Source organism: Protomyctophum bolini, assembly GCF_963924005.1.
Source record: "Protomyctophum bolini genome assembly, chromosome: 5".
Lineage (NCBI taxonomy): Eukaryota > Metazoa > Chordata > Actinopteri > Myctophiformes > Myctophidae > Protomyctophum > Protomyctophum bolini.
In genome coordinates this window covers 3,185,473-3,257,561 of record NC_137866.1, presented here as the reverse complement: position 1 = coordinate 3,257,561, position 72,089 = coordinate 3,185,473, and the positions used below count along the sequence as shown (strand labels likewise).

The 72,089-nt window shown below is 41.5% G+C and overlaps 2 protein-coding genes across 2 annotated transcripts; one reads left to right on the top strand and one right to left on the bottom strand.

Moving 5' to 3' along the window:
- Positions 1–33,102: 33,102 nt before the first annotated feature.
- On the bottom strand, positions 33,103–60,003 carry LOC308316125 (uncharacterized protein; the record flags this gene model as incomplete). The annotated part of the gene is made up of 5 exons (XM_080764530.1): positions 59,889–60,003; positions 55,830–55,897; positions 55,075–55,592; positions 53,131–53,517; positions 33,103–33,176 (listed from the first exon to the last, which is right to left on the bottom strand). Exons 3-5 carry the CDS (start codon positions 55,568–55,570, stop codon positions 33,103–33,105), a joined length of 957 nt encoding a protein of 318 aa, XP_080620656.1. The 5' UTR covers positions 55,571–55,592; positions 55,830–55,897; positions 59,889–60,003.
- Positions 60,004–63,047: 3,044 nt separating this feature from the next.
- Positions 63,048–67,972, top strand: LOC308315625 (uncharacterized protein). Its single transcript, XM_080763695.1, has 2 exons — positions 63,048–63,423; positions 65,166–67,972. The coding sequence occupies exon 2, from the start codon at positions 65,177–65,179 to the stop codon at positions 66,938–66,940; it is 1,764 nt and encodes a 587-aa protein (XP_080619821.1). The 5' UTR covers positions 63,048–63,423; positions 65,166–65,176; the 3' UTR covers positions 66,941–67,972.
- The last annotated feature ends 4,117 nt before the right edge of the window (positions 67,973–72,089 follow it).

Genomic DNA, 72,089 nt, shown 5'->3' with positions numbered 1-72,089 from the left:
TTCATACGAGGTTTCCACGGGACACACACTGGTCTGATTAACCCATTCTGACCTGAGATCAGATTCTAAAAATGTCAGTCGTTCTTCGAATTTTTCAAAATAGCAGACCTACAAGCTCGTATCGCGCCACTCGGTGGCGCGATATGAGCTTGTAGATCTGCTATTTTTCAATAGCTAAAGCATAACATGATGCCAACACCAAAATGGGTGCCCGGTCAGAATGGGTTAATATTAGAGAGAATATCAATATATCATATATGAATACTGAAACCAGATATAATCATTAAGGTAAGTGTATATGCATTGCCTACTGTGTACTATATGTAAACTCTTCATTTCCATTTTCCAGCCATTCAGTATTTTTAATAATAATATGGGGACCCCCCCCTATAGGGGTCGCGACCCACGGGTTGAGAACCCCTGTAGCTAGAGGACAGCATTTTTGTTTGGTGTTCGCGAGTCGTCGTCAGTGCCAAAGTGGAACAGATAATAGCAACAATAGCTCCTTAACATACTGTATAGCTGATGCTTGTGGGAAGGTAAGGTAGGCTATACGTTAACCCATTCTGACCTGAGATCAGATTCATACGAGGTTTCCACTAGGACACACACTGGTCTGATTAACCCATTCTGACCTGAGATCAGATTCTAAAAATGTCAGTCGTTCTTCGATTTTTCAAAAATAGCAGACCTACAAGCTCATAGCGCGCCACTCGGTGGTGCGCTATGAGCTTGTAGATCTGCTATTTTTCAATAGCTAAAGCATAACATGATGCTAACACCAAAATGGGTTCCCGTTCAGAATGGGTTAAGGAAGTGAGTCAGCGTAATCTTACACACACCTGAGAGTGATTGAGAGGGAAATTGTCCTCACCCTGTTCCTGTCCCGTCGAACAATAACTGAACAAGCGTGTCTAGTCGTCCAGAAATGTCAGGGTTTTAACGTGGAGACTGTAATAACAACCAGCCAAGGAATGGGCTTCTCCTCCATGTTGTCTGAAATACATCCATGTCACAATTTGAGACAGTCAGAAACACAGCAAAAATGACAGTGAGGTGCATCAGCTCAATATAAAATCCTTCCACACAGACAGGCGAAGTGCACACACTGCACGACACACATTTTAGATCTTTTGGGCAGAGTCCTGAATACAGTACTATATTGTAGTGTAGGCTACTGAATACAGTACTGAATACAGTAGTACTAGATTTAGTGTGGGGGAAAGAGAGACCTGACAGAAAAATAGACAGCCAAATAAAAGGGAGACTAAAATAAATATAGGTAGGCATTGCATATACAGTTTACACAGTGTCTCCTCTACATTTCTAACTCAAAGGCACCCCCATGTGGCGAGAAATAATAACAATCCGGTCACACAAGCTTCATCTTTGAGTGGCGCAACCACTCCAAGGGACAGTAATGTCCCCATGTCTGTCCCTATGTTTAGAGTACCAACAGGGGGCACTGTTGCACCACTCACTTCAGACTGGTCTGATTTTAAACTTAAAAACAAAAACGAGACACCAGATTTAAGATATCGGTCCAAAGTTCACGTGTAGGATGTTTCTTAGCATTTTGATCAAAGATCCCATGGGAGGAGATCGGTTTGAACTGTTTTTCGCACAATTCAAAATGGTGGGAGAGCTTAAGGTCAGAGGTCAAAAAGGCATGAGGAGACGCATGTGTGTATTAAAGTATTACTTCCGACGGTCAAAAAACGCCTGTTCAAAGTTTTCATTTTCAATTGACTGCTATAGCGCCCATGTTAGAGAGGCAGGGACTGAAATCCCGTAAATAAGAGGGCACTTTTGGACAGAAATAGCGAAAATAGCAGATCTACAAGCACACAGAGCTTGTAGATCTGAAAGGAAGGGGGTGATCACCTGTTCAAGGGAGAAGTGATAATTTCCTCTCCCATGATCAGGGTGATAATCCACTCAAATCATTGTGTCCCATGGGCCTGCTGAGAGGTGGATTTTCAGGCCTGTGTTAAAAGATGTCAGTGATATGCAATTTTTGAGGGAAGGGGTGAGGCCATTCCACGCCTGGGTGGCCGTGCTGTACGAGGAGAATTTACGCGTATTTGTTTTGAAATATACAGTAGGAGCAGTATAATTATTAATCCATAATATTGTCCTCGTCTATCGACCTCCCTACGAACATACAGCTGTTTAATTTGATCCTCCCAATGAGCTCATTTATAGTGGAAACCTTTTTTACTCCATGATGTGAATGCAACATTGTGTCTTAGCAAGTGACCTGAGTTATTTAAATTTTGTCACGTTTACAGAGGACAAATCATCTATTTGAATGTTTTTTTGTCCTGTGAGAACTGTGCATGGATAAGCTGATGTGTTTTCAGTGCCCAGGACATTTGAAACTTGTGTTACAATGTTTACATTGGAAAGGTTTATCTTAAGTGTGGACACTTGCTTTGTGGTCTCTTCAGGGAACGTGACAATCTGAAACACTTGTTACAATGTTTACATTGGAAAGGTTTTTCTCCAGTGAGGACATACTGGTGTGTCTTCAGGTGACCTGAATCACGGAAACTCTTGTTACAATGTTTACATTGGAAAGGTTTTTCTCCAGTGTGGACACGCTGGTGCCTCTTTTGATTACCTGAGTCACGGAAACTCTTGTTACAATGTTTACATTGTTAATGTTTTTCTACAGTGTGGACATTCTGGTGTGTCTTCAGGGAACCTGACAGTGTGAAACTCTTGTTACAATGTTTACATTGGAAAGGTTTTTCTCCAGTGTGGACATACTGGTGCGATTTCAGGCCACCTGACTGCCTGAAACTCTTGTTACAATGTTTACATTGGAAAGGTTTTTCTCCAGTGTGGACATACTGGTGCCTCTTCAGGGAACCTGAGTCGCTGAAACTCTTGTTACAATGTTTACATTGGAAAGGTTTTTCTCCAGTGTGGACACGAAGGTGTGTCTTCAGGTGACCTGACTGAGTGAAACTCTTGTTACAATGTTTACATTGGAAAGGTTTTTCTCCAGTGTGGACACGCTGGTGTTTCTTCCGATCACTCCAGAGAGTGAAACTCTTGATACAATGTTTACATTGGAAAAGTTTTTCTCCATTGTGGACACGAAGGTGTGTCTTCAGGTGACCTGACTGAGTGAAACTCTTGTTACAATGTTTACATTGGAAAGGTTTTTCTCCAGTGTGGACACGCTGGTGTTTCTTCTGATCACTTGAGAGAGTGAAGCTCTTCATACAATGTTTACATTGGAAAGGTTTTTCTCCAGTGTGGAAACGAAGGTGTGTCTTCAGGTGATCTGACTGTCTGAAACTCTTGTTACAATGTTTACATTGGAAAGGTTTTTCTCCAGTGTGGACACGAAGGTGTGTCTTCAAATCACCTGACTGTTTGAAACTCTTGTTACAATGTTCACATTGGAAAGGTTTTTCTCCAGTGTGGACACGCTGGTGTCTCTTCAGGGAACCTGCCAGTCTGAAACTCTTGTTACAATGTTTACATTGGAAAGGTTTTTCTCCTGTGTGGACATTCTGGTGTCTCTTCAGGGAACCTGCCAGTCTGAAACTCGTGTTACAATGTTTACATTGGAAAGGTTTTTCTCCTGTGTGGACACGCTGGTGCCTCTTCAGGGAATCTGACAACATGAAACTCTTGCTACAATGTTTACATCGGAAAGGTTTTTCTCCAGTGTGGACACTCTGGTGTATCTTCAGTTGACCTGAGTCTGTGAAACTCTTGTTACAATGTTTACATTGGAAAGGTTTTTCTCCAGTGTGAACACTCTGGTGCCTCTTCACGTGATCTGACGTACTGAAACACTTGTTACAAAGTTTACATTGTAAAGGATTTTCTCCAGTGTGGACATGCTGGTGCTTCTTCAGGGAACCTGAGTCCCTGAAACTCTTGTTACGCCGTTCGTCATCATCGACTTCACTGGTCTCCTCCCAATCATCACTGTTTTCAGTGACTTCAGTGTCAGATTCAAGTTCAACTACAACTTCAGAGCAGTGGGAAGAGATGTCTTCTTCATCACTGTTTTCAGTGACTTCAGTGTCAGATTTAACTTCAACTTCAACTTCAGAGCAGTGGGAAGAGATGTCTTCTTCATCATAATCATTATCATCATTTTCTTCTTCACCTTTCACTGCTAGTAATGTCAACGTTGACCCAACAGGTTCCTCTGGTCTTTGAAGTAGTTCTTCTTGTTCATCTTTAATGTGTGGAGCTTCTGGTTCCTCCTGGAGCAGACTGGGGCTCCTCTCCGGTTTAGGGGAAACTTCCTCTTTACACACAACCATGTGCAGGATGTCTAGGAGCAGAGACATAACACTATGGTCAACACTGGATTTTGAAAATGTAAATCCATTCCTCTTGCATGTTTCATGTATAGAATGAACTGTTACGTACCAAGATAGCAAGATGTAGCAAGATTTAGCAAGATTTTAGCAAAATACGAAACCAATAATAATAATTTGAAGTGATACATGTAGTTACTTTAGCTCCAAAATGAATAATGGTGTTTTAATTGAATCATGACATTTTTAAACAAATTAAAAACATGATATTTCAAACCTGAGCTCTGATTTGGTAGAAACTTACTGAGGTGTGGCTGCTCTTCAGCTTCCTGTTTAATAGAAACGTCTTCAGCTTCCTGTTTAATAGAAACATCTTCAGCTTCCTGTTTAATAGAAACGTCTTCAGCTTCCTGTTTAATAGAAACGTCCCTGGCTGAGCCTGGAGAGTTCATCTTCACCTGGGAGTGATGCATCATGGGTATTGTAGTTCTTATGAGTCTAGAGTTGAGATGAGATTCAATGTATTGTCAATGTACAGTACAAGTACAGCACAGTGAAAAGTATTTTGTCAGGAAGTGATACATTAATAAGTACAGTAAATAAATGCAGATATGAGCAGTAGTCATTAAATATAATACATAAGGTAGGATATAGAAGTAGGAGGGGAAATGAAGAATAAACATTGGATATTGTCCATATTGCACATAGTGCATATTCATCTTCACCTGCAGTCTGGATTCCACACACCGCTCTGAAATCAAGCGAATAAGGAAGGACTTTAATAACTGGAGACCTAGTGGTGGGAAGAAATCACACTTAACTTAAGTTTGCACAAGGAACAATGGTGTAAAGTGAATAAGGTGAAAGTAGCCAATGTGTTTTTAATGTTCTGCCTCAGTTCAAGCAGCAGGGAGCGTACAGTGCAACCATTTCTGTGAGCGGAAATTGTAACCGTTCACAATTAAGCATGATTTACGAAAAGACGTTAAGAAATGTGAATCCCTAGACTCCTTCAAAACCGCTCTCAAAGAGCACTTACGGACGGCTGCGATTAAAAACTGGCCCCTGGTAAAAGAAAAGTTAAAGTATATGAGAGTATGACATCTTACATTATAAACAACCATACTCATCACTCTGGAATAATCCTAAAATATGTATTGGAAAGACAGAGATATATTGGGGAAAATGGCAAGCAGCAGGGCTTAACCCATTCTGACCTGAGATCAGATTCATACGAGGTTTCCACTGGACACACACTGGTCTGATTAACCCATTCTGACCTGAGATCAGATTCTAAAAATGTCAGTCGTTCTTCGAATTTTTCAAAAATAGCAGACCTACAAGCTCGTATCGCGCCACTCGGTGGCGCGATATGAGCTTGTAGATCTGCTATTTTTCAATAGGTAAAGCATAACATGATGCTAACACCAAAATGGGTGCCCGGTCAGAATGGGTTAATACTATTGGTGATCCATTTGAACATGGGGCTTTTATAACTTACTCAGATTTAAAAGAGACATTTGACCCTGGAAATGATTAATGTAAAAAATGTAGCAATTTGCATGATATTTGGGTCAAATCTGAAGGAGTAATATAAAAAAAAAATGTTTTACACAGGTCAGCCTCCTGGTGGCGTTATAAAGAGCAGATGTGAAAAATGTACTTGGCCTCTAGAGTGTGCATACTATACAAAGTTTTACACAAATCGGTGCAGTTATAGATAAAAACACGATATAGCTATAGCGCCACCATGAGGCTGATGTGAGGATTTTCAAGTGGTTTCTTCCTCCACCTAATGGGAATGTGCATGCAACATTTCCCTCAAATTGCACTCTGCGTTCATGATTTGAGGCATTTTGTTCATAACGGACCAATCCTGCACACTTTGGAAGGTAATCTTAGCCAATGGGGATTGAATATGGGGAAGCGGACAGGTCCGTGTTGATCACATGACTATGGATATAGTGTATACTGCCTTGCGTGATGTATGGATAAAATGTCTACGAGTAATGTAAAGAAAATGTGTTTGGAAAGGTCGGCCTCATGGTGGCGCTACAACAGGACCGTTGTGGAAGAATTGGCATCGGTGCCGGAGATTAGCTGTACACGGACGGACGGACGGGCGCATGCATGCACACGCACACACACACTGTGCAAAACATACTCTCCACAGGCATGGTGGAGACAAACATGGTATCATTCTTTATTAATGTGTGCTAATTTGTGTCGTAAGTTTCATAATTTGTGCTGGTATCAATTTTGAGATATTTTAAGTTATGCTATGTTTCCTACTGTCTATATTCATGTCCTGTTCTAGTTAGGTGTACTGCCGCATGATGACAGTCATTAACATGCCAACACACAACATAGCAATTTATATAAAAATGACCAAATAGCACAATTGTTGGTTTCAACGGCACATATTAGAGAACAAGAAAGTAAAAAACACAAAAGAATGGACCTAAAGATGGGGGGTGCAAGGCTCAGCAAACATGTAACTGTTAAAATATCTCAATGATACCAGCACAAATTATACAATTCATGTCACAAATGCAGCACTAAAGAATGACACCATTTTGATTAATATTTTCATCATGTGGGGTGCCAACTTCACGGAGGCATTTAACTGCATGATTATTTCCTTTCTTCCCTGTAAATCTGTACGTCTTTAAATGTTCTGGTGAATTAAAAATGGATGTAAACAGCAGGTCTTAGTGCTTTTATAAAATGTATCCTTGTACACAGCACACAATTGGCAGGTGGTGTGATTAATTACCCAGCACCTATCACAATGCACCTGACCTGCCCCAAACATTTGGGCTTCCCTGGTCAATTGGTGATGACGTTTGTGATGATCGGAGGACATTTTGATTAATTCACTCCAGCTGTCATTCCTGGAGATATTTGACTAAAATACACGTTTCGTGACAGAACTTTCACATGGATGTGAAACTATAGAGGACAATATCTCACTCCACGTCTTTGTAATTATTGAATGGGTGAGTGCAAACGGAGCGTTTATCACATTTATGCTGCCGTTCTGCCGCTGCAACCCTCAAGTCAAGGACACTGTTCTATGGCTCCGTTATGTGGAATACTGTACCAAATGTATACACAACAGAGATTCCCATTCTAGGGCTAGCAGAATCCTACCTACCCTACTGACTGTCATAACTCTCTCTCTCCCCCCCCCCCCCCCCCCCCGCAACATACTGAACATAGAGAACAGAATAAGGACTGCAGTATTAGTAAACATTAGACTGCATTATTAGTAAACATTAGACTGCAGCATCAGTAAACATTATACGGCAGAATTAGTAAACATTAGATTGCATTATTAGTAAACATTAGACTGCAGCATCAGTAAACATTATACGGCAGAATTAGTAAACATTAGATTGCATTATTAGTAAACATTAGACTGCATTATTAGTAAAAATTATACTGCAGTATTAAACATTAGACTGCATTATTAGTAAACATTAGACTGCATTATTAGTACCCCCCCCCCTCTCTCTCTTTCACACACACACACACACACACACACACACACACACACACACACACACGTTATGGTTACAATATTAGTGGTATCAACAATTAAGATGCAATAGCATACTCTCGTATTCATACGAGAGTCATGAAGTAACTGCACCCGTTTTTGGCGCTCGCTACATTTACAACGTTTCCGTATAAACATTCGGAATTCAAATATAAAGTACTCACAATTTGTCCCACGGGTGTTAGTTAGTTGCAGCGCCAGCGATTATAATTTCACTCGGCACTCGGTGTGTTCGATATAGCTACGCTGACGGCCCTGCCAATACAGACTAATATGCGAGTGCGCTCCCGGTGTGCAACTGTGGATTTCCCAGACGAACCCCGTTTGAAAAGAGTAGCCGGGGCGCTCGGACAAAAATGCTTTTTATTAAACAACGCGGGATGCAGCAATTCTAATCGCTGGTGCTGCAACTAACTAACACCCGTGGGACAAATTGTGAGTACTTTATATTTGAATTCCGGATGTTTATATATACGGAAACGTTGTAAATGTAGCGAGCGCCAAAAACAGGGTGCAGTTACTTCATGACTGTCATGATAATCATCATGGCAGTCATGTTTCAGGGCTACAATAGCATAAACACTGTATAGGCTATATTATTATTGCTGCTGCTTCTAGACCAGACTATAGACGTACTCGTCATGTTCCATGTTAAAAGATTCAAGAGTCAACAATATAAAATATAACTGTAGTAAAAACACAACGTGGTGAATCAGTTCATCTTTTTACCTGTATAGCTGTGTTTCTTTCAGTGGTTGAGCTGCTAACAAACACACGTCCTCCTCCTGCTTAACGACCACACTGTTTTCAAACCACACCTTTTAGTTTTCTCTGCATATCAAAGTGTCAACAGTCAGACGCCATAATGTTGTTTAAACAAACTTCCTCTTATTGTTGTTCTGTCTGTGGATTGTAGCAGCAGCTCCCGAAACAATGGAGAACACACTGCGTTTTGCACATGCGCAGTAGCGCTGCCGGAGCGTACGCTGTGCAGACTGTGCACTAAATATAAACGGTCACTAGAGGGAGCCATGGTACAGTGTAATACAGTGGTAGCCTATGGAGCATAGCAGTGGGTTCTAATCTGGTCCCACTGAAAACTCTCCAATTCATTTCCCCCTGAATTTTACCAATCAATAATTTAAGCCTAGAATCAACCCATCCAGGATCCTGGTGATTCATGACCATAAAACCTTTGATTCTGTGGGGAAAAAAATTAAATAAAAATGCAGCATCATATATTTAGTAAATATCTTTTGTTTAGCGTTTTCATTTTAATTTATTCACAGAATCAAAGGTTTTATGGTCATGGGTCACCAGGATCCTGGATGGCTTGCTTCTAGGCTTAAATATAAAATGCACAGGCTCACCAGCTTAGCTTAGCTGCTGCCTGCACGTGCCTGCTGGCAATATGCACATTTCCAAGCAAGTTGGAGCAAGGACACACTAGGCCTACTAATTGTGGATTATAGTTTTGCTGGTCAATTTGAGACAAAGGTTAATTAAAACAATCGAGGAGAAGTCTAGATACTTCCTTAATGTCAACGAAGTCCACACCCACAACACCAGAGGGAGTTCAACAAACTGTGCAACCCAGATTCGGCACAAATAGGCCACCAAAATGTGGAACGCCCTACAAACAGTCATTAAGACATGCAAATCCCTGACTCCTTCAAAACCGCTCTCAAGTAAAGGGCACCTACGGACAGCTGCAATTCGAAACTGGCCCCCATAAACTCTGAATCCCCCCCACCACCCACCCCTTTCCCCCCCTCACTGTATGTTTATTTTCCCTTTTTACCTCTTTATGATGAATTCCTGTTCTGTTCTTGGCTATAAAGAAGTGTATATTTGTACGTCTCTAAATGTTTTGCTGAATTAACAAGGTGCACCTTGTTCAATTCAAGTATATCAAGTATAATGCTTCACTCACAGTTGAGTTAACAGTTTTTGTATTGACTTAAAAAGTAAGGGGGATAGTTGTGCTACCGACAGAGTGATATACTTCTCCAGCACAGCAGTGCAGAACCGAGAGTGACAGAAGTCTTCAGTGCAGGATAAAGTTGCATCCCGTGAACGCAGTGGTCGATGGTTTCCATATATAGGCCTACTGCGTTTTGGAACGCAAAACGCAACGTATTTAAACCTTCAGACACACAGGAGGAGCAGACAGCTGGATGAAGACAGTGGGAACTCTCTGCTGCTGCTGTCCTCTCTAACCACGGAGTAAGTAGTCCTAGACCAGTGTTGATTTTTACAGCACATTATGAAGTGGTTTTGGTCATAGTCATTTTAATAAAACTCCCCAAGGTCACCCACCTAGGAGACGCAGTCGGGAGTCAGTAGCAGATAACGCCCATCCTACCACATAACCAATGAAGTTATTCTCAAGCTCTTCTTACTATTTTTCATTGTTTCAATTGTAAAAAAAATCCTTCACTTACACGTAACCACTTTCACTTAAAAAATAAATAAATCTACATTTCCACATAGAAAAAGGTACAATTTTATTTAATCTATGGCAGTGTGCATATTATTTATACATGTTTTGTATACCATAGGCCTGGACTCACCACTAGAACAAACAGAGACAGTGGTGACTCTCTGGACTCACCACTAGAACAAACAGAGACAGTGGTGACTCTCTGGACTCACCACTAGAACAAACAGAGACAGTGGTGACTCTCTGGACTCACCACTAGAACAAACAGAGACAGTGGTGACTCTCTGGACTCACCACTAGAACAAACAGAGACAGTGGTGACTCTCTGGACTCACCACTAGAACAAACAGAGACAGTGGTGACTCTCTGGACTCACCACTAGAACAAACAGACAGTGGTGATTGATTGATTGATTCTTTATTGCAGACTCAGGGGAATCCATATCACAGTACAGAACAACACAATAGACTCTCTGGACTCGCCACTAGAACAAACAGAGACAGTGGTGATTCTCTGGACTCACCACTAGAACAAACAGAGACAGTGGTGACTCTCTGGACTCACCACTAGAACAAACAGAGACAGTGGTGACTCTCTGGACTCACCACTAGAACAAACAGAGACAGTGGTGATTCTCTGGACTCACCACTAGAACAAACCGAGACAGTGGTGACTCTCTGGACTCGCCACTAGAACAGAGACAGTGGTGACTCTCTGGACTCACCACTATAACAAACAGAGACAGTGGTGACTCTCTGGACTCACCACTAGAACAGGACAGTGGTGACTCTCTGGACCCACCACTAGAACAAACAGAGACAGTGGTGATTCTCTGGACTCAGCACTGGAACAAACAGGAACAGAACTACCACAATTTACAATTTACAATTTAGGCATTTAGCAGACGCTCTTAATCCAGAGCGACTTACATCAAGCAAGAACAAAAGCATGGGAATACATCACATAAAAACATCCATCATGAAACATGCGTAAGCTAAGAAAGTAACAGTGGAATATCTATATAATGAAATTTATACGTATAAACTTTACATATATACTACTATGCTATACATATGTACTATGGCGTGCTATGACTATATACAATGCAATTCTAGTGCTGTCTACATAACATGCTATAAGTCTGTTTCAAATGCTATCTAAGTCTACAGAAGTGCTATCTAGGGTAGAGTAAGTGCTATGGGCCATGATGGACCACAAGGTCTAATGACGGCCAGGCTTCCATGTGGATCTCCTACATCATGTGGACAGGATGTGATGTCACTGGGTCCATTTGGTTTAATGTTAAGCTCTCAAGAGATTCAAATCAAACATCAATGCATTAACATTCTATAAAAACAGCAAAAATAATATGCAATACTGTAATGTCATCCTCTAAGTCTAGCAAATAATACAAATAAAGTAAACATAAATGGTTTGTTAAAGAGTTTAAAATGAGAAGTAAACCAAAGAGCAGGAGAATGAAGGCCTCTATTGACAGGATTGATTGATTGAATAGTTTATTTAGACGTAAATGTAAGAACAACAGAGTAGTCAAACACTTATTCCAGAAGGGTTAGTACAAAAAGAAAAAAGAAATAAAAAAGTCCTTCCATTTAGGCCCTATGCAATCAATTAATAGACATGAATAACAAATCACACTTGTGTGAAGAGAGGGGAGCTCTTATCATACATCACATTCTGTGCTCAGCCAATCAAATCATCACAAATGCCCTTACGTTCTAATGCTCAATATGTATATCAGCCTTTCAAACCATCGCGATGAGGTGATCAGCCAATCAAATCATTGTTTGTGTTCACACAAACGGCCAAAGCTGGGCATAGGAGAGGATAGCTTTGCCCCTCAACAAAAATAAATCCAACAACATCAATATCAACAACATCATTACAGGAAAATCAAACAATGTATGTACAGATCGGGGGGAAGGAAGGGGTGATCATTTCCTCTCCCTTGGACCTGGGGGAGGGGCCTGCTGAGAGGTGGATGTAAGGCCTGTGTTAAAAGATGTAAGTGATATGCATTTCTTTAGGGAAGGGGTGAGGCCATTCCACGCCTGGGTGGCCGTGCTGTACAGGGAGAATTCACCCGTATTTGTTTTGAAATATAGGAGCAGTATAATTAATAATCCATAATATTGTCCTCGTCTATCGACCTCCCTACGAACATACAGCTGTTTAATTTGATCCTCCCAATGAGCTCATTTATAGTGGAAACTTTATTTTTTACTGTGAATCCTGAGTTATTTAAACTTTTGTCACACCGTTTACCGAGGACATAATTTATTTATTTTTAATGTTATTTTTCTCCAGTGTGGACACGAAGGTGTCTCTTCAGGTTAGATGATGATGTAAAACTCTTGTCACAATGCATACACTGGAAAGGTTTTTCTCCAGTGTGGACACGAAGGTGTCTCTTCAGGGAACCTGAATTAGTGAAACTCTTGATACAATGTTTACATTGGAAAGGTTTTTCTCCAGTGTGGACACGAAGGTGTGTCTTCAGGTGACCTGACATGCTGAAACTCTTGTTACAATGTTTACATTGGAAAGGTTTTTCTCCAGTGTGGACACGAAGGTGTGTCTTCAGGTGACCTGACAGACTGAAACTCTTGTTACAATGTTTACATTGGAAAGGTTTTTCTCCAGTGTGGACACGAAGGTGTGTCTTCAGGGAACCTGACAGCCTGAAACTCTTGTTACAATGTTTACATTGGAAAGGTTTTTCTCCAGTGTGGACACGAAGGTGTGTCTTCAGGGAACCTGACTCACTGAAACTCTTGTTACAATGTTTACATTGGAAAGGTTTTTCTCCAGTGTGGAAACGAAGGTGTGTCGTCAGGTGACCTGACATGCTGAAACTCTTGTTACAATGTTTACATTGGAAAGGTTTTTCTCCAGTGTGGACACGAAGGTGTGTCTTCAGGGAATCTGACTCACGGAAACTCTTGTTACAATGTTTACATTGGAAAGGTTTTTCTCCAGTGTGGACACGAAGGTGCCTCTTCAGGTGATATGAATTCCTGAAACTCTTGTTACAATGTTTACATTGGAATGGTTTTTCTCCAGTGTGGACACGAAGGTGCCTCTTCAGAAGATATGAATACCTGAAACTCTTGTTACAATGTTTACATTGGAAAGGTTTTTCTCCAATGTGGACACGCTGGTGCTTCTTCAGGGAACCTGAGTCACTGAAACTCTTGTCACGCCGTTCGTCATCATCGACTTCACTCGTCTCCTCACTGTCTTCAGTGACTTCAGTGTCAGATTCAAGTTCAACTTCAACTTCAGAGCAGTGAGAAGAGATGTCTTCTTCATCATAATCATTATCATCAATTTCTTCTTCACCTTTCACTGCTAGTAATGTCAACGTTGACCCAACAGGTTCCTCTGGTCTTTGAAGTAGTTCTTCTTGTTCATCTTTATTGTGTGGAGGCTCTGGTTCCTCCTGGAGCAGACTGGGGCTCCTCTCCGGTTTAGGGGAAACTTCCTCTTTACACACAACCATGTGCAGGATGTCTAGGAGCAGAAACATAACATGATAGTCAACACTGGATTCCGAAAATGTAAATAATTTTTTCTTGCATGTTTCATGTATAGAATTAACTCTTACGTACCCAAGATAAGATTGACTAAACCGTTTAGCAAGATTTTTTTACAAGATACGAAACTAATAATAATAATTTGAAGTAATATATGTAGTTACTTTAGCCCCAAAATGAATAATGGTGTTACAGCATTTTGTTTTTAAATTGAATCATGACATTTTTAAACAAATTAAAAACATGAATATTTCACACCTGAGCTCTGATTTGGTAGTAAATTAGTCATGCCACTCAGTGCATGACGTTATGAAACAGAAGAACTTCTGACAATGAAAGCTTGAAATGTGGACCGATGGTAGCTTAACAATCTATGTAAAACATTTCCATAGCGTAGCTCTGTACGTCTGTAAATGGGTCTGAGAGTCTGTGAATCTGTCTGCCTGTGTGTCTGGAGAAAATCTCACAAACTACTGTAGTGATCAAATCTCACAAACTACTGTAGTGATCAGCGCCAGATGTCTTATTCACGCTGCCAGTCGGCCAAGCAAATATTTTTCACACCTTTAAGAAATTGTGTCGCTTTCAAATACTTGTTTGAAAGTTAAACATTCTATACTTGGTGAACTAACCCTGTCCTTCATGAACTAATACTATAAGATATGCATTTGTGAGCTTGTAGATTTGCTATTTCAGGCAACTGTTCGCCCCACAATATAGGGATGCTGGGGTTCAAATGGTTAAACCTCAAATGAAGAAGCTGAGAAAAAGCCATTCAAAGACCTGTGTTATCTCACACAGTTCAGACTAGCGGTGGGTTCAATTAATCCATGTGGCAATAATCCTATCGTATTCCTCGCCGATAATCGTATCGTACCATATCGATACGTCAGGAAATGCTGTGTGTGACGCAGCTTTAAAACAAACAAACATCACAATCAGTTTCTGTCTGCTACTAGTTACAATATATATGATTACATCTTTAGCATTTGTCCATCAAAACATTTATTCTTTTCCCGTGCTTTTTGTTTAAATGTTATCCACTAAGATGTTCAATTTGATTTGAAAACCTTTACATTTCTGGCAATATTTGTCAAAACATCAGCAATCGGTGGTCTAGGACTCTGTTTTGTGATACGTATCTATCGTTCAGACTCACAGAGACATTTCTAGACGGAGACACACCATAAAAGCCTGTTTTAGACCTACTACATCCATATTGTAAAGAAAATCACATGGTGAATTCATACGGTCCGGTTGTCTTTCACATTGCATTTGTGCAAAATACGATGTGCTTTTGTTTATGGTAATAAGACATTAAATATTAAATACAATAGAGAATACCTTTTAAAAAAAGACAATACATGATTCCATTTGCACAGAATCCAATATGGTTTGAAATTACACAAGCGACCGGACTATATTATGCGTGTCCTGGTATTTTTTTGCCATTGTTATTGTACAGTGAAAATAAGACATTGTGGCAGCCCTAGAGAACAGAAAATATTAAAGAAAGGAAGAGCACATGAAACTTACTGAGGTGTGGCTGGTCTTCAGCTTCCTGTTTAATAGAAATGTCTTCAGCTTCCTGTTTAATAGAAACGTCTTCAGCTTCCTGTTTAATAGAAACGTCTCCAGCTTCCTGTTTAATAGAAACGTCTTCAGCTTCCTGTTTAATAGAAACGTCTCCAGCTTCCTGTTTAATAGAAACGTCTTCAGCTTCCTGTTTAATAGAAACGTCTTCAGCTTCCTGTTTAATAGAAACGTCTTCAGCTTCCTGTTTAATAGAAATGTCTTCAGCTTCCTGTTTAATAGAAACGTCTCCAGCTTCCTGTTTAATAGAAACGTCTTCAGCTTCCTGTTTAATAGAAATGTCTTCAGCTTCCTGTTTAATAGAAACGTCTCCAGCTTCGTGTTTAATAGAAACGTCTTCAGCTTCCTGTTTAATATAAACGTCTTCAGCTTCCTGTTTAATAGAAACGTCCCTGGCTGAGCCTGGAGAGTTCATCTTCACCTGGGAGTGATGCATCATGGGTATTGTAGTTCTTATGAGTCTAGAGTTGAGATGAGATGAGATTCAATGTATTGTCAATGTACAGTACAAGTACAGCACAGTGAAAAGTATTTTGTCAGGAAGTGATACATTAATAAGTACAGTAAATAAATGCAGATATGAGCAGTAGTCATTAAATATAATACATAAGGTAGGATATAGAAGTAGGAGGGGAAATTAAGAATAAACATTGGATATTGTCCATATTGCACATAATGCATATTCATCTTCACCTGCAGTCTGGATTCCACACACCGCTCTGAAATCAAGCGAATAAGGAAGGACTTTAATAACTGGAGACCTAGTGGTGGGAAGAAATCACACTTAACTTAAGTTTGCACAAGGAACAATGGTGTAAAGTGAATAAGGTGAAAGTAGCCAATGTGTTTTTAATGTTCTGCCTCAGTTCAAGCAGCAGGGAGCGTACAGTGCAACCATTTCTGTGAGCGGAAATTGTAACCGTTCACAATTAAGCATGATTTACGAAAAGACGTTAATAAATGTGAATCCCTAGACTCCTTCAAAACCGCTCTCAAAGAGCACTTACGGACGGCTGCGATTAAAAACTGGCCCCTGGTAAAAGAAAAGTTAAAGTATATGAGAGTATGACATCTTACATTATAAACAACCATACTCATCACTCTGGAATAATCCTAAAATATGTATTGGAAAGACAGAGATATATTGGGGAAAATGTCAAGCAGCAGGGCTTAATACTATTGGTGATCTATTTGAACATGGGGCTTTTATAACTTACTCAGATTTAAAAGAGACATTTGACCCTGGAAATGATTAATGTAAAAAATGTAGCAATTTGCATGATATTTGGGTCAAATCTGAAGGAGTAATATCAAAAAAATGTGTTTTACACAGGTCAGCCTCCTGGTGGCGTTATAAAGAGCAGATGTGAAAAATGCAGGTCAAAGGCTTTTCCTTGGCCTCTAGAGTGTGCATACAAAGTTTTACACAAATCGGTGCAGTTATAGATAAAAACACAATATAGATATAGCGCCACCATGAGGCTGATGTGAGGATTTTCAAGTGGTTTCTTCCTCCACCTAATGGGAATGTGCATGTAAAGCGACTACATGAGAAACTGATGTTAAAGTCGCTGAGAGGCGATGGGATGGGCCAGGTTGTCAGACGCGCTCTGCTCCACAAAACAAAAGGAATTAACTGGATCCAAAACAATACGTTTAAGGGGTTTATTAAAGTAATATGAATGACTCAAAAAGTGCTCAAACATAAATCCAAGTAATCACTGCGATCAACGTAAATAAAGCAAAATAAAGCGGTCAACAAAAAGTATGGCGTCCCACACACCCCCTCTCTCTCACTGTGTGTCAGCCAGGTGAACAGGCCACCTTCTTGAGTGAACCAGATCCGCCCCTATGCCCATCAATCAATCACATTAACACCAGTGACAGTCCATTCATTTCATTGACCAACATATTACCAGAATCCAATTCATGGCTCCTACACGCCAGCCCCAAATTATTAGGTTATTACATAATAATTACATCACGAAGGAATAGGAGGCATGAAATAACAGTAATCAACTTCCCAAACTTTTCTTTTTTCTCATGGATATGAAAGTCTCTTCAGCCGAACGCGAAAACGATTGTTCGTAAGAGGTTCCCACGCAAAGTCATTTTCAGAGTTAACACTCTCATTGTATAGTCAAGGTCAAAGTCAAAGGTCAAGATGAAAGCAATCCAAGTAATTGTAATCATATTCAACCTGAATTCAACAGGTCCTGGAATAGTCCAAACATTAGTCCTCCTCTGCCTCCTAAATTAAGCAGATCTTGGTTATTGGCAGTTCCTGGGAGCTGTTCTTTATTGTTTTTCATCCGTGGGCAAAGTAGGGAGATGTGACTATCCCCCTTCACACTTTCGCCTTTGTGTGGTTTTGAGAAGTCCTCTGGCAAGCACCTTGAAACGGTCTCTTTCTCAAAGGTCTCCATATTATTTTCTATTGAACATCTATTTTGGTCCACGTCCAAGTCAGACTGTTCCAGGTCCACTTTTATGTCTTGTTTCCCACAGAGAGACAAGAGCCAGATCATAAATATAAAAATCCAAGCTACAGACTTTACCATACGTGTCCAAGATTCCCAGTATGGGATCACGTGAGTCAGTGCACCAACCTCCTCCTTGGTCTGTATAGCATTGACCACAACAGCCTTCTTGACCTCAGGGTCATCCGATAGTGGTTGATGAGTTTCATCTGGATCAACTATTAACCTGGAAGTCTCGTTCATAATGGGTTTGATCACTGAAGCGCATTCTGGCCAATTTACAGAAGCTTCTGGATCCATGTGTAGCTCTTTCCTCCACGAGACGTCCATACGACTCGGCTTGGTGGCAGTAATGACCTTAATTTGTGGGATGGTGATGTCCCTTCTCCTCAATGGTGAGCCGGTCTGACACTGGTCATTGAGCAGTTCCATAAATGTATGATCTTCTCTTGAGATGCCAGGTTGTTCATCACTGTTACGTTCTGGGAAATCTGTCTTAAACTGAGGCTGCCACAGTTCCTCCAAGTTCATGACTGACGCCCTGTTCACAGAAAACTCTGGCTGCTGACACTCATTTGCATTCTCGCTGCCTCCTCTCAGCGGTCCATTCACAGTCCAGCCCAGTCTGGTCCTGATGGCATAAGGACCATTATTAACACTGCGAATGACATGCAGCGGTTCTAAAGCATCAGGAACATTTGTTCCTATCAACAGCTCGATGTCAGCATCAATCTCAGGCAGATGAACGTGATTTAAATGAGGCCATCTCTGAAGATCCTTCTGTCTTGGAATGTTCCTTTTATGGACAGGTATGCACACCTGTGTGTAAGCCTTGGGCAGTTCACAGAAGTGCTTCTCATTCAAGGCAGAGACTTCCAGTCCTGATACGATGTGACTAGAAACAACTTTCTCTTGGCCCATTGTCTTCAAGAGAATATTTGTCTTCCTCCCTGTGAGGTCAAGTTTGTGCATTAGGGATTCAGTACAGAATACTGCAGAGCTTCCTGGGTCCAAGAAAGCATATATGTTAACAGTCTTGCTCCCCTTCTTGGACTTAACCTGCACTGGAACAATAGGCAGCTTGCAGTCATTGTCACCAGCCCCAGTAAGGCCACTCGATACTACTGTGCCGTCCACTGATGTCCATGACTTCCGATCCGATAGGTCAGACCCTTGGTTCCATTCTTTCTGAGTGATGTGAAGTACAGTTGGATGTTTCCGACCACAAGTTTGACAGGTAATCTTTTGTCTACAGAATTTATTTACATGTCCAACACTCAGGCATCCGAAACAGACTCCATTTTCTCTTAAGAAGCCTATCTTCTCTTTATGGGGTCTTTTCTCCAACTGGGGACACATATCCAATGGGTGTTCTTCTCCACAGCACAGACATGTTTTGATTATTTCCTGAACATGTTCCTCTTCAAGTCCAACCTGAGTCATGGTTCTCACGGGGGTCACAGTGGTGGCATAGCTAGTTCCTCTCATTCCAGATGGGTATTTGCTCACACCTTTAGTTGTAGTTGGTGGCGGGGCGTCCTGTATGTTTCCAAATATTGGGTCAGTTAAAATTCTCACCTGTTTCCCAATAAAAGTGGTAATGTCTGTAAATGTAGCTCTACGTTTGAATTTTTCCTGTAGTTCACAGGCTACATTTCTCCATGTGTCTCTGAACTTGTATGGTAACTTTCGTATGACGATCATCATATTTGCGGGCATGTCTAGCTCATGTAAATATTGGACTTCCTCCATGGCGTTACAGCAGCCTCTGAGGAAAAGACTGTACTCTTGAAGAGATTTTACATCTTCGATTTTAATGAGTGGCCATGAAAGAGCCTTGTCCATGTATGCAGATGCTATTTTCTGCTCGTTTCCAAACTCCTCTTTTAATAGAGCCTTGGCTTTAGCATACCCCCTCACTGGGTCTAAGTGCTGGCAGCTCCTGACCAGTTCCCTGGGAAGACCCGTTGTATGCTGCTCCAGGTAATACAGATGTTGTGGCTGATAATAATTTGCCGATAAATTACTCATGCCGGCAGGCTAAGCCTGGGAGCTAAAAACAAACTGTAATGACGCGCGACAAAACAATGATAAAATGATTCATTTCCAAACAAGCTCAAAGTTTAAAACGTTTATATAGCTCAGTGCACAAAATATTACAATACAATAAATAAATATATATATATGCAATAAATATGTGCAAAGAATCTAATAAATAACAGTCAAACAGTGAGCAAACAACGTGAATGAATCAAACTATACCAAAGTGCATTGTGCGGTCAACAAAATGTATCCTCCCAGCTCACCCTGCCTCCAACAAGTTCAAACAGCCTTAGGAGTGAGCTGGTTCAGACACCCAATATTTGTTGACTACAAAGGGCCACCCACAGAGACGCTCCCACCAATAACGGAGCGTCAATGCGGTGCCCACACCCATCACCAACCAAGTGACAACCACTATAGCTAAGCACTCTTTGGCTCCTACATTCCGGCCCCTAATTAAGCCTTGCATTAATTAACTATTATCGATTATGTAGGAGCCCTTAATTAGCCTTAGCAAAGTTACAATAATTCACAAATATAAAGTCAATGCAAATTAATTCAGAATAATGCATCATTTTCTCCATCGATAGGATCTCCATTCCTCCATAAACTCTCCACCTGCAAAATAGAGACAAAGAGAGAGGATTCGGAGCATGAGCGCCCCGAGTAAGACTTCATGGCTCCTCTGCTTCTTGAAGAAGACACCCTTTAGTAATGGGCCTATCCAGGCAGCTTGAGCTGCCTGGACTCTGATGGTCTGCATCTCCTCATGCACCTTCTCATCCTCCAGACCAGACTGGACGAGAAGCCTCCTCTTCTGAGCCAAATACAACAACAGTCTCCTAAACCTGAGAAACCAACCAACCATCTTTCTCAGGCGGAACCAGGGCGAGAAGTGGGTACTGAACTGCATGACCAAGTCTGCCTGCTCATCAGCTTGGATCGCATTCACAGAGGCCACCATCTTAACTTCAGGATCATCTAGAGAGACCTTTCCAGCAAGATCAGACTCCGTTTCAGGTTCAACAAGGAACTTGGGTCCTGCCACCCAAGCATCGGACTTCAGGAAGGATTCCACTCTGGTCCCTCTGGAAGCCAAGTCCGCTGGATTACTCAACGTGTCAACGTATCTCCACTGAGAAGGACTGGACATTGTAAGTATCTCGGAGACACGATTAGCCACAAATGTCTTGAACCTTGATGTTTCATTCCGGATGTATTTCGGTAACAGGTATGTGACCGTGCCATACCAGTCCTCGCTAGAATCCGCGAAGTGATGCGATTGAGCGGAAGTGACTTCTCCAAACTTGGGAGGTTTCAAGCACCTGCACAAGCGAAACTCTTCGATGAGATGAAGCTCCTCCAGCCAGACTGTCCACTCCCGGACAGTGCTTACTGGCAAAACATCATCCCAGCCCAGCTGATCCCTGCACAGGCGTTGAAGTAGCCTCTTGGCGCTCAGCACCACAGGTGCAAGAAACCCCAACGGATCGTGTATGGAGCTAACGGTGGACAAGATCCCTCTCCTTGTCAGAGGTTTGTCCTTGAGTGTGATCTTGCACTCGAAAGCATCCGACTGGACACACCAGTGTATGCCCGGAGCCCTTTCCACAGGCAAATTGTCATTGTCCAAGTCAAGATCCTTGACATCCACCGCTCTTTCCTGTGGAGGTAGGGCAGTGAACACAGCATGTCTGTTGCTAATCCACTTTGTTACCTGGAAGCCTCCTTTAGCACACAGAGCCCGATGTTGGTGATATAGTGACACTGCCTCTTTTTCGGGGTTCGTATGGAACGAACAGTCCTCGTCAAATCTCCTTTTGAGAGCCGGGGTACGCTGCTCAACAACCTTCCTAACTGAGCCATTGACGGCCTCCATGAAATTCAAGTCTTCCCTAGACATTCCAAGCTGTTCCTCCTGAGCACATTCAGGGAAGTCTGCCTTCATCTGCTGCTCCCACACCTGGTCTAGTCTTGCGACTGCAATCCGATTGACGGTTACGTCATGGCTCGTGTAAGTGGTGTCAGTAGTGCAGTCACCCCTAAGAGGACCATTCACGGTCCAACCCAACATGGTTCGAATGGCATAAGGACCACCAGACTCACTTCTGACCACCTCCCATGGCTCTAGAGCCTTGGGGACGTTGGTGCCAATAAGAAGATCCACTCCTGAGTTGATTGCTGTGATGTCTATGTGCTCAAGGTGCGGCCAGTTCCGCAGATCTTCCTGCCTAGGAATGTTGCCTTGGTGGACAGGCATGCACTTCTGCGTGAATATTTCAGGTAGCTCACAGAAACAGTCTGTGTCCAGCCCAGCTACCTCCAAGTCCATCACAATGTGACTGCCCACCACCTTCTCCTGACCCATTGTCCGTAGGAGAATATCTGACTTTCGTCCTGAGAGGTTCAGCCGTTTCATTAGCCCTTCTGTACAGAAAGTAGCCGAGCTTCCAGGATCAAGAAATGCATAAGTGACCACTGTTTTATGACCCTTCCTAGACTTCACTCGAACCGGAATTATAGCAAGTGTGCACTCACCATCTCCGGCCCCAGTAAGACCGCTGGACTGAACTGAGATCAGAGCACTTTCATCTGCTGTTCTCTCTTCACCTTTGGCCTGCATAGGACCTTCCCAGTCTTGGGAATAGATATGCAGCATGCTGGGATGTTTCATACCGCACACCTTACACACCAGGCGTTTGCGACATTGTTTGCTTTGGTGCCCAGTGCACATGCAGCCAAAACACACCCCTTTCTCTTTCAAGAAGGACATCTTATCGATGTGTGTCTTCCTTTCCAATAAAGAACACAGGTCCAAGGTGTGACCTGCTCCACAAAGCAAGCAAGCTCCAGGTGAGCTCCTCTCTCTATTCCATCCAGTGTCATTGTCCCCTTCGACTGTAGCGACAGTGGTCGCAAAGCTACTTCCCCTGGGTTTAGAAAAGGACTGGGATTTGATAGTTCTCGATACTGCCGGGGAAGAATCCTGTAAGTCTCCGAACAGGGGGTCGCTTGCAATCTTCACCTGCCATTCGATGAATTCAACGATGTCGCGAAAGGTGGCTCTGCGCTGGTTCCTCTCCTGCAAACTGCAAGCGACATCTCTCCACTTATCCCTTAGCTTATATGGTAACTTCCTGATAACAGTCTGCATGTTAGCAGGAACATCCAGCTCATAGGTGGATTCAAACTCTCCCAGAGCGTTGAAGCAGGACCGCAGCAAGAAGCTGTAAGATTGAAGCGTGTTCACGTCCTCAGACTTTAGCGCTGGCCACAAGAAGACCTTGTCCATGTATGCTGAGGTGATCTTCAATGAGTTGCCAAAGTGTTCTTGTAATAAGGATTTGGCCTTGGCATAGCCATTTTCGGAAGACATATGATGACAGCTCCGAACCATGTCTCTGGGCTTCCCTTTGGTATACTGCTCGAGAAAGTACAAACAATCCTTGGCGCTGCGAGTCTTCTCCTCAATGCAATGCTCAAAGGCTCTCATAAATGTTTGGTATTCCAAAGGATCACCGTCAAAGGCTTGAATGTCACGGCGCGGGAGAAAGAACAATGACTGCTGTTCAGCCAGCAAAGAGGTTATCTCGTTTTGTTTCTCCAAAACAGAGATCAGCTGACCATGATTGGCGCTGCCTTGCGATAACGGTGCAGGATGGTGTGACTGCAGCTGCGGCTGGGAATGTACTTGAGGGTTATACCCTCCACTTTGTTGCACCCTAACCGTCTCTGGCCTTGGCTGAGGCTGGTATACTGCAGCGCGAGCTAAAGGTGCAGGATGGTGCGACTGCAGCTGCGGCTGGGGATGTACTGGAGGGTTATACCCTCCACTTTGTTGCACCCTAACCGTCTCTGGCCCTGGCTGAGGCTGGTATACTGCAGCGTGAGACTGCAGCCCCATGTTCTTCACATTAGGTCGAGAATCCAATAAAGGTGGACGCGATACTGGCTGCTTAGGCCTAGCGTCAAGCAAATGGGAACGTGACTGTGGTTCACGTATTAAAGTATGCTGAGATGGATGCCTCCCTGACACAGGCACAAAGGTCTCAGCATCCGCATCCAACAACGGAAACCTTTCTTTCCTTTTCTCAATGTAGGAATTCATCCCATCTGCCCTACTGGCTGCAGCACCAGACACTCGAGAGCTGCCAGAAACCTTCAAGACACTTATTCTAGCTGCAGATGCTGCTATATCAGTCTCCAACTCTAGCCGCTCTTTCTTTCTTTTGAGCTGCATGGCTTGCTCTCTGACCTGCGCCTCTTGCGCTCTGACCTGCGCCTCTTGCTCTTCCAGATCCTGTTTCTCCTGGAGCATATTCTGGCGAACGAGAAGATCTGCCAAGTCTGCTTCTGCCATTACACGTGCAGATGCAGTAGTTGAGGCGGTGGTACTAGTGGACCTACACTTACTACCTGCAATGCTCCTTTCCCTTGATGCTTCAACTGCAACATTTGAAATACTATCATCAGGGTCAATGTTATCAACAACTGAGGATACCACCTCATCTTCACCGCCTTCTGTAACACAAATAACATCATCGTTATTTACTTCATTCAATGTTACAACATGAGGTGTGTGTGACTGAGTAACTTCCTGTAACTGAGCTGCACTTTGAAGTGGGCCATTTATGTCTGAGAGCCATTTATTTGCATTTTCAATGAAAACAACCTTACGTCTGTGTATGTTCGAAAACCAAGTATTTTGTCTCTCTTGTTCTTCCAAAGGAAGTAATGGGATGACAAGATCATGCAGATGGCTCGCTTCATTGTACAGTGCAGACACAGTGTGAAGATTAAATTGAACGGTTTTTGCATTGTCAGTGTTTTGCATAAGGTCAGTAATTGCTTTTACGAGACCATCAATTTTATTAACCTTAGCTTTTCGTTCCTTTTGAAGTTGTTCCATTTTGTGTAAAAATGCTTTGGCAGTGGGCTTTGATTGCCTTTTCAGTTCACTTGTACTGGCACTAGAACCTGGCCTAGATGAATTTAATTCCATTTCGAATTTGCGTTAAATGAATCAAAGTATCAAATCCTTTATCCAACTCAAAGGTCAGCATACACGTTGCACAGTGACAGCCCTAAACAGTAGCATGTGTGTGAAAGTAACTGTAGTATATTAAAAGAAAGCTATTGCTCCCCTCTAAACTTCCTGAAAAATCTAAACTATCAAAGCAGACCCTATGTCTTCAGCATGTAACGATGGGTATTTATGTGCCTATATATCTCAATTAAGAGACGACACTCCCGGGCCACCCGGTCAGCGGGTAAATAAAGCGGGCCGATCCGTTCATACGCAGGAAAAACAATAAACAATAGCCTACAACCGGAGCTATAGGCTAAAGCCGCTTCACCTATAGAGGAACAATAGAATGTTTGTGTGCGCGTGTGTGCGTGCAACAGCTGTTTGGGCTAAGCCGCTATGCGAGCGTGCAAAGTGCCGAGTGGACTCGATATACGAATGGATTAAACAAACGATAGCGGAATACAACATATACTGCCGTGGTGCACACCAATGCACGTTCCGTTGTATAAGCGTCGTGGGAAACCAGGTAGGCTACACGCCAACTTCCCGACACCAACACCAACAAGATACAGGTTTGTTGACAATGTTGTGGCTGATAATAATTTGCCGATAAATTACTCATGCCGGCAGGCTAAGCCTGGGAGCTAAAAACAAACTGTAATGACGCGCGACAAAACAATGATAAAATGATTCATTTCCAAACAAGCTCAAAGTTTAAAACGTTTATATAGCTCAGTGCACAAAATATTACAATACAATAAATAAATATATATATATGCAATAAATATGTGCAAAGAATCTAATAAATAACAGTCAAACAGTGAGCAAACAACGTGAATGAATCAAACTATACCAAAGTGCATTGTGCGGTCAACAAAATGTATCCTCCCAGCTCACCCTGCCTCCAAGTTCAAACAGCCTTAGGAGTGAGCTGGTTCAGACACCCAATATTTGTTGACTACAAAGGGCCACCCACAGAGACGCTCCCACCAATAACGGAGCGTCAATGCGGTGCCCACACCCATCACCAACCAAGTGACAACCACTATAGCTAAGCACTCTTTGGCTCCTACAACAGACGATCACTGTCCTTTTGAGTATTATTTTCTACTCCATTTTCAAAAGCCTTCACGAAAGAATGGTATTTGAGTGGATCTCCATTAAAGATTGGCACCTCTCTTTTTGGCAGAGAGGAGAGGCAATGTTGCTGGATCAACAGTGTGGTAATTTCATTTTGCTTTCGCATAATGCCAAGCATCTCCCTTTGACAGTCATTTGCGTTTGTATTTCCACAGTTAACATTTTCAAAATGAGCATTTGCATTTTCAGAATGAGCAGTTGGATTTTGAGAATGAGCCCTTGTATTGTCATGATTAGTTGCATTTGAACCATTGAAAACATATTGCATTGGTTGAATAGATTCCTGGTGCATAACGGACAGAGGCTGGGATTGTAAATGAATGAATTGAGCATTATTTGTTTCTTTAGGCCTTGTGCCCATGTCCACTGCGTGATTTTGTGACATTTTTGGTGTAAATGGATTTGCGTTAGCATTGAGGGTTTGTGCCTTTTCAACATATGAATTCATTCCATCCACATGCTTTGTTTTAGAGGACCTTCCACTTATGACACTTTGCGATTTTAACACATTTAATTTCGCCATTTGTACAGCGATGTCCTCGTCCAGTTTCAGTTGCTCTTTTCTCTTGCGCAACCTTTCCTCCGCAGCTTCAATTTCATGTTTGTCCTTTAATAGGGTTTGTTTTATCTGCAATGCTGCTAAGTCGGCTTGAGCAATCAGACATTCAGAAGAAACTCTGGAAGTGATAGATTTCCTTCCCACATTTGATACACTGTCATTTGGATGCACATCATCTTGTATGTCATTGTCATGTGTTAGACTCATTATTGATGCAGTTTGCGTTATTGAATGAAGTTCCTCCATTAGGCCTACTGAGGGAGTGGCCACAGTTTCAACTCCCAAAAGTGAACTCGTTTCAGTTGTAGGCCTAGTAAATTGAGTTTGCACACCAGTGTCAACAGGTTCCGTTCTCTCTGGTTCATTCAACCACGTTTCCACGTCACATTTAAATGAATTGCTGTATTGTGCAATGCTGTAAAACCATTCATGTTGCCTTTCCTTTTCCTCGTCGGACAATAAAGGCAATAAGGTATTGTGAGACATTGTGGCATTTGCGTAATGTGCATCCAACGTAACCAACAAAGATTTTACTCTCAAAACATTTCCCCTTTTTTCCATGAAAGATTTTATTTGTGGTATTAATGATTTAATTTTATTGACGGAAAGACGACGCTCCCGTTCAAGGTTGTCCATTTCTCGTTTTCCATGTTCCATTTCTGACTGAGAACTGGTAACTTCCCCAGTGTTTATTTGACTCATTTTTCCTCTTAGTTTTCCTTTGCAATTAGGCGCTATTCGTGCAATTCAACACAACACATCCACATTGCGCACATTGAAAGGAAACGTATCCACAAAACATCATCCACCAGTATTATTCGGCAATATTCACACAAACAGCACAGCAGCTTGACAGACAAGGATTTAGATAGACGGCGGATTCCTTTATTGACAGCTGCTAACGAGAGGATTCCTCAAACTGTATTCATGAGCGTCAACTCAACCCGTGTCATGATCAGGTAGGTTTACGTCCCCAATTGACTTATGCACTGCGAACTGCGTTCTTTCCTTTACATACAGTTTGCAGGCTGACTTTCGTGGTTGACTTTGACGGTGACTCACGGAATGTTTGTTGTCACTTGTCAGCATGCAGCGCCAGTGTTTGGCAGTGTTCCTCCGTGACTCCTCCTTGTCTCCGACTCCGACCGTCTTTCTTGTCCACTTGATCCGCAATTCTGCTGTTTGATGCCGCCGTTGACAATGCCGTTTTTTGTTGACAATGTAAAGCGACTACATGAGAAACTGATGTTAAAGTCGCTGAGAGGCGATGGGATGGGCCAGGTTGTCAGACGCGCTCTGCTCCACAAAACAAAAGGAATTAACTGGATCCAAAACAATACGTTTAAGGGGTTTATTAAAGTAATATGAATGACTCAAAAAGTGCTCAAACATAAATCCAAGTAATCACTGCGATCAACGTAAATAAAGCAAAATAAAGCGGTCAACAAAAAGTATGGCGTCCCACACACCCCCTCTCTCTCACTGTGTGTCAGCCAGGTGAACAGGCCACCTTCTTGAGTGAACCAGATCCGCCCCTATGCCCATCAATCAATCACATTAACACCAGTGACAGTCCATTCATTTCATTGACCAACATATTACCAGAATCCAATTCATGGCTCCTACAGTGCATGCAACATTTCCCTCAAATTGCACTCTGCGTTCATGATTTGAGGCAAAACATACTCTCCACAGGCCTTTGGCCTGGTGGAGTTGGTCATTAACATGCCAACACACAACATAGCAATTTATATACAAATTACCAAATAGCACAATTGTTGGTTAAGAATAGTATTGTTCAATTTGGACCTAAAGATGCAAACATATAACTGTTAAAATATTTCAATGATTCCAGCACAAATGATACAATTCATGTCACAAATGCAGCACTAAAGAATGACACCATTTTGATAAATATTTTCATCATATGGGGTGCCAACTTCACGGAGGCATTTAACTGCATGATTATTTCCTTTTTTTCCCCCGTAAATCTGTACGTCTTTAAATGTTCTGATGAATTAAAAATGGATGTAAACAGCAGGTCTTAGTGCTTTTATAAAATGTATCCTTGTACACAGCACACAATTGGCAGGTGGTGTGATTAATTACCCAGCACCTATCGCAATGCACCTGACCTGCCCCAAACATTTGGGCTTCCCTGGTCAATTGGTGATGACGTTTGGGATGATCGGAGGACATTTTGATTAATTCAGTCCAGCTGTCATTCCTGGAGATATTTGACTAAAATACACGTTTTGTGCCAGAACTTTCACATGGATGTGAAACTATAGAGGACAATATCTCACTCCACGTCTTTGGAATTATTGAATGGGTGAGTGCAAACGGAGCATTTATCACATTTATGCTGCCGTTCTGCCGCTGCAACCCTCAAGTCAAGGACACTGTTCTATGGCTCCGTTATGTGGAATACTGTACCAATGTATACACAACAGAGATTCCCATTCTAGGGCTAGCAGAATCCTACCTACCCTACTGACTGTCATAACTCTCTCTCTCCGCAACATACTGAACATACAGAGAATAACAGAATAAGGACTGCAGTACTAGTAAACATTAGACTGCATTATTAGTAAACATTAGACTGCATTATTAGTAAACATTAGACTGCATTATTAGTAAACATTAGACTGCATTATTAGTAAACATTAGACTGCAGTATTAGTAAACATTAGACTGCATTATTAGTAAACATTAGACTGCATTATTAGTAAACATTAGATTGCATTATTAGTAAACATTAGACTGCATTATTAGTAAACAATGACTGCATTATTAGTAAACATTGGACTGCATTATTAGTACCCCCCCTCTCTCTCTCTCTCTCTCTCTCACACACACACACACACACACACACACACGTTATGGTTACAATATTAGTGGCATCAACAATTAAGATGCAACAGCATAAACACTGTATAGGCTATATTATTATTGCTGCTGCTTCTAGACCAGACTATAGACATACTCGTCATGTTCCATGTTAAAAGATTCAAGAGTCAATAATATAAAACATAACTGTAGTAAAAACACAACGTGTTGAATCAGTTCATCTTTTTACCTGTATTTCTTTCAGTGGTTGAGCTGCTAACAAACACACGTCCTCCTCCTGCTTAACGACCACACTGTTTTCAAACCACACCTTTTAGTTTTCTCTGCATATCAAAGTGTCAACAGTCAGACGCCATAATGTTGTTTTAACAAACTTCTCTTATTGTTGTTCTGTCTGTGGATTGTAGCAGCAGCTCCCGAAACAATAATGGAGAACACACTGCGTTTTGCACATGCGCAGTAGCGCTGCCGGAGCGTACGCTGTGCAGACTGTGCACTAAATATAAACGGTCACTAGAGGGAGCCAAGGTACAGTGTAATACAGTGGGTAGCAGCTATGGAGCATAGCAGTGGGTTCTAATCTGGTCCCACTGAAAACTCTCCAATTCATTTCTCCCTGCATTTCCCCAATCAATAATTTAAGCCTAGAATCAATCCATCCAGGATCCTGGTGATTCATGACCATAAAACCTTTGATTCTGTGGAGAAAAAATAAAATAAAAATGCAGCATCATATATTTAGTAAATATATTTTGTTTAGCGTTTTCATTTTAATTTATTCACAGAATCAAAGGTTTTATGGTCATGGGTCACCAGCATCCTGGATGGCTTGCTTCTAGGCTTAAATATTAAATGCACAGGCTCACCGGCTTAGCTTAGCTGCTGCCTGCACGTGCCTGCTGGCAATATGCACATTTCCAAGCAAGTTGGAGCAAGGACACACTAGGCCTACTAATTGTGGATTATAGTTTTGCTGGTCAATTTGAGACAAAGGTTAATTAAAACAATCGAGGAGGAGTCTAAATACTTCCTTAATGTCGACGAAGTCCACACCCACAACACCAGAGGGAGTTCAACAAACCATGTGCAACCCAGAGTCGGCACAAATAAGGGCCTAAATTAATTTAGCTCCTAGGCCACCAAAATGTGGAACGCCCTACAAACAGTCATTAAGACATGCAAATCCCTGACTCCTTCAAAACCGCTCTCAAGTAAAGGGCACCTACGGACAGCTACAATTCGAAACTGGCCCCCATAAACTCTGAATCCCCCCCACCACCCACCCCTTTTCCCCCTCACTGTATGTTTATTTTCCCTTTTGACCTCTTTATGATGAATTCCTGTTCTGTTCTTGGCTATATAGAAGTGTATGGCCCTCATTTATCGTATGCCAAAATATGGGTGCACGCCGAAATTGCCGACATTTTTGACATTTACCATTTCCGGCAAAGCTTGAAATTGAACGTGACAACGTTCAAAACCCACGTCTGCTCCGCAGCTGGCGTACGCTGTTTTTCTGTCTTACACAAGCGGAGCAGCATTGTCTGAACTGCTGACACGCTGTCACAGGCATCTAAACATATGTTTTCGCTCCTAAAATGTTAATATAAAACGGTATGTGTATGTAAAAAAAAAAGGGAGAGATTTCCAACTTTACAAGTAATTAAAATCGCGCAATTAAAAACAATATAACATGTTTACAATGTATTAGTTTGTGCTTAATCAAACAGTGATTTACTGGCCTTGTTATGCAAGCCACTTGTGAGATGATTTTGGAGCATGCGGCTTATGATATTATTAAAAAAAAGGCATAAATGGATGCCTTTATTTCCAAGTGACAATGACAAGCATACAGCTTGCCTATTTGTAGTAAGTACTAGCAGGCTATAGGCGTAAGGGGCTTAATCATTCACCATTTAAATAAGTGCTTAGACAGGTTTTGACAGTTCAGATAAAAGCGAGATCATTTTCGGGGCTCGGGAGGACGGGACCGCGCGGCGTGCGTCGCCAACACATACCAGCACACATGCAAGCGGCAAGCCTTCAACCATATGTTTATGATTCGTTCATCAATGATCAAATCACTACATAAACGTTGATTATGATGACTGCCTTGACGACATGATAGCCTCTCTCATGCTGCATGAGAGAGCTAGGCTATCATGTCGGCAGTCACCTACAGGACTTTAATATCACAGCAGTGTGCAGTCTTCGCCGTGCACTGCGCACGAATGGGTAAAATTAATATAGGCCAGCCTACAATCTAATTCCATTCATGGCGATGCGATGTCGATGTGTCATGTATATGCGTGCATGCGTGGACATGCAAGGCAAGCGAGGTGAGAGGGAAACAGACAGGGTAGGCCTACAACTTTATTTAATTCATGCAGGTGTTCGTTCTTTGCGTGTGCGTCTCTGTGTGTGTGTGTGTGTGTGTCAAGAGTGTGGGCAGCAAGGCACGGGAGAAACTTTTTTTTTCCTGTAACCCTGGTTACCAAACTTACCAGCCGTCGTATTGCAATTGTTCATGTCGCAAAAACGAGGGCGAGGCTTGATTTCATAGGGCGTGCCAGATAGATTTCAGCCGTCACATTTATTAACGCCAGAACGAAATTAAGGAAGGATCGATCAGCTGTTTGCGATCACTTTATAAATGCCGTGGCGACGTGGGTGTACTACGAAACCTGCACTCGAATCTGTGGCAGATTTTACACTCGATTGATAAATGAGGGTTTATATGTGTACGTCTCTAAATGTTTTGATGAATTAACAAGGTCCACCTTGTTCAATTCAGCACTTGTAGGCCTAAACAAGTGTAATGCTTCACTCGCAGTTAACAGTTTTTGTATTGAGTTGTGCTTAAAATGCTACTGTAATTCTGCAAACTGTTAATAAATACTTCAATCTCTTCAAATATCAATCTTTCATCAAATTTAGAGGCCCTCATCTATGGAACTCCCTAGATGCCTCACTTAAATCCTCATTATCCTTGACAATATTCAAAAAACATCTTAAGAAATATCTTATTTTTTCGTCTCTGTAGATTTCATGTTTTACCTTGATGTGTTATATTTTCTTTTGTGTTTTTGTTGTTGTATTGTTTATTTCTGTTTTCTGTGCAGTCTGTGTTTTTATTTTCTTTACTGCACAGCTGCCCCCCTTTGACAACTTCTGAACTTTTAATCTTTTAAACCAATAACCTCTTTCTTTAGGAAAGGATTCCATATAAGCCTATAGGCTTCTTCCTTTCCTTGCATTATATTTTTGTTTATTTTATATGTTATTGTCATTTATTTGTATTATATGCTAAATAAACAAACCAAACCAAACCAAATCAATAAAGGATCTCTCTCTCTGTGTAGTGTAGAGAGGCGCGCGGGGGGGGGGTTAGTTGTGCTACCATTAGAACAGAGACAGTGGTGACTCTCTGGACTCACCACTGGAACAAACAGAGACAGTGGTGACTTTCTGGACTCACCACTAGAACAGAGACAGTGGTGACTCTCTGGACTCAGCACTAGAACAGAGACAGTGGTGACTCTCTGGACTCAGCACTAGAACAGAGACAGTGGTGACTCTCTGGACTCACCACTAGAACAGAGACAGTGGTGACTCTCTGGACTCAGCACTGGAACAAACAGGAACAGAACTACCACAAGGTCTAATGACGGCCAGGCTTCCATGTGGATCTCCTACATCATGTGGACAGGATGTGATGTCACTGGGTCCATTTGGTTTAATGTTAAGCTCTCAAGAGATTCAAATCCAACATCAATGCAGTAACATTCTATAAAAACAGCAAAAAGAATATGCAATACTGTAATGTCATCCTCTAAGTCTAGCAAATAATACAAATAAAGTAAACATAAATGGTTTGTTAAAGGGTTTAAAATGAGAAGTAAACAAAAGAGCAGGAGAATGAAGGCCTCTATTGACAGGATTGATTGATTGAATAGTTTATTTAGACGTAAATGTAAGAACAACAGAGTAGTCAAACACTTATTCCAGAAGGGTTAGTACAAAAAGAAAAAATAAAGAAAAAAGTCCTTCCATTTAGGCCCTATGCAATCAATTAATAGACATGAATAACAAATCACACTTTTGTGAAGAGAGGGGTGCTCTTATCATACATCACATTCTTTTTTTCTCTTTAATTTTTATCCCACGATTTTGTAACCCAGTTTTCTTTTTCACCCAGTGCCAATTATCTAATGTAATCCTGGGCGCTACACTTCCTCTGCCAACCTGGGGGGGCAGCGGACTGACCTCATGCCTCCTTCTATGCATGAGGAGTCCAAGCTGCTTCTTTTCACCTGACAGAGGGGAATTTCCCCGGCCGGATGTAGCGCGTGGAAGGGACACGTTATTCCGACCAGTTCCTTTCCCCTCCATCAGGCGCCCCGGCTGGCCAGGGGGAGGTAGTTTTAGAGACCAGGATTACGGCATGTTTTTGTGAGGGTATCTACCCTAGGGGACACGGGGAGAACATGCAAACTCCACACAGAAAGGCCCTATCGCCAACCCCCACCTCGGGTATGGGCACTGATGACGCGGAGGAGGGAACACGCCGCCAGTGCCCACAGTGTCCCCAGTGGGAATCGAACCCAGGACCTTCTAGCTGTGAGGCGACAGCACTACCAACTGTGCCACCGTGCCCCCCATACATCACATTCTGTGCTCAGCCAATCAAATCATCACAAATGCCCTTACGTTCTAATGCTCAATATGTATATCAGCCTTTCAAACCATCGCGATGGGGTGATCAACCAATTAAATCATTGTTCGTGTTCACACAAACAGCCAAAGCTGGGCATAGGAGGGGATAGCTTTGCCCCATGACAAAAACAATCAATATCAACAACATCATTACAGGAAAATCAAACACTGTATGTACAGAGTGGGGGGAAAGGAAGGGGTGATCATTTCCTCTCCCTTGGACCTGGGGGAGGGGCCTGCTGAGAGGTGGATGTAAGGCCTGTGTTAAAAGATGTAAGTGATATGCATTTCTTTAGGGAAGGGGTGAGGCCATTCCACGCCTGGGTGGCCGTGCTGTACAGGGAGAATTCACCCGTATTTGTTTTGAAATATAGGAGCAGTATAATTAATAATCCATAATATTGTCCTTGTCTATCGACCTCCCTACGAACATACAGCTGTTTAATTTGATCCTCCCAATGAGCTCATTTATAGTGGAAACTTTATTTTTTTACTGTGAATCCTGAGTTTTTTAAACCTTTGTCACACCGTTTACAGAGGACATAATTTATTTATTTTTAATGTTATTTTTTTGTCCTGGGAGAACTGTGGATAAGCTGGTGTGTTTTCAGTGACCAGCACTTTTTTATACTTGTGTTACAATGTTTACAGTGGAAAGGGTTTTCCAGTGTGGACACTCTGGTGCTTCTTCAGGGAACCTGAATTAGTGAAACTCTTGTTACAATGTTTACATTGGAAAGGTTTTTCTCCTGTGTGGACATACTGGTGTGTTTTCAGATCACCTGACTTAGTGAAACTTTTATTACAATGTTCACATTGGAAAGGTTTTTCTCCTGTGTGGACATACTGGTGTGTTTTCAGATCACCTGACTGAGTGAAACTCTTGTTACAATGTTTACATTGGAAAGGTTTTTCTCCAGTGTGGACACGAAGGTGTGTCTTCAGGTGACCTGACAAACTGAAACTCTTGTTACAATGTTTACATTTGAAAGGTTTTTCTCCTGTGTGGACATACTGGTGTGTTTTCAGATCACCTGACCTACTGAAACTCTTGTTACAATGTTTACATTGGAAAGGTTTTTCTCCAGTGTGGACACGAAGGTGTGTCTTCAGGTGACCTGACAAACTGAAACTCTTGTTACAATGTTTACATTGGAAAGGTTTTTCTCCTGTGTGGACATACTGGTGTGTTTTCAGATCACCTGACCTACTGAAACTCTTGTTACAATGTTTACATTGGAAAGGTTTTTCTCCAGTGTGGACACGAAGGTGTGTCTTCAGGTTACCTGACAAACGGAATCTCTTGTTACAATGTTTACATTGGAAAGGTTTTTCTCCAGTGTGGACACGAAGGTGTGTCTTCAGGGAACCTGACTCACTGAAACTCTTGTTACAATGTTTACATTGGAAAGGTTTTTCTCCAGTGTGGACACGAAGGTGCCTCTTCAGGTGATATGAATTACTGAAACTCTTGTTACAATGTTTACATTGGAATGGTTTTTCTCCAGTGTGGACACGAAGGTGCCTCTTCAGAAGATATGAATACCTGAAACTCTTGTTACAATGTTTACATTGGAAAGGTTTTTCTCCAATGTGGACACGCTGGTGCTTCTTCAGGGAACCTGAGTCACTGAAACTCTTGTCACGCCGTTCGTCATCATCGACTTCACTCGTCTCCTCACTGTCTTCAGTGACTTCAGTGTCAGATTCAAGTTCAACTTCAACTTCAGAGCAGTGAGAAGAGATGTCTTCTTCATCATAATCATTATCATCAATTTCTTCTTCACCTTTCACTGCTAGTAATGTCAACGTTGACCCAACAGGTTCCTCTGGTCTTTGAAGTAGTTCTTCTTGTTCATCTTTATTGTGTGGAGGCTCTGGTTCCTCCTGGAGCAGACTGGGGCTCCTCTCCGGTTTAGGGGAAACTTCCTCTTTACACACAACCATGTGCAGGATGTCTAGGAGCAGAAACATAACATGATAGTCAACACTGGATTCCGAAAATGTAAATAATTTTTTCTTGCATGTTTCATGTATAGAATTAACTCTTACGTACCCAAGATAAGATTGACTAAACCGTTTAGCAAGATTTTTTACAAGATACGAAACTAATAATAATAATTTGAAGTAATATATGTAGTTACTTTAGCCCCAAAATGAATAATGGTGTTACAGCATTTTGTTTTTAAATTGAATCATGACATTTTTAAACAAATTAGAAACATGAATATTTCACACCTGAGCTCTGATTTGGTAGTAAATTAGTCATGCCACTCAGTGCATGACGTTATGAAACAGAAGAACTTCTGACAATGAAAGCTTGAAATGTGGACCGATGGTAGCTTAACAATCTATGTAAAACATTTCCATAGCGTAGCTCTGTACGTCTGTAAATGGGTCTGAGAGTCTGTGAATCTGTCTGTGAGATTTTCTCCAGACACACAGGCAAACTACTGTAGTGATCAAATCTCACAAACTAGTGTAGTGATCAGCGCCAGATGTCTTGTTCACACTGCCAGTCGGCCAAGCAAATATTTTTCACACCTTTAATAAATTGTGTCGCTTTCAAATACTTGTTTGAAAGTTAAACATTCTATACTTAGTGAACTAACCCTGTCCTTCACAAACTAATACTATAAGATATGCATTTGTGAGCTTGTAGATTTGCTATTTCAGGCAACTGTTCGCCCCACAATATAGGGATGCTGGGGTTCAAATGGTTAAACCTCAAATGAAGAAGCTGAGAAAAAGCCATTCAATTCATGTTATCTCACACAGTTCAGACTAGCGGTGGGTTCAATTAATCCATGTGGCAATAATCCTATCGTATTCCTCGCCGATAATCAGGAAATGCTGTGTGTGACGCAGCTTTAAAACAAACAAACATCACAATCAGTTTCTGTCTGCTAGTTACAATCAACAGTCAACGGACAGTCACTGGACACGGTCTCCAGTTTCAAATATTTTGGAGCAATTGTTAGGTATTTTCTGTGGTTTTGTGGGTGATGGTCCATGAGTCCTTTGGCCTATTAATCTTATGACCCGGTGTCTCCTATGGTCTTGCCAAATTATGGATTATGCATTGCCCTGTGACTGACATTTGATGTCACGCTGTCCCACTGACTGTAAAATAGTATGGTTCTGGCCCCGCCAGAGTTTAGATAGTAAAACTGCTCTTCTAGCTAGCGTTGGTAGATAAGAATTGTTTTGTTTCCATTTGCCATAACACCCAGCCTCTGTGTTTTTGCCCTTGAAGTTAGTATTCTCTCTAACAGACTGGTAAACTGCACTCAATGACGTTATGCCTTGTCCCCCGGTTCCACTAACTGATATTGCATGTCCGGACTATCTCTGCCCCGTGAGATAGTTCCTGTATGCAATATTCGTGACGTCTTGCATTATCTGTCCATTTGTAAACAAATATGTTTATTGACCTTGTTGTTCAACACATTTTCCGGTGTATTGATTACGGTATGCTATATTAACCATGTTCAATTTGGACATGGTCAGAGATCCTTGTGGAAACGCTGTCCGGATTGCATGCCTTCTTCTCTCCCAATACAATGGTGAATATGAATATATCTGATTGAACCCCCTCCTAGCTCTGCTTGTCTGAAATTGTCTTCCTTGTGTCTGTCAAATTAATTCTAAGGTATTTTGGTTAACTCTGTAATACTCTGACTTTTACTCATTATAGTTCAAAAGGTTTTTATAACCATTTCTGTAAAGTTACCAGCCTTCTGCTTCTATTCTGGTGAAGAGTATTTTATTGTAATTAGATTACTTCCAAAAGTATTTATACAGTTCCGGTGTTCCGGAGCTTCTAGCTCTCTGCTATCGAAGCCTTTCCTTATTTATCATAGTCTTTATTCTAATACAGTCCTTTCAAGTATAATGGTGGAAATATTCCCATCAAATTTGGTCCAATCTTGCCGTCCTTTAACGAGTATAAAGCCTAATTTATTTGATTAAGCTTATACTCATACTAAGGCAAAGAATCAGTTCCTTTATAGTAGCTGCTCTGAAAAAGAAAACAAAACTCAGTCCTGTAGATTCACTCCCTCAATTTCGGAATTTCCGAAAATTTCTGACATTGACTCACACACGGAAGACCACAGACAAACAATTTTTGAGCATGGGGTTTCCTTTTGATCAGTGTTCGCCATTGTATCGGAATGGTATGTCATCAGATTTCGACGGACAAGCGATTTTTTATTTTGGGGTCCATGAACGGCTCACGTCTCAACAGTAGTGAACACTTCATGGACCTCTCCACGGATCTGTGGACGAGCGATCGACCCATGGGGCTTGACAAGCTCGGCTTGTCCATGGTCGGATGGTCCTCCACAGACCCAAACCTGCACCAACCCCGGCTGTCTCTCTGCTGTTGGGTCCTTCTTCCTACGGACAATGATTGTCTGCTCCGGTTTCTATACAAGTTAAGTAAATCAATGCTTGATGTCTTTCTCTGTCTACCTTTAGCTTAAATAGATTATACTGTCATTATAATTCTTCCCCTGATAACACCTCGAGCAGCGAGGCATTCATTTTTAGTTGTTTATCAACTTCAGACAAAGTAGCGGAATTATTTTGAGTTCTTTCTGTCTCATGTCATAAATTGTTTTAGAATGATCTGTTTGTGTACCACAACTAGATATATGGACTTTCCAGCACTCTGTTTTTACGCGTTCATCGGGTGCGGGAAATGCATGTTTTCTTTTATTTATTCTTGCTTTCTACTCTGAGTCGACACGGAGCGAGCAAAGCAAGGGTTAATTTTCTACCTTATAACGGTCCATAAACTGACTGGCGTTCATTCACACGCTTTTCACAGTGCTTAGCACTAACTAATTAATTAATTAAAATTTTAACATCCCAAAACAATATAAGATTAATGAGGCCATTATTCAATTTGACTATTTAATTCCCATTTTTAAAGATACATTTTGCCTTTTTCTCTGCTATTCACTTTCACTTGGTCTAAGACACTCTCTATTTTAGAGGGTGCTCTCTTATCAGTGGTATTTGTGTGGGAGAGACTCTGTCTCCTCTCCTCTGTGTATGCGTGTACACGCTATGCGGCCTTGTCTCATAAGAGTTTTCCCTCTCACTCTCTGTCCTGCTCCTGTTCGTCTATGTCTGGTCTTGTCTCATACAAGCTTTCCCTACTGAACACCAACAGGGATTTTGAACTTATCATACGACCGTTGACCATTCAATACTTTCATCCTGTAATAATTAGGTTCAAATTATTTCTCTCATCCCGATATCATTGACGCTGAGACGTTATATTTCTTTCCCAGATAAACTTTTTAGAATACAGTTCAAAACATTTCTCCATTTTTGAATGTCCCTAATGTTTGTGTGTGCATGTGCGTGCGTGCTTACTTTGTTATGTATCTCAGATACAGTCTTAGTGTGCGTGCGTGTGTGTGCATGTGTGTGTGTGTGTGTGAATCCACCCCTGCTGTATGTAGTCATTTACGAATCTCCCATTTCACTAAGGTATGTGTGCGTGCGTGTGTGTGAGAGGAATCCTCTCACTCTGTCTGTGAGCCTGGCTCATACGAGCTTTCCTTCGTGACTGTGTGCAACGCCATCTTGTTAACTTTCATATTTCATATCTCATATTAGCCAATCTAATATCCTGACTTTTAGTCAGGGAGCCAAAGAGTACATTTTTCATATTTCCAACTTATAGACAGGGAGCCTTAACCCAAATTTAAATTTTGGTATTTTTACAGTTTTTACTTCATTTCATACATTTTTAATGGCCTTAGTACAAATTTCACTTTATCCTATTTCAACAGAGAACACCCATCTCGCTCCATGAATGTTTGTGTCTGTATGGGCCTGCTTTTCCCATCTCTGTGTGTGCATGTGTGTGAATTTGTCCATTTGTCTGTGTGTCTGTGAACACTAAATTATCATCAGGAACTCCCTATTCCGGAATGTAATAGTTTAATGATCTGTAGAGTGTGACATGACGTGTACAGCGTATAGCCTCCATTCTACAATAACATTTTAATATTTCATTTTTAAGTTAGGTTAACTTCCCAGAATTATTCATTTAAATGAATTTCAATTCAGCCATTGTTTGCCATCCATTAACTATAGGTTACATCAGTAACCCTATTAATATTGTACTTTAATTAGTATTGGGTTGACCGTTGAATTTATGGTGCGCACCATACATTTGACAGAAAACCTGTTTTCTTTTCTCTGTGATTCTTCACATTTCTCTTTTGGGCATTTTCTGCGTGTAGGCAGTAGCTAAGCCCACCAAGGAAACACGCAGAAAAGTATAACAGAACGCGGATTTAACGCTAGAGTTGTTGTACAGCCCCGTAATGCTTAGGAATTTGTGTCGGTAGATACAGGCCAGAACTGATTTATCAGTTAATTAAGCCAATCTTTTATTCTGTATCTACTGCGGATTTAACGCTAAGATTAATCATCAACCATGCGGATTTAACGCTCAGTGTTGTAAATTATATCGGAAAAGCATAGATCTTATAGCATAACATGTGGACATGCGGATTTAACGCTCAGTGCCACATACTTTAAACTATTCTTTGCTCTCTCTCTCTCAGGTTACGGTATTATTCTCCTTGGTAGTTCTGCAATGTGCTATAAACTGTGATATGCGTAGATTGGGGGAACATCCGTTTCTCTAAAAAACCCTCCCTCCATAAAAAGCATGTTTGAGGAACGCGTAGGAGTTATATTAATATATATATATAGATAAATATTTATTATTTTGATAAGACCCAGTTTGTTTATTATTTCATTATTCTTATTTCTCCTTCGTCGATCTCCCTACGCCCTCCCTCCATCTTAGTCATGTGCAAATGCGCCACGGGGAGAACGCTCAGGAGAAATATGAATAAATATATTTTTTAGATACTTTTCTCTGCCTTTTACCTGCCCTCCCTCCATCTTGGTAATGTGTATATGCGCAGGTGTAAGAACCAGTTTGAGAATTGTTTGTCAAAATCATTGTTTCATTTCATTCACCAGTGTGTTCTTTGTTTTGTTTGTTTTATCTCCAGATACGGACATCTGTGTGGAGTCATGGTCAAGGGACAAACCGGAATTTCGACTTCCACAAAATACGAGGGAGATTGCTCTGCTGGTCTGACTTCTCTTCATTTGTGATTGTGGACGTCGACATTCCTTCCTTGTATACAAGGTTTGACACTTGACCGACCCAACTCAGAACCGTCTGAATTCACTATGGTTAGGCCCAACCCCCAGAACAGTCTGCCCTAATCAGTTGCCCATAGATTTCCATATGGAACAAAGTTATTCCACTCACATTTCACCAGACATTTTTTGTTTTCATGTGTTCATGTTGTAGTCTGTTTGCTAATTGCTGCTTACCAAGCCATGTTTAATCATCTCCAATTAAGTAATTGCAAATATTACATTACTTTTGATTTCATTTGTTTTATAAAAAAATATAAAAAAGGTTTTAGCCATTCCATTTCATAATAAGATCGGAAAGCCCATTACATAAATTGTTTAAACTGAATTATCCTATTTTTGGACAATCTAAATTTCATTCCATTATGATTCATTTTCCGATCTCATCATATTTGGATTATTTTAAATTTCATAGTTGAATCATATTTCTCCTAATTTGGAATATTCCTCCCTTAAAACAGTTCACCACTTTCACTTTATATTGTTTAATATAGGAACATTTTATTATTTTGGTTTTACCATCATATTGATTGAATTAGGCATTAAATCTCACCAGAATCCATTTGATTCTATATTTGACCTTTATATGGTACGAAGGGACATCCCCAAAGACATTGCGACATCGCGCAGGAGCGCCTCATCATCAGAGTACCCTATTTCCCCTCTCCAAGAACTATGATACTGATAGGACACCCAGCCAGTTTTCTCCCGTTTGTATCTGTACATTGAGAAACTAAGTTCATGTCGGGTCACCTATACATGGGGGGAAAGGGGCGAAGAATGGGCTCCGACCACGAGCCAAGAAGAACTAAAGCAGACAGTTCGCTCTGACCATGAGCTGATTGACTGTCCAAAGAACTCTCGCAGCAGTTCCGACCACGAGCTGATTGTGAGAATGAACATTTGTTGCTGGGTCCCGAGGGGACCCCGAAGACGAGCTCTAACGAACACTGCTGCCGGCCTGGAGGCTGCACCAGTTGCTGGGTATCGAACCCCGAAGACATCATCAAGAGAGAAAAACAATCTCTCTCTCTTGCCCACCGTACCGCCACGTACCATCTAAATAAGGATTTTGTGCCTAGCCCAGTCAAATATTGTGTTTTTTATTTTTATTGTTCCTGTTGACATTCTGTTCCATTTCGGCCCATAGTAAAAAGTACGTTTTTCCCCTGAGGATATGTTATTGTCAAAGGTCACATGACCCTTCGCCCACAAATGCGATGGATCTTGTTAGGTATTTTCTGTGGTTTTGTGGGTGATGGTCCATGAGTCCTTTGGCCTATTAATCTTATGACCCGGTGTCTCCTATGGTCTTGCCAAATTATGGATTATGCATTGCCCTGTGACTGACATTTGATGTCACGCTGTCCCACTGACTGTAAAATAGTATGGTTCTGGCCCCGCCAGAGTTTAGATAGTAAAACTGCTCTTCTAGCTAGCGTTGGTAGATAAGAATTGTTTTGTTTCCATTTGCCATAACACCCAGCCTCTGTGTTTTTGCCCTTGAAGTTAGTATTCTCTCTAACAGACTGGTAAACTGCACTCAATGACGTTATGCCTTGTCCCCCGGTTCCACTAACTGATATTGCATGTCCGGACTATCTCTGCCCCGTGAGATAGTTCCTGTATGCAATATTCGTGACGTCTTGCATTATCTGTCCATTTGTAAACAAATATGTTTATTGACCTTGTTGTTCAACACATTTTCCGGTGTATTGATTACGGTATGCTATATTAACCATGTTCAATTTGGACATGGTCAGAGATCCTTGTGGAAACGCTGTCCGGATTGCATGCCTTCTTCTCTCCCAATACAATGGTGAATATGAATATATCTGATTGAACCCCCTCCTAGCTCTGCTTGTCTGAAATTGTCTTCCTTGTGTCTGTCAAATTAATTCTAAGGTATTTTGGTTAACTCTGTAATACTCTGACTTTTACTCATTATAGTTCAAAAGGTTTTTATAACCATTTCTGTAAAGTTACCAGCCTTCTGCTTCTATTCTGGTGAAGAGTATTTTATTGTAATTAGATTACTTCCAAAAGTATTTATACAGTTCCGGTGTTCCGGAGCTTCTAGCTCTCTGCTATCGAAGCCTTTCCTTATTTATCATAGTCTTTATTCTAATACAGTCCTTTCAAGTATAATGGTGGAAATATTCCCATCAGCAATCGTGTCCGATGAAGGATCCAAACGTGAAGTCCTTGCCAGAATTGTGCAAACAACTGCTGCCCTGGCAAAACTCAAGCCCATATGGAAAGACAAACACATCAGTCTGACATCAAAGGTGAGACTACTGCGATCACTTGTCATGTCAATCCTCTTATATGCCTGCGAAACTTGGACCCTTACAGCTGAGCTCCAGAGGAGAATACAGAGCATGGAGATGAGATGCTACCGTAGACTCATGGGTATCTCCTACACCCAACACGTCACCAACGAGGAAGTACGGCAAAAGGTCAGCCAAGCCATTGGCCCACATGATGACCTTCTTACTACGGTCATAAAACGGAAACTGAGGTGGTACGGACACATCACCAGATCCTCTGGCCTTGCAAAGACCATCCTGCAAGGTACCGTACGAGGTGGCAGGAGAAGAGGGAGACAAAAGAAAAGATGGGAAGATAACATCGGAGAATGGACACACTTGAAACTCAGTGAAGCAATGAGAGCTGCCGAGGACAGAGAGGGATGGAGAGAGCTGGTCAACAGATCGTCTGTGGTGCCCCAACGACCCTCCGGGGTTACGGGATAGGTGAGGTGAGGGTGAGGAGTTACAATATATATGATTACATCTTTAGCATTTGTCCATCAAAACATTTATTCTTTTCCCGTGCTTTTTGTTTAAATGTTATCCACTAAGATGTTCAATTTGATTTGAAAACTTTTACATGTCTGGCAATATTTGTCAAAACATCGGCAATCAGTGGTCTAGGACTCTGTTTTGTGATACGTATCTATCGTTCAGACTCACAGAGACACACCATAAAAACCTGTTTTAGACCTACTACATCCATATTGTAAAGAAAATCACATGGTGAATTCATACGGTCCGGTTGTCTTTCACATTGCATTTGTGCAAAATACGATGTGCTTTTGTTTATGGTAATAAGACATTAAATATTAAATACCATAGAGAATACCTTTTAAAAAAAGACAATACATGATTCCATTTGCACAGAATCCAATATGGTTTGAAATTACACAAGCGACCGGACTATATTATGCGTGTCCTGGTATTTTTTGCCATTGTTATTGTACAGTGAAAATAAGACATTGTGGCAGCCCTAGAGAACAGAAAATATTAAAGAAAGTAAGAGCACATGAAACTTACTGAGGTGTGGCTGGTCTTCAGCTTCCTGTTTAATAGAAACGTCTTCAGCTTCCTGTTTAATAGAAACGTCTTCAGCTTCCTGTTTAATAGAAACGTCTCCAGCTTCCTGTTTAATAGAAACGTCTTCAGCTTCCTGTTTAATAGAAACGTCTTCAGCTTCCTGTTTAATAGAAACGTCTTCAGCTTCCTGTTTAATAGAAACGTCTCCAGCTTCGTGTTTAATAGAAACGTCTTCAGCTTCCTGTTTAATATAAACGTCTTCAGCTTCCTGTTTAATAGAAACGTCTTCAGCTTCCTGTTTAATAGAAACGTCTCCAGCTTCGTTTTTAATAGAAACGTCTTCAGCTTCCTGTTTAATATAAACGTCTTCAGCTTCCTGTTTAATAGAAACGTCCCTGGCTGAGCCTGGAGAGTTCATCTTCACCTGGGAGTGATGCATCATGGGCATTGTAGTTCTTATGAGTCTAGAGTTGAGATGAGATGAGATTCAATGTATTGTCAATGTACAGTACAAGTACAGCACAGTGAAAAGTATTTTGTCAGTAAGTGATACATTAATAAGTACAGTAAATAAATGCAGATATGAGCAGTAGTCATTAAATATAATACATAAGGTAGGATATAGAAGTAGGAGGGGAAATGAAGAATAAACATTGGATATTGTCCATATTGCACATAATGCATATTCATCTTCACCTGCAGTCTGGATTCCACACACCGCTCTGAAATCAAGCGAATAAGGAAGGACTTTAATAACTGGAGACCTAGTGGTGGGAAGAAATCACACTTAACTTAAGTTTGCACAAGGAACAATGGTGTAAAGTGAATAAGGTGAAAGTAGCCAATGTGTTTTTAATGTTCTGCCTCAGTTCAAGCAGCAGGGAGCGTACAGTGCAACCATTTCTGTGAGCGGAAATTGTAACCGCTCACAATTAAGCATGATTTACGAAAAGACGTTAAGAAATGTGAATCCCTATAGACTCCTTCAAAACCGCTCTCAAAGAGCACTTACGGACGGCTGCGATTAAAAACTGGCCCCTGGTAAAAGAAAAGTTAAAGTATATGAGAGTATGACATCTTACATTATAAACAACCATACTCATCACTCTGGAATAATCCTAAAATATGTATTGGAAAGATAGAGATATATTGGGGGAAATGTCAAGCAGCAGGGCTTAATACTATTGGTGATCCATTTGAACATACATTACTCAGATTTAAAAGAGACATTTGACCCTGGAAATGATTAATGTAAAAAAGTGTAGCAATTTGCATGATATTTGGGTCAAATCTGAAGGAGTAATATAAAAAAAAATGTTTTACACAGGTCAGCCTCCTGGTGGCGTTATAAAGAGCAGATGTGAAAAATGCAGGTCAAAGGCTTTTCCTTGGCCTCTAGAGTGTGCATACAAAGTTTTACACAAATCGGTGCAGTTATAGATAAAAACACGATATAGATATAGCGCCACCATGAGGCTGATGTGAAGATTTTCAAGTGGTTTCTTCCTCCACCTAATGGGAATGTGCATGTACATTTCCCTCAAATTGCACTCTGCGTTCATGATTTGAGGCATTTTGTTCACAACGGACCAATCTTGCACACTTTGGAATTGGAAGGCAATCTTAGCCAATGGGGATTGAATATGGACGGACGCACACACACACACACACACACACACACACACACACACACACACACACACACACACACACACACACACACAATGTGCAAAACATACTCTCCACAGGCATTTGGCCTGGTGGAGACAAACATGGTATCATTCTTTATTAATGTGTGCTAATTTGTGTCGTAAATTTCATAATTTGTGCTGGTATCAATTTTGAGATATTTTAAGTTAGGCTATGTTAGTATGTTTCCTACTGTCTACGTATATCGCCCTGTTCTAGTTAGGTGTACTACCCCATGATGACAGTCATTAACATGCCAACACACAACATAGCAATTTATATACAAATTACCAAATAGCACAATTGTTGGTTAAGAATAGTATTGTTCAATTTGGACCTAAAGATGCAAACATATAACTGTTAAAATATCTCAATGATTCCAGCACAAATGATACAATTCATGTCACAAATGCAGCACTAAAGAATGACACCATTTTGATAAATATTTTCATCATATGGGGTGCCAACTTCACGGAGGCATTTAACTGCATGATTATTTCCTTTTTTCCCCCGTAAATCTGTACGTCTTTAAATGTTCTGATGAATTAAAAATGGATGTAAACAGCAGGTCTTAGTGCTTTTATAAAAAGTATCCTTGTAGCACACAATTGGCAGGTGGTGTGATTAATTACCCAGCACCTATCGCAATGCACCTGACCTGCCCCAAACATTTGGGCTTCCCTGGTCAATTGGTGATGACGTTTGTGATGATCGGAGGACATTTTGATTAATTCAGTCCAGCTGTCATTCCTGGAGATATTTGACTAAAATACACGTTTCGTGACAGAACTTTCACATGGATGTGAAACTATAGAGGACAATATCTCACTCCACGTCTTTGTAATTATTGAATGGGTGAGTGCAAACGGAGCGTTTATCACATTTATGCTGCCGTTCTGCCGCTGCAACCCTCAAGTCAAGGACACTGTTCTATGGCTCCGTTATGTGGAATACTGTACCAAATGTATACACAACAGAGATTCCCATTCTAGGGCTAGCAGAATCCTACCTACCCTACTGACTGTCATAACTCTCTCTCTCTCCGCAACATACTGAACATACAGAGAATAACAGAATAAGGACTGCAGTACTAGTAAACATTAGACTGCATTATTAGTAAACATTGGACTGCATTATTAGTAAACATTAGACTGCATTATTAGTAAACATTAGACTGCAGTATTAGTAAACATTAGACTGCATTATTAGTAAACATTAGACTGCATTATTAGTAAACATTAGATTGCATTATTAGTAAACATTAGACTGCATTATTAGTAAACAATGACTGCATTATTAGTAAACATTAGACTGCATTATTAGTAAACATTGGACTGCATTATTAGTACCCCCCCCCCCCCCTCTCTCTCTCTCTCTCTCTCTCTCTCTCTCTCTCTCTCTCTCTCACACACACACACACACACACACACACACACACACACACACGTTATGGTTACAATATTAGTGGCATGAAGAAGAAGAAATGCGTTCTGGTAAATCATGTTTACCAAGGGTAACTCGACTAAGCATCAGATACTTGTTTACAGCAAGGCCCACATGGAGCATTTCATGGTAGAGGTTCAATGCCTTGTCCAAGGGCACTTCAACGGTGGTAATTTTAACGTGTCGGATCGCTGATTCGAACTGGCGACCTTCCGGTATCTAGACCGCTCCGCAATCCACTCGGCCACCGCTGCCTAAATCATCATCAAAGCATCAACAATTAAGATGCAACAGCATAAACACTGTATAGGCTATATTATTATTGCTGCTGCTTCTAGACCAGACTATAGACATACTCGTCATGTTCCATGTTAAAAGATTCAAGAGTCAATAATATAAAACATAACTGTAGTAAAAACACAACGTGTTGAATCAGTTCATCTTTTTACCTGTATTTCTTTCAGTGGTTGAGCTGCTAACAAACACACGTCCTCCTCCTGCTTAACGACCACACTGTTTTCAAACCACACCTTTTAGTTTTCTCTGCATATCAAAGTGTCAACAGTCAGACGCCATAATGTTGTTTTAACAAACTTCCTCTTATTGTTGTTCTGTCTGTGGATTGTAGCAGCAGCTCCCGAAACAATAATGGAGGACACACTGCGTTTTGCACATGCGCAGTAGCGCTGCCGGAGCGTACGCTGTGACTGTGCACTAAATATAAACGGTCACTAGAGGGAGCCATGGTACAGTGTAATACAGCGGGTAGCAGCTATGGAGCATAGCAGTGGGTTCTAATCTGGACCCACTGAAAACTCTCCAATTCATTTCTCCCTGCATTTCCCCAATCAATAATTTAAGCCAAGAATCAACCCATCCAGGATCCTGGTGATTCATGACCATAAAACCTTTGATTCTGTGGGGAAAAAAATAAATAAAAATGCAGCATCATATATTTAGTAAATATCTTTTGTTTAGCGTTTTAATTTTAATTTATTCACAGAATCAAAGGTTTTATGGTCATGGCCGGGTCACCAGGATCCTGGATTGCTTGATTCTAGGCTCAAAGGGTAAGACCACTTTTTTTGAGGTTTGGGTTGTGTAGTTACTTTGCCATGATGCAACTCCAAATGTGGACAAGAAATAAAAAATAATTGCTCCAGTGATTAGAAATTGATAATTCAAAATGTGCTCCTCATTGACTTACATTGTATCTAAAACAGCTCTCAAAGTCACTCTTTTAGTACGTAAACAAACACAAACAATGTTGATTCAGACAATATAGAGCATCACCAAAACTCATGTGGTTTTATTTTTTCATAAAAATGTTATCTTCCTTGATTTGTCCATTTTATTGGGAAGAAAACCCGGACTGGATCCGTGGATCCGGATCCAGATCTTCAAATAGTAAAATCAACAGGAATCTAACATTTTTATGAAAAAATAAAACCACATGAGTTTTGGTGATGCTCTATAATGTCTGAATCAACTTTGTTTGCGTTTGTTTACGTACTAAAAGAGTAACTTTGAGAGCTGTTTTAGCTACAATGTAAGTCAATGAGGAGCATATTTTGAATTATCAATTTCTAATCACTGGAGCAGTATTTTTTTATTTCTTGTCCACATTTGGAGTTGCATCATGGCAAAGTAACTACACAACCCAAACCTCAAAAAAGTGGTCTTATAAATATGAAATGCACAGGCTCACCGGCTTAGCTTAGCTGCTGCCTGCACGTGCCTGCTGGCAATATGCACATTTCCCAGCAAGTTGGAGCAAGGACACACTAGGCCTACAAATTGTGGATTATAGTTTTGCTGGTCAATTTGAGACAAAGGTTAATAAAAACAATCGAGGAGGAGTCTAAATACTTCCTTAATGTCAACGAAGTCCACACCCACAACACCAGAGGGAGTTCAACAAACCATGTGCAACCCAGATTCGGCACAAACAAGGGACTAAATTAATTTAGCTCCTAGGCCACCAAAATGTGGGACGCCCTACAAACAGTCATTAAGACATGCAAATCCCTGACTCCTTCAAAACCGCTCCCAAAGGGCACCTACGGACAGCTGCAATTCTACACTGGCCCCCATAAACTCTGAATCCCCCCCACCACCCACCCCTTTTCCCCCTCACTGTATGTTTATTTTCCCTTTTTACCTCTTTATGATGAATTCCTGTTCTGTTCTTGGCTATATAGAAGTGTATATTTGTACGTCTCTAAATGTTTTGATGAATTAACAAGGTCCACCTTGTTCAATTCAGCACTTGTAGGCCTAAACAAGTGTAATGCTTCACTCACAGTTAACAGTTTTTGTATTGAGTTGTGCTTAAAATGTACTGTAATTCTGCAAACTGTTAATAAATACTTCAATCAATAAAGGATCTCTCTCTGTGTAGTGCAGAGAGGCGCGGGGGGGGGGGGGTAGTTGTGCTACCACTAGAACAGAGACAGTGGTGACTCTCTGGACTCACCACTAGAACAAACAGAGACAGTGGTGATTCTCTGGACTCACCACTAGAACAAACAGAGACAGTGGTGACTCTCTGGACTCACCACTAGAACAAACAAAGACAGTGGTGACTCTCTGGACTCACCACTAGAACAAACAGAGACAGTGGTGACTCTCTGGACTCACCACTATAACAAACAGAGACAGTGGTGACTCTCTGGACTCACCACTAGAACAAACAGAGACAGTGGTGACTTTCTGGACTCACCACTAGAACAAACAGAGACAGTGGTGACTCTCTGGACTCACCACTGGAACAAACAGGAACAGAACCACCACCACAAGGTCTAATGACGGCCAGGCTTCCATGTGGATCTCCTACATCATGTGGAGAGGATGTGATGTCACTGGGTCTATTTGGTTTCATCTTACGCTCTCAAGAGATTCAAATCAAACATCAATGCAGTAACATTCTATAAAAACAGCAAAAATAATATGCAATACTGTAATGTCATCCTCTAAGTCTAGCAAATAATACAAATAAAGTAAACATAAATGGTTTGTTAAAGGGTTTAAAATGAGAAGTAAACAAAAGAGCAGGAGAATGAAGGCCTCTATTGACAGGATTTGTCACGATCAGAGTCAGAGGTGTGTAGGACCCAAGCGCAGGACAAGGCAGAGGAAGAGGCAGACACAAGGCAGGTCAAGTGCACTGTGGTTTATCAACCAAAAAACCAGGGGAGCAGGAACAAACACAGGGAAAATAAACTAGGAACACTAGGAGCAAGGACATAACACTAGGACTAGGAAAATCAAGGAATCACGAGGAGCTAGACATACACTGATAACAAATTACGAACCCACAAAGAACTGACAACACAAGGGCATACTTATAGACATGGGAAAACTAGACACAGGTGAACAACACTCAAATCAAGAAAGGGATTGGCTGGGGGACTAAGAGGACACAGGTGGAAAACAAAGACTGATCACAATACAGGTTAGACAAGGCAGGTACAGAACTATACAGGGGCAGACAGGATGGCACAAAACAATACTACAAAATAAAAGGTACACAAGAAAACACGGACCGTGACAGGATTGATTGATTGAATAGTTTATTTAGACGTAAATGTAAAAACAACAGAGTAGTCAAACACTTATTCCAGAAGGGTTAGTACAAAAAGAAAAAATAAATAAAAAAGTCCTTCCATTTAGGCCCTATGCAATCAATTAATAGACATGAATAACAAATCACACTTTTGTGAAGAGAGGGGAGCTCTTATCATACATCACATTCTGTGCTCAGCCAATCAAATCATCACAAATGCCCTTACGTTCTAATGCTCAATATGTATATCAGCCTTTCAAACCATTGCGATGGGGTGATCAGCCAAATCAAATCATTGTTTGTGTTCACACAAACAGCCAAAGCTGGGCATAGGAGAGGATAGCTTTGCCCCTCAACAAAAATAAATCCAACAACATCATTGGAGGAAAATCAAACACTGTATGTACAGAGTGGGGGGAAAGGAAGGGGTGATCATTTCCTCTCCCTTGGACCTGGGGAGCCTGCTGAGAGGTGGATGTAAGGCCTGTGTTAAAAGATCTAAGTGATTTGCATTTTTTTAGGGAAGGGGTGAGGCCATTCCACGCCTGGGTGGCCGTGCTGTACAGGGAGAATTTACCCGCATCTGTTTTGAAATATAGGAGCAGTATAATAATCCATAATATTGTCCTTGTCTATCGACCTCCCTATGAACATACAGCTGTTTAATTTGATCCTCCCAATGAGCTCATTTATAGTGGAAACTTTCTTTTTTAGTCCATGATGTGAATCCTGTGTTAAACTTTTGTCACACCGTTTACTAAGGAAATAATTTATTTATTTTTAATATTATTTATTTTGTCCTGGGAGAACTGTGGATAAGCTGGTGTGTTTTCAGTTCCCAGCACTTTTTGATACTTGTGTTACAATGTTTACAGTGGAAGAGGGTTTTCCAGTGTGGACACTCTGGTGCCTCTTCAGGTGACCTGACTGAGTGAAACTCTTGTTACAATGTTTACATTGGAAAGGTTTTTCTCCAGTGTGGACACGCTGGTGTTTCTTCTGATCACTTGAGAGAGTGAACCTCTTCATACAATGTTTACATTGGAAAGGTTTTTCTCCAGTGTGGACACTAAGGTGTGTCTTCAGGTGACCTGACTGAGTGAAACTCTTGTTACAATGTTTACATTGGAAAGGTTTTTCTCCAGTGTGGACGCGAAGGTGTGTCTTCAAAACATTTGACAGTTTGAAACTCTTGTTACAATGTTTACATTGGAAAGGTTTTTCTCCAGTGTGGACACGAAGGTGTGTCTTCAGGGAACCTGACCCACTGAAACTCTTGTTACAATGTTTACATTGGAAAGGTTTTTCTCCAGTGTGGACACGAAGGTGTGTCTTCAGGGAACCTGACACACTGAAACTCTTCTTACAATGTTCACATTGGAAAGGTTTTTCTCCAGTGTGGACATACTGGTGTGTTTTCAGTCCACCTGCAAAAATGAAACTCTTCTTACAATGTTTACATTGGAAAGGTTTTTCTCCAGTGTGGACATACTGGTGTGTCTTCAGGGAACCTGACTCACTGAAACTCTTGTTACAATGTTTACATTGGAAAGGTTTTTCTCCAGTGTGGACACGAAGGTGCCTCTTCAGGTGATATGAATTACTGAAATTCTTGTCACAATGTTTACATTGGAAAGGTTTTTCTCCAATGTGGACACGCTGGTGCTTCTTCAGGGAACCTGAGTCTCTGAAACTCTTGTCACACCGTTCGTCATCATCGACTTCACTCGTCTCCTCACTGTCTTCAGTGACTTCAGTGTCAGATTCAAGTTCAACTTCAACTTCAGAGCAGTGGGAAGAGATGTCTTCTTCATCATAATCATTATCATCATTTTCTTCTTCACCTTTCACTGCTAGTAATGTCAACGTTGACCCAACAGGTTCCTCTGGTCTTTGAGGTAGTTCCTCCTGTTCATCTTTATTGTGTGGAGGTTCTGGTTCCTCCTGGAGCAGACTGGGGCTCCTCTCCGGTTTAGGGGAAACTTCCTCTTTACACACAACCATGTGCAGGATGTCTAGGAGCAGAAACATAACATGATAGTCAACACTGGATTCCGAAAATGTAAATAAAAATGTCTTGCATGTTTCATGTATAGAATTAACTCTTACGTACCCAAGATAAGATTGACTAAACCGTTTAGCAAGATTTTTACAAGATACGAAACTAATAATAATAATTTGAAGTAATATATGTAGTTACTTTAGCCCCAAAATGAATAATGGTGTTACAGCATTTTGTTTTTAAATTGAATCATGACATTTTTAAACAAATTAAAAACATGAATATTTCACACCTGAGCTCTGATTTGGTAGTAAATTAGTCATGCCACTCAGTGCATGACATTATGAAACAGAAGAACTTCTGACAATGAAAGCTTGAAATGTGGACCGATGGTAGCTTAACAATCTATGTAAAACATTTCCATAGCGTAGCTCTGTACGTCTGTAAATGGGTCTGAGAGTCTGTGAATCTGTCTGCCTGTGTGTCTGGAGAAAATCTCACAAACTACTGTAGTGATCAAATCTCACAAACTACTGTAGTGATCAGCGCCAGATGTCTTATTCACGCTGCCAGTCGGCCAAGCAAATATTTTTCACACCTTTAAGAAATTGTGTCGCTTTCAAATACTTGTTTGAAAGTTAAACATTCTATACTTGGTGAACTAACCCTGTCCTTCATGAACTAATACTATAAGATATGCATTTGTGAGCTTGTAGATTTGCTATTTCAGGCAACTGTTCGCCCCACAATATAGGGATGCTGGGGTTCAAATGGTTAAACCTCAAATGAAGAAGCTGAGAAAAAGCCATTCAAAGACCTGTGTTATCTCACACAGTTCAGACTAGCGGTGGGTTCAATTAATCCATGTGGCAATAATCCTATCGTATTCCTCGCCGATAATCGTATCGTACCATATCGATACGTCAGGAAATGCTGTGTGTGACGCAGCTTTAAAACAAACAAACATCACAATCAGTTTCTGTCTGCTACTAGTTACAATATATATGATTACATCTTTAGCATTTGTCCATCAAAACATTTATTCTTTTCCCGTGCTTTTTGTTTAAATGTTATCCACTAAGATGTTCAATTTGATTTGAAAACCTTTACATTTCTGGCAATATTTGTCAAAACATCAGCAATCGGTGGTCTAGGACTCTGTTTTGTGATACGTATCTATCGTTCAGACTCACAGAGACATTTCTAGACGGAGACACACCATAAAAGCCTGTTTTAGACCTACTACATCCATATTGTAAAGAAAATCACATGGTGAATTCATACGGTCCGGTTGTCTTTCACATTGCATTTGTGCAAAATACGATGTGCTTTTGTTTATGGTAATAAGACATTAAATATTAAATACAATAGAGAATACCTTTAAAAAAAAGACAATACATGATTCCATTTGCACAGAATCCAATATGGTTTGAAATTACACAAGCGACCGGACTATATTATGCGTGTCCTGGTATTTTTTTGCCATTGTTATTGTACAGTGAAAATAAGACATTGTGGCAGCCCTAGAGAACAGAAAATATTAAAGAAAGGAAGAGCACATGAAACTTACTGAGGTGTGGCTGGTCTTCAGCTTCCTGTTTAATAGAAATGTCTTCAGCTTCCTGTTTAATAGAAACGTCTTCAGCTTCCTGTTTAATAGAAACGTCTCCAGCTTCCTGTTTAATAGAAACGTCTTCAGCTTCCTGTTTAATAGAAACGTCTCCAGCTTCCTGTTTAATAGAAACGTCTTCAGCTTCCTGTTTAATAGAAACGTCTTCAGCTTCCTGTTTAATAGAAACGTCTTCAGCTTCCTGTTTAATATAAATGTCTTCAGCTTCCTGTTTAATAGAAACGTCTCCAGCTTCCTGTTTAATAGAAACGTCTTCAGCTTCCTGTTTAATAGAAATGTCTTCAGCTTCCTGTTTAATAGAAACGTCTCCAGCTTCGTGTTTAATAGAAACGTCTTCAGCTTCCTGTTTAATATAAACGTCTTCAGCTTCCTGTTTAATAGAAACGTCCCTGGCTGAGCCTGGAGAGTTCATCTTCACCTGGGAGTGATGCATCATGGGTATTGTAGTTCTTATGAGTCTAGAGTTGAGATGAGATGAGATTCAATGTATTGTCAATGTACAGTACAAGTACAGCACAGCACAGTGAAAAGTATTTTGTCAGGAAGTGATACATTAATAAGTACAGTAAATAAATGCAGATATGAGCAGTAGTCATTAAATATAATACATAAGGTAGGATATAGAAGTAGGAGGGGAAATGAAGAATAAACATTGGATATTGTCCATATTGCACATAATGCATATTCATCTTCACCTGCAGTCTGGATTCCACACACCGCTCTGAAATCAAGCGAATAAGGAAGGACTTTAATAACTGGAGACCTAGTGGTGGGAAGAAATCACACTTAACTTAAGTTTGCACAAGGAACAATGGTGTAAAGTGAATAAGGTGAAAGTAGCCAATGTGTTTTTAATGTTCTGCCTCAGTTCAAGCAGCAGGGAGCGTACAGTGCAACCATTTCTGTGAGCGGAAATTGTAACCGTTCACAATTAAGCATGATTTACGAAAAGACGTTAAGAAATGTGAATCCCTAGACTCCTTCAAAACCGCTCTCAAAGAGCACTTACGGATGGCTGCGATTAAAAACTGGCCCCTGGTAAAAGAAAAGTTAAAGTATATGAGAGTATGACATCTTACATTATAAACAACCATACTCATCACTCTGGAATAATCCTAAAATATGTATTGGAAAGACAGAGATATATTGGGGGAATGTCAAGCAGCAGGGCTTAATACTATTGGTGATCTATTTGAACATGGGGCTTTTATAACTTACTCAGATTTAAAAGAGACATTTGACCCTGGAAATGATTAATGTAAAAAATGTAGCAATTTGCATGATATTTGGGTCAAATCTGAAGGAGTAATATAAAAAAAATGTGTTTTACACAGGTCAGCCTCCTGGTGGCGTTATAAAGAGCAGATGTGAAAAATGCAGGTCAAAGGCTTTTCCTTGGCCTCTAGAGTGTGCATACAAAGTTTTACACAAATCGGTGCAGTTACAGATAAAAACACGATATAGATATAGCGCCACCATGAGGCTGATGTGAGGATTTTCAAGTGGTTTCTTCCTCCACCTAATGGGAATGTGCATGCAACATTTCCCTCAAATTGCACTCTGCGTTCATGATTTGAGGCATTTTGTTCATAACGGACCAATCCTGCACACTTTGGAAGGCAATCTTAGCCAATGGGGATTGAATATGGACGCACACACACACACACACACACACACACACACCAACGTAATCAAAAAAGTCAATCAAAGAACAAGATTCCTCTACAGGATCTCCTCACTGGTCGACAAAAACACCTTGAAGACCTTAACAGGAGCCCTCGTACAAGGTTTCTTTGACTATGCATCCACCTCCTGGTACCACAGCACCTCAAAGGCCCTTAAAACAAGGCTCCAGACCTCCCAAAACAAACTGGTCAGGCTCCTACTTGGCCTCACCCCCCGAACCCACCTCACCCCTGCCCACTTTGACAGGCTGGGATGGCTTAGGGTCGACGACAGAGTACAGCATCTTGCAATGGGTCTGGTCCACAAGATTCGATACACCACCAAGATACCCATGTACCTGTCTAAATACTTCCTTAATGTAAACGAAGTCCACACCCACAACACCAGAGGGAGTGCAACAAACCATGTACAATCCAGATTCGGCACAAACAAGGGACTAAATTCTTTTCGCTCCTATGCGACCAAAATGTGGAACGCCCTACCAACAGTCATTAAGACATGTGAATCCCTTGGCTCCTTCAAAACTGCTCTCAAAGGGCACCTACGGATGGCTGCAATTTGAAACTGGCCTCTGTAAAAGCTGAATTTTTATCTGGATTGTACTATGTTTTTGTATGGACGTGGTGTTGGGTGCCTGCACATATGCACACATGGCATCAACGCATGGTGTTGTGTGCAGGCGCCCTACACTCTGTCTTTCGTTTTCTTTTATCCCCCTGTTCCCCTCACTGTATATATATATATTTTTTCCCTTTTCGCTTCCTATATGATGAATTCCTGTTCTGTTCTTTAACTACATAGAAGTGTCTATTTGTTTGTCTCTAAATGTTTTGATGAATTGAACAATGTGGACCCTGTTGTAAACAAGTGTAAGGCTTAATTGGGTCATCCACTCACAGTTAACAGTCTTTGTATTGAGTTTGTGCTTGAAATGTACTGTAATTCTGCAAACTGTTAATAAAGATTTCAATCAATCAATCAAAACACACACACACACACACACACACACACACACACACACACACACACACACACACACACACACACACACACACACAGGCCTTTGGCCTGGTGGAGACAAACATGGTGTCATTCTTTATTAATGTGTGCTAATTTGTGTCGTAAATTTCATAATTTGTGCTGGTATCAATTTTGAGATATCTTAAGTTAGGCTATGTTAGTATGTTTCCTACTGTCTACGTATATCGCCCTGTTCTAGTTAGGTGTACTACCCCATGATGACAGTCATTAACATGACAACACACAACATAGCAATTTATATACAAATTACCAAATAGCACAATTGTTGGTTAAGAATAGTAACGGCCTTTCTGTGTGGAGTTTGCATGTTCTCCCCGTGTCCCCTAGGGTAGATACCCTCACAAAAACATGCAGTAATCCTGGTCTCTAAACTGCCTCCCCCTGGCCAGCCGGGGCGCCTGATGGAGGGGAAAGGAACTGGTTGGAATAACGTGTTCCTTCCACGCGCTACGACCAACCAGGGAAACTCCCCCCTGTCAGGTGTAAAGGAGCAACTTGGACACTCAGGCATGAAGGAAGCATGAGTTAAGTCCGTTGCTCTCCCCAGGTTGGCGGAGGGTGTGTAGAGCCCAGGATCACAGTAGATGATTGGCACAGGGGTGAAAAATGGGTTACAAAATCGTGGTATAAAAAAAATATATATTAAAAAAAAAGAATAGTATTGTTCAATTTGGACCTAAAGATGCAAACATATAACTGTTAAAATATCTCAATGATACCAGCACAAATGATACAATTCATGTCACAAATGCAGCACTAAAGAATGACACCATTTTGATTAATATTTTCATCATATGGGGTGCCAACATCACGGAGGCATTTAACTGCATGATTATTTCCTTTCTTCCCTGTAAATCTGTACGTCTTTAAATGTTCTGATGAATTAAAAATGGATGTAAACAGCAGGTCTTAGTGCTTTTATAAAAAGTATCCTTGTAGCACACAATTGGCAGGTGGTGTGATTAATTACCCAGCACCTATCGCAATGCACCTGACCTGCCCCAAACATTTGGGCTTCCCTGGTCAATTGGTGATGACGTTTGTGATGATCGGAGGACATTTTGATTAATTCAGTCCAGCTGTCATTCCTGGAGATATTTGACTAAAATACACGTTTCGTGCCAGAACTTTCACATGGATGTGAAACTATAGAGGACAATATCTCACTCCACGTCTTTGTAATTATTGAATGGGTGAGTGCAAACGGAGCATTTATCACATTTATGCTGCCGTTCTGCCGCTGCAACCCTCAAGTCAAGGACACTGTTCTATGGCTCCGTTATGTGGAATACTGTACCAATGTATACACAACAGAGATTCCCATTCTAGGGCTAGCAGAATCCTACCTACCCTACTGACTGTCATAACTCTCTCTCTCCGCAACATACTGAACATACAGAGAATAACAGAATAAGGACTGCAGTACTAGTAAACATTAGACTGCATTATTAGTAAACATTAGACTGCATTATTAGTAAACATTAGACTGCATTATTAGTAAACATTGGACTGCATTATTAGTAAACATTAGACTGCAGTATTAGTAAACATTAGACTGCATTATTAGTAAACATTAGACTGCATTATTAGTAAACATTAGACTGCATTATTAGTAAACATTAGACTGCATTATTAGTAAACATTAGACTGCATTATTAGTAAACATTATACTGCATTAAAATTTATTAGTAAACATTAGACTGCATTATTAGTACCCCCCCCTTTCTCTCTCTCTCTCTCTCTCTCTCTCTCTCTCTCTCTCTCTCTCTCTCTCTCTCTCTCTCTCTCTCTCTCTCACACACACACACACACACACACACACACGTTATGGTTACAATATTATAGCGGCATCAACAAGATGCAATAGCATAAACACTGTATAGGCTATATTATTATTGCTGCTGCTGCTTCTAGACCAGACTATAGACGTACTCGTCATATGTTCCATGTTAAAAGATTCAAGAGTCAATAATATAAAATATAACTGTAGTAAAAACACAACGTGGTGAATCAGTTCATCTTTTTACCTGTATAGCTGTGTTTCTTTCAGTGGTTGAGCTGCTAACAAACACACGTCCTCCTCCTGCTTAACGACCACACCGTTTTCAAACCACACCTTTTAGTTTTCTCTGCATATCAAAGTGTCAACAGTCAGACGCCATAATGTTGTTTTAACAAACTTCTCCTTATTGTTGTTCTGTCTGTGGATTGTAGCAGCAGCTCCCGAAACAATAATAGAGAACGCATATAGGGCTGTGCACATGCGCACTAGCGCTACTGGAGCGCACGGTGTGCACCAAATATAAACGGTCACTAGAGGGAGCCATGGCACAGTGTAATACAGTGGGGAGCAGAGGCAGAGCTATGGAACCGTTATAGATCATAGGCTAGGCTAGCTCTGATTCCATAGCCCTAATGCTAATTCTGGGATATGGACCAGAGACAGATTTACGCACGCAAACTGCGTTCACTTCATGGGGCTTCAGGCCAATGGCGGCTCTCCTACATAGACTTCTATTGAGAATGCAGGGGACAACCAACTGGGACAAGTCCTGGACCGGGAGTAGGCAGAAATGCATTGGACTCGGGCAACATGCAGTCCAGCTTTAATGATCTTAAACTTAAATCCATTTATTTTAGATTGTTTTGTAGTAAATTGTACAACATAAACATTGCAGAGACTTTAGTTGTTTTGTTACAGTAGCCTACATTTCTTTAGTTTAAAACAGTTGTCATGTTGCACATAATGCTATAGATTGATAATACTCTTTATTTGCGCCGCCCTCGTTGAAAACAATGTATTTCCAACTCCAGCTTGTCTCAGTTCAGGCTGCATGAACAGCGCTCGTTTTCTGCCCCATCAATGTCCCAACTCTTCTATTGGCTCCTAGGAAAAAGAACACGCTAGCAGCGCTAGTGCGCATGTGCACAGCCCTATATGTGTTCTCCATTATTGTTTCCGCAGCTGCTGCTAAAATCCACAGAACAACAATAAGAAGTTTGTTAAAACAACATTAATGGCGTCCGACTGTTGACACGAAAAGGTGTGGTTTGAAAACAGTGTGGTCGTTGACTCGTTAAGCAGGAGGACGTGTGTCTGTTAGCATAGCAGCCCAACCACTGAAAGAAACAAAGCTACACAGGTAAAAAAAAGATGAACTCGCCGCCACGTACGTTGTGTTTTACATTTATCTTTTATATTATTGACGCATCTTTTAACATGGGATTTGGCGAGTATTTCTCTAGTCTGGTGCAGCAGCAATACTAATATAGCCTTTACAGTGTTTGGTATTGCATCTTTGATGCCACTATTATTATTACTAATGTAACCATAACGTTACATCAGTGTGTTATCAGAGTATTATTAGAGAGAGAGAGAGAGAGAGAATAGGGTAGGAAAGTAAGCAGGGTAGGGTTCTGCTGCTGCAACCTTTTTGAAATCAAGTGCCTAGTTTGTATTTTCTAGTGCCATGTCAACATTCATTTTAATGACACCACACATCATGTCAACATTAATTTTAATAATAGAATGAAGAAAATGCCAGCAGCCCAGCACTCAATATAGCCTATGTCCTTTTTCACGTGATTGTATTTACCTCTGACGAGCAGACAACGTATGCATGCATCCATCAATTTTCAATTAATCAGACCATTTATAAAGACCTGTATATACACAACTATATGAGAAAAAAAAAAGGAAATCATCATAAAATGCCTCCGTGAAGTTACTGCATTTCTGACATAAATGGTATAATTTGTACTGGTATCATTGAGATATTTTAAGTTACATGTTTGCTGCGCCTTGCACCCATCTCCAAATTGAACAATACTATTATTTTGTTCTCTAATTTGTGCTGTTGATTTGTGTGCATGCGTCTGTCTGTCCGTCCACAGCTAATCTCCGGTACCGTTGGCCTGTCCGATGCCAAACTTTGCACACACACACTCCCTGGATGCCAACGACAAACATCTGCCCCAATTCTTCCACAACGGCCTGTTGTAGCGCCACCATGAGGCCGACCTTTCCAAACACACTTCTTTACATTACTCGTGCACATTTTATCCATGCATCACGCAAATCAGTATACACTATCTCCATAGTCATGTGATCAACACGGACCTGTCAGCTTCCCCATATTCAATCCCCATTGGCTTCCGAAGTTTGCAGGATTGGTCCGTTATGAACAAAATGCCTCAAATCATGAACGCAGAGTTCAATTTGAGGGAATTGTGCATGCACATTCCCATTAGGTGGAGGAAGAAATGCCACTTGAAAATGTCAGCCTTATGGTGGCGCTATAACTGGCCCATTTGTGTTTTTATCTATAACTGCACCGATCTGTGTAAAACTTTGTATACACACTAGAGGCAAAGGAAAAACCTTTGACCTGCATTTTTCATCTGCTCTTTATAACGCCACCAGCGTAATATCATGCACATCGTTACACATAATGTCTATAGTCTCTGTAGATTTTAGATCACATCAGAACTATGATTGAAAAATAAGGAAATCATCCAGGCCGTTTCACGCATGGATATGAAGAATCAACTGACTGAGAGAAAACGCTAATGTTACCGCTGCTGAATTAAGGGCCTTGCAAACGTGAAGCGTGGAACGCAGGCGTCGTTGCCTGGATCAACACAGCTCTCCTCCAGGTCTGCTCAAGAGGGGCGCGACAACGCAAGCGTAAGAAATAAGATAAACAGAATCCAGGTCTGGCGAGTCGCGGGCGGGCGTGTGCACGTAACGACTCCGAGCACGCGCTCATGTAAATACGCTTTTGTTGTCGCACCGCGACTTCTAAGAGCAAAAACGCAGGTCTGCATGAACTAACTAATGAACTATAGGCGATTCTTATTGCTCCCCGCAATATGGACAATATCTAATGTTTACTCTTCATTTTTCTCCTCCTACTTCTATTTCCTACCGTATTTGTTATATTGAATGACTACTGCTCATATCTGCATTTAGTTACTGTACTTATCAATGTATCAAACACTTTTAGTACTGTACTTGTACTGTACATTGACAATAAATTGAATCTCATCTCCTCTCATCTCAACTCTCCAGACTCATAAGAACTACAATACCCATGATGCATCACTCCCAGGTGAAGATGAACTCTCCAGACTCAGCCAGGGACATTTCTATTAAACAGGAAGCTGAAGACGTTTCTATTAAACAGGAAGCTGAAGACGTTTATATTAAACAGGAAGCTGAAGACATTTCTATTAAACAGGAAGCTGAAGACGTTTATATTAAACAGGAAGCTGAAGACGTTTCTATTAAACAGGAAGCTGAAGACATTTCTATTAAACAGGAAGCTGAAGACATTTCTATTAAACAGGAAGCTGAGGACATTTCTATTAAACAGGAAGCTGAAGATATTTCTATTAAACAGGAAGCTGAGGACATTTCTATTAAACAGGAAGCTGAAGACATTTCTATTAAACAGGAAGCTGAAGACATTTCTATTAAACAGGAAGCTGAAGACGTTTCTATTAAACAGGAAGCTGAAGACGTTTCTATTAAACAGGAAGATGAAGACCAGCCACACCTCAGTAAGTTTCATATAGGGAATCATATTAAATTCATTAAGGAAAGTGTATGCATGTACTATGTGTCATTCAGTTGCAAAAAAAAAAAAAGATTTCAAAAAAATATATATATTGGAGACCCCCCGAGGGGTTGCGACCCACGGGTTAGATCCCCTGCTGTAGGGCTGCCACAATGTCTTATTTTCACTGTACAATAACAATGGCAAAAAATACCAGGACACTCATAATATACGGTAGTCCGGTCTGTAATGTATGTAATATTTAATTTCCTTATTACCATAAACAAATCGTATTTTGATTTTCACGAATGCAATGTGAAAGACAACCGGATATAATTTTTATACAACCGTATAAATTCACCATGTGATTTTCTTTCCAATACAGTATTGTATTGACAGTATTGACCTACTACATCCATAATTATTATGGATGTAGTAGGTCTAAAACAGGTTTTTATGGTATGTCTCTGTGAGTCTGAACGATAGATACGTATCACAAAACAGAGTCCTAGACCACCGATTGCCGATGTTTTGACAAATATTGTCAGAAATGTAAAAGTTTCCAAATCAAATTGAACATCTTAGTGGATAACATTTAAACAAAAAGCAAAGCATGTTTTGATGGATAAATGTTTGTTTGTTTTAAAGCCGCGTCACACACAGCATTTCCTGACGTATCGATATGGTACGATACGATTATCGGCGAGGAATACGATAGGATTATTGCCACATGGATTAATTGAACCCACCGCTAGTCTGAACTGTGTGAGATAACACAGGCCTTTGAATGGCTTTTTCTCAGCTTCTTCATTTGAACCCCAGCATCCCTATATTGTGGGGCGAACAGTTGCCTGAAATAGCCAATCTACAAGCTCACAGATGCATATCTTATAGTATTAGTTCATGAAGTACAGAGGGTTAGTTCACTAAGTATAGAGTGTTTAACTTTCAAACAAGTATTTGAAAGCTTAGCGTCTGCACTTTCTTACTCTTTACAACACTGAAACATTACCATTATGTGTGACACAATTTCTAGCAGGTGAGGAAAATACATCTGGCGCTGCTCACTACAGTAATTTGTGAGATTTGATCATTACAGTAGTTTGTGAGATTTGATCACTACAGTAGTTTGTGAGATTTTCCCCAGACACACAGGCAGACAGACTCATAGAGCTACACTATGGAAATGTTTTTTGTAAAGCTATACCATCGGTCCACATTTCAAGCTTTCATTGTCAGAAGTTCTTCTGTTTCATAACATCATGCACTGAGTGGCATGACTAATTTACTACCAAATCAGAGCTCAGATGTGAAAATCATGTTTTCAATTTGTTTCAAAATTTCGTGATTCAATTAAAAAAAATGCTGTAACACTATTATTCATTCATGACATATAATAGATATCTTGTTCACTAGTCCCTTCCTAACATTTTAGTCTAGTTATTATTTGTTGAAGACATTGTCAGTATGTAGTTTTAGTTTTAGTCATCATAGCTTAGTTTTCATTTAGTTTCATTTTAGTTTTTGTCAGTGAAAAAAGGTAGTCGACGAACATTTCTCGTCTTAGTATTACTAATTACTTCAAATTATTTGTTTGCGTATTTTGCTAAAATCTTGCTAAACGGTTTAGTCAATCTTATCTAGGTAGGTAAAAAAATATTTTGTACATGGAATATGGAAGACGAATGGATTTACATTTTCGGAATCCAGTGTTGACCATAATGTTATGTTTCTGCTCCTACCTAGACATCCTGCACATGGTTGTGTGTAAAGAGGAGGTTTCCCCTAAACAGGAGAGGAGCCCCAGTCTGCTCCAGGAGGAACCACAGCATCCACACATCAAAGAAGAACAAGAACTACTTCAAAGACCAGAGGAACCTGTTGGGTCAACGTTGACATTACTAGCAGTGAAAGGTAAAGAAGAAAATGATGATGAAGGGGAAGACATCTCTTCCCACTGCTCTGAAGTTGAAGTTGAATCTGACACTGAAGTCACTGAAGACAGTGATGATTGGGAGGAGACCAGTGAGGACGAAAGGCATGACAAGAGTTTCGGTGAATCGTCATCTTCCCTGAAAGCACACCAGAGTGTCCACACTGGAGAAAAACCTTTCCAATGTAAACATTGTAACAAAAGTTTCCGTAGGTCAGGTTCCCTGAAGGAACACCTTCGTGTCCACACTGGAGAAAAACCTTTCCAATGTAAACATTGTAACAAGAGTTTCAGGCAGTCAGGTTCCCTGAAGGAACACTTTCGTGTCCACACTGGAGAAAAACCTTTCCAATGTAAACATTGTAACAAGAGTTTCAGGCAGTCAGGTTCCCTGAAGACACACCTTCGTGTCCACACTGGAGAAAAACCTTTCCAATGTAAACATTGTAACAAGAGTTTCAGGCAGTCAGGTTCCCTGAAGACACACCTTCGTGTCCACACTGGAGAAAAACCTTTCCAATGTAAACATTGTAACAAGAGTTTCAGTCTCTCAAGTAATCAGAAGAAACACCAGCGTGTCCACACTGGAGAAAAACCTTTCCAATGTAAACATTGTAACAAGAGTTTCAAACAGCCAGGTGACCTGAAGACACACCAGAGTGTCCACACTGGAGAAAAACCTTTCCAATGTAAACATTGTAACAAGAGTTTCAGGCAGTCAGGTTCCCTGAAGGCACACCTTCGTGTCCACACTGGAGAAAAACCTTTCCAATGTAAACATTGTAACAAGAGTTTCAGTGACTCAGGTTCCCTGAAGACACACCTTCGTGTCCACACTGGAGAAAAACCTTTCCAATGTAAACATTGTAACAAGAGTTTCACTCTCTCAAGTAATCAGAAGAAACACCAGCGTGTCCACACTGGAGAAAAACCTTTCCAATGTAAACATTGTAACAAGAGTTTCAGTCAGCCAGGTCACCTGAAAACACACCAGAGTGTCCACACTGGAGAAAAACCTTTCCAATGTAAACATTGTAACAAGAGTTTCCGTAGGTCATGTCACCTGAAGACACACCTTCGTGTCCACACTGGAGAAAAACCTTTCCAATGTAAACATTGTAACAAGAGTTTCAGTACTTTAGTTAACCTTTGCGGCCACCAGAGTGTCCACACTGGAGACAAACCTTTCCAATGTATACATTGTGACAAGAGTTACAACCATTTCAGTGCACTGAAAACACACCTTCGTGTCCACACTGGAGAAAAACCTTTCCAATGTAAACATTGTAACAAGAGTTTCAGGTACTCAGGTTCCCTGGAAGGGCACCAGCGTCTCCACACTGGAGTAAAAGCTTTCCAATGTAAGCATTGTGACAAAAGTTTCACTAGGTCAGGTTCCCTGAAAACACACCTTCGTGTCCACACTGGACCTTTCCAATGTAAACATTGTAACAAGAGTTTCAAACTTTCAGTTAACCTGAAGAGGCACCAGCGTGTCCACACTGGAGAAAAACCTTTCCAATGTAAACATTGTACCAAGAGTTTCAGAGTGTCAAATCACCTGAAAAAACACCAGAATGTCCACTAGAGAAAAACCTTTCCTCTGTAAACTGACAAGTTTCAAACTGTCCAGTAGACTGAAAGCACACCACCGTGTCCACAGTTCTCACAGGACAAAAAAAACATTCAAATAGATGATGTCCTCTGTAAACGTTGTGACAAATTTTAAATAACTCAGGTCACTTGCTAAGACACAATGTTGCATTCACATCAGGAAGTAAAAAAGGTTTCCACTATAAATGAGCTCATTGGGAGGATCAAATTAAACAGCTGTATGTTTGTAGGGAGGTCGATAGACGAGGACAATATTATGGATTATTAATTACACTGCTCCTATATTTCAAAACAAATACGGGTGAATTCTCCCTGTACAGCACGGCCACCCAGGTGTGGAATGGCCTCACCCCTTCCCTCAAAAAATGCATATCACTTACATCTTTTAACACAGGCCTTACATCCACCTCTCAGCAGGCCCCTCCCCCAGGTCCAAGGGAGAGGAAATGATCACTTCTCCCTTGAACAGCTGATCATCCCCTTCCTTTTCCACCAGTCTGTACATACAGTGTTTGATTTTCCTGTAATGTTGTTGTTGATATTGGATCGCTATCCCCTCCTATGCCCAGCTTTGACTGTTTGTGTGAACACAAACACAATGATTTGATTAGCTGATCACCCCATCGTGATGATTTGATTGGCTGATGTACATATTGAGGATAAAAAAAAAAGTGATTTGATTGGCTGAGCACGGAAAGTATGATAATGTTTGATAAGAGTGCCCCTCTTATCAAACATGTGATTTTTTTTGTTATTCATGTCTATGAATTGATTGCATAGGGCCTAAATGGAAACAAGACCGCAAGGACTTTTCTTTATTTGTTTTTATTTTGTTTGTACTATCCCTTCTGGAATAAGTGTTTTTACTGTACTCTGTCTATTTTTACATTTATGTCTAATAAACTAATCAATCAATCCTGTCAATAGAGGCCTCCTGCTCTTTTGTTTACTTCTCATTTTAAACCCTTTAAACGTATTAACAAATTTATGTTGACTTTATTTGTATTATTTGAATACTTTTTATAATTAAAATAATAGGAACAGAATGTGACAGATCGTGCATATCGTGCAGATCGTGCATTTTTCATGAAAAAAAATGAGTAGTGATATGGCTGACTGAGTAAAATAAAACAATCTACCTGAAAATAGATAGCTATAACTGAAGAGCAATTTCCCCGCAATTACAATTACAAAATTGCGGAAATGGTAATTGCAGAAATTGCGGAAATGGAAATTGCGGAAATGGAAATTACGGTGAAATCAGATCACCCTTGCGCACGCACACACACAATGATGTCTTCCCTTAAGTATTTAGGGGTTCTCCCTGGAGGAGGGATCGGGGCTGAAACCTTGACAGTCAAACGTGCCAATGGAAAAAAAGTGATATAGTGACATCACAATATCATCTCTCTCTAGGTCGTCCTCAGACGAGCCCTCCATCGTCGTTTCCAGTCATCCCGGTTCTCCATACATCCGGCCAGTTCGTTGGTACTTTGCACTCCTGCATCGCTCTTGAGTACATCCACGTATGTTAGCACGGGGCGTCCTCGTGATCGATGCCCGTGTGTTGGTTCCCAGAGCACCAGTTTGCTGGCTGGCAGTTCTTGATGCCTTTGGCAGTGTCCTGCTAGTCTCATTCTCCTGGCTGCTATTTTCTGGCTCACCCTCGGTAGTCCCTCATACAGAGTCATGTTAGTGACATGTACAGTCTTGCTGATGTTAAGTACTGCACGCAGCATTCTGGTGTAGCACCCGTCAAAGGACTTCTCCAGGGTTGGCTTCAGGGTCCAGCATTCACTGCCGTATAGGAGAACAGACTCCACTGTTGTGTAGAAGAAGCTGAGTTTGATTTGTCGGGGGAGATTGGAGTTCCAAACACTGTTCATGCCATTCAGGGCCCTCCATGCAAGTGCCTTCCTCACTTTCAGATCTTGCTCGGTTGAGTTGACCCATGAGCCGAGGTACTTGAAGTCCTTGACTTCCTTCAGCACCGTGCCTCCTGCTGTTGTGAGAGGTGGATGTTCGGGTGAGATGTTGTAGGTGATGACCTCAGTTTTCTTGGCATTTAGCCTAAGGCCAACTTTGGCACACTCCAGCTCCACACTGTTCAGGAGTTCCTGAGCTTGTTCCACGCTGTCGGAGAGCAGGCCGATGTCATCCGCATAGTCCAGATCTGTCAGGACTACCTTGGGATGTCGTCTTGACCTCCTTGGAGTTATGGTAAAGCCAAGATCCTGCTCTCGTCCACCGATGGCTTTCCTGAGCGCATAGTCCAGGACTATGATGAAGAGGAAAGGGGCTAGGGTATCCCCCTGCATTACCCCGGCCCGGATATCAAACTCCTCGCTGTTACCATCTGGGGTCACCACCTTGGCCCTTGTTCTTGCATACATGGACTCTATTGCCCGGAGCAAGTTGGGAGGGACACCGTAGGCCTTAAGGATCTTCACCATTGTGCCTCTGTGAATCGAGTCAAACGCCTTTTTGAAGTCGATGAAGCAGAGTACAGCAGTCAAGTTATCCTTCTTCACCTCCTCAATCATTCTCCTCAGTGCCAAGATCTGTGCTACGGTAGTTCTCCTCTCTCTGAAGCCATTTTGGTTCTCTCTCAGGAGAGGGTCGATGGCATGCCGTATCCTGTTTAGTATCATTCTGTTGTAAATCTTTGCAGTGATACAAGTCAGGCTGATGCCTCTGTAGTTGTCTGGCTTTGAGAGGTCCCCAGCTTTAGGCACTGGAATGATGTTGGACAGAGACCATATTTCAGGCTGTTTGTTGTACATTAGTGACAGGTTGCAAAACTCCAGGGTGAGGTCATCAAGGTCACAGTTCTTTAGGACCTCTGGGGGTATGCCATCTGGCCCAGCACTCTTGCCCTCCCCCACTGTGGATTTCGCCTTGGAAAGCTCACTGGACGTAAAGGGACCATCTTCGATGTCCAGGCCCTGGAGGATTGCCGGCACATCCTCCTCAACTCCATCCTCTGCTGTACCCAGGAGCCCCTGGAAGTGGCCGAACCAGGTAGTCACCCTGTCCTCTGGGCTGTGTCCCTCCACCTGTCCCTCCTTAGCTCTTTTCCCCCCAGTCATCTCATTGATGACTTTCCAGGCCTCCCCATATTGCCGTTCACCATGCGCTGCCTGCACTCTCTGTACGCTCTCCATCAGTTCCACTCCTTTTATGGTGTCGTATGTACTGAAGAGAAACTGCTTGGCTTCATTCAGTACAACACGTCTCTCCACGGTTGGTTCGCGCTCAAAGTTGAGCCGTGCTTCCTCCACCCTGCTGCGTGCAGCTACAACCTCCGGATGTCCGGACCGCATGGACACTCTGGCTTTGTCCAGCATTGGCACGCACAGCCTGGTCGCCTCCTCATTCGCAACAACGAATCTCTCATATTCGCTGCTGGGCTCAGCTCCCTTGTCCAGCTGCCCAAAGCGCCTCCTAACCTCCTCCGTGTACCTGGCTTGCAGGCCTGGGTCGGCTGCGAATGCCTTCCAGTCGTGCCGGATCTTGGGGCTTGGCTTGGGGACCCTGAGGCTAAGTCGCACCTTCATGGAGACCACGCTGTGGTCAGAGCCCACAGAGCTGAAAGTGCTGAACGGTTCAGCATTTAAGATGGAGCTCCTCCACTTTCGCCTCACAAGTATGTAGTCCAGCTGACGTACAGTACCTGTGGCTCGGTCTCGGAAGGTCCATCTCTTGCCTGTTCTTTTCTGGAACATGGTGTTCGCTGCCAGGAGCTGATGTTCCATGAGGAGGGCGGTGAGGTGTGTGCCATTGCGGTTGGTGGAGTCGTGGTATGGGAAGGATACGTCCTCTGGGCCGAGCCTTGCATTGAAGTCCCCCAGGATTGCTAGGAAGTTGTGTGCTGGGACGTCTCGAACCGCTGTTGCAAGGTCCTCATAGAACTTCTCCACTTCCTCAGATGGTGCCACGTTGGTGGGTGAGTACACGACTATGACTGTTGTTACTGGGTTGCCTGAGAACTCTGCGATGAGGATCCTGTCGGTATGGTGGTAAACCCGACGGAGAGCCTTACGTGCCAGAGAACCCAGCATTAGCCCTACACCCCCTGTTGCAGCCTGGGCCTCGTTTCGCCACGCAGATGAAGTGATGAGCGTGCATCTCTCCACTCTGCGGTAAACGATCCAGTCTTCAGTGTGCACTCTCCTGTGTTCCTGGATCCCCAGGATCTCCACCCCCTGCTTCTCAGCACAGTGTGCTAGCTCCACTAGTCTAGCTTCTTCTCGCACTGTGCATGCATTGAAGGTTCCCATTAAAAATGGTCTCCGACAACGCAAGAGTGCATTGGACGGGGTGCTGTGATCGGACAGGGCCCTCCCTTGCGGGTTTAAGGTCCTATCGTCATGGTGTCCTCCGGGAGGAGGACCAGCACCACCATCCTCTGCAATGTTCCTGCGGACTCCCGCCGCTGGAAGTATAGGATTTGAAATGACTTTGTACTCCATGGTTGGCTTTACAATGCTAGTTAAGGACTGTGGGGCGCAACTCCTCGCAGTCCTGGTTTTAATTCAGAGTGTCCTTCTCCTAGATGGGTTGCCTTGCCTTCCACGGCTATGAGCCCCATCTGCCCATGCTATTTGCCCATAGCTGGGACAGTGGTTGGCAGGCGCCAGGGCGTGTCCACACACCGGTGGGCCTGCGCGCCTTGCCTCTGGGGCCCACTGCTGCTCCGAGATCCCCTACAGTTTGGCCTGGGACCGCAAGGTACCCAGTTACCGTGTGTGGCCACGAGGAGGCACTGCAGAAGTCTTGGCGGTGGAGAGGCTGTGTACCGGCAGGAGGAGGCTTACGCAACTCAGCTCCACTTTTCACCCCCCGCGAGGAGGGCTAGCCGGCAGCAGTAGCTGAAAGCAGAGTAGCAAGCAGAAGCAGCATGCAACATGCACTAACTACAAGCACTACCACTACAGTTCTACTGCACTACGCATCACACAGCCCTGCGCGCACGCACACACACTCCGCCTTTATCATACAACATACAGCTGTGGGTGCGGCTTCAGTTCAGGTGGATCACCACCCACCAGGCAAACCTAATGAACTGGTGGGCGTGTCCACATCAAAACTTAATTTTAACAAATACTGTTTTTTGAAGAAAA

Coding starts and splice junctions, on each gene's coding strand:
- LOC308315625 (XM_080763695.1), top strand. CDS start 65,177: ATGGTTGTGTGTAAAGAGGAGGTTTCCCCTAAACAGGAGAGGAGCCCC.